The following is a 63,550-nucleotide window of genomic DNA, read 5'->3' as shown; positions in this document are numbered from 1 at the left end:
TAAAGGACATGATTGAATCTAATAGGTTTTTATGACAATCAACAATGGTTTCATGGTCACCGTTACTGAAACTAGCTTTTAATTCCAGATTTATTAATTGAGGTTAAATTTCACCAGCTGCCATGGTGAGATTTGAACCCATGTCTTTACCACTAGGCCACCATCTTGTTATGTAAGTAAAAAGCCTTGTATATATTCAGCACTTGTTACCAGCATCATGCTTTTTTTTACCCTGTTCATCAATGCCTTACTTTTTAAAAATTCTCATCCTTGTGTTAAAATCCCTTCATGATCTTGCCCCACCTCCCTGTCTCTATAACCTCCTTCAGCCCTATGTTTCTTTGCCCTCTGTGCTCAAAGTTCTGTCCTCTTACACATCCACAATTTCCTTTAACTCACCATTGGCAGCTATGACTTCTGGCGCCAGCCTTAAGCTTTGGAATTCTCTCCCTAAAACTCTGTCTCTCCACCTCCCTTTCCTTTTTATTTTTGGCACTGAGCCACAGAAGGCTGACCAAATGCAGAGAGAAAGAGGTAGGGTTTGAGGAGTGTTTCAAAAGGAGAGAGAGGTGGAGTGACTGACGTTCAGGGAGAGAATTCCAGAGTTTAAGGCCAGACACCTGAAGTCACAGCTGCCAGTGGGATGTTTTGCTATGCTAAAGGTTCTATATAAATGCAAGTTATTGTTCTTGTTGTCACTCTTTACCAAACAACACTCCAGTGAGAGCCCACAGAGGTTGAATCAAGGCTCTAAAGGTGTTTGTTGTACAGTTTAGATTGGGAGATTAAAGTCCACAAGTAGTTTGCCGGATGAGCGGAACAGGATATGATAACCACTACCCCTCCCCCATCATGCCCTGAGTCATCTATGCTTTGGGAAATGCTTTGAAAAGCTTACTGTGATAGACTTTCCTCAATGACTCCATGATGATGTTTAAGGCCCAGGGCTGATTGTTTAGTAAAGTGTAAAACAAATGTAGGAGCACAAACCAATCTGTGAAAACAGCATGTGTTATGCAGCTTACATGTCTAGAATGTGTTGCAGACTGTAATCTAAGCGAGGAGTTTGGCCGGTTTATATATAGAATAATGAATAGTGGGATTGAGTTACAGACTGGAATCAAATCAAAGAGTTTGGGTGGTTTATATTTAGAATAATAGATAATTGGGAATGAGTTCAAGTATGCTTTGCAAGCATGACATGAAGACCCTAAACATCAACTTTCAAACTTGGGAGAAGCTAGCTAACAGAGGAAAATGGCACTATTACCTGCGAGCTAGTGTGCATCACCCTAACGATCAGTGGTAACAGGTGCCAACACTGAAAACAACAACCCCCAGTGACACCTAATAACCACTTCATGTGCAGCACTTGTGGCAGAACCTGCCTCTCACGGATTGGTCTCTTCGCCCATCAGTAAAAGTGCACCATGCGAAGCTACCCCTTCCTCGACAGATTTGATTCGCTGCATGTCCGTCATCTTATGTGGATGGAAGGAGGCTGATGACAATAGGGCGACGTAGGGTGGAGAATAAGTTATGGATAGGAATCTAGTTTTCTGGGTGGTTTAAGTGTCTGTTTTAGAACTATAATGAAGTAGCTATAATGAATGACGGAGTTATGTTACTTGTTTTGTATTTATTCTTTCGCAGGATGTGGGTTTTTCTGGCTGGGCCAGCATTTGTTACCCATCCCTAATTGCCCTTGAGAAGGTGGTGGTGAGCTGCCTTGAACTGCTGCAGTCCATGTGGTGTAGGTGCATCCACAGCGCTGTTAGGAAGGGAGTTCCAGGATTTTGACCCAGCAACAGTGAAGGAACAGCGATATATTTCCAAGTCAGGATGGTGTATGGCTTGGTGGGGAATTTGGAGGTGGTGATGTTCCCCTGTATCTGTTGCTCTTGTCCTCCTAGGTGGTAGAAGTTGTGGGTTTGGAAGCTGCTGTCTAAGGAGTCTTGGTGAATTCCTGCAGTGCACCTTCTAGATGGTACACACTGCTGCCACTGTGCGTCAGTGGTGAAGGGAGTGCCAATCCAAACTTGTCCTGGATGGTGTCAGACTTCTTGAGTGTTGTTAGAGCTACATTCATCCAGGCAAGTGGGGAGTATTCCATCACACTCCTGAATTGTGCCTTGTAGATGGTGGACAGGCTTGGAGAGTCAGAAGATGAGTTACTTGCCGCAGAATTCCTAGCCTCTGACCTGCTCTTGTAGCCACAGTATTCATATGGCTGGTCCATTCAGTTTCTGATCAATGGTAATCTCCCAGGATGTTGACAGTGATAGATTTCTGGACACTAATAATATCAAGGGATGTGGAGATAATGCCACTTACCCAAACTGAGGTAGATGATCAGTCATGATATCATTGAATGGTGGAGCAGGCTCGACAGACCTACTCCTGTTCCTATGATTCAGTGATGGGAATGCCATTGAATGTCAAGGGTTAGACTCACTGTTGGAAATGGTAATTGCCTGCCACTTATGTGGTGCAATGTTACTTGCACTTATCAGCCCAAGCCTGAATGTTGTCCAGGTCTCACTGCATTTGGACACAGACTGTTTCAGTATCTGAGTCGCCGCAAACGGTGCTGAACATTGTACAATCATCAGCGAACATCCTCACTTCTGACCTTAAGGTGGAATTAAGGTCATTGCTGAAGCAGCTGAAGATGGTTGGGCCGAGGACACCACCCTGAGGAACTCCTGCAGTGATGTCCTGTGAGTGAGATTGTTGACCTCTGACAACCACAACCATCTCCCTTTATGCTTGGTATGACTCCAACCAGTGGAAAGTTTTCCCACTGATTCCCATTGACTTTAGTTTTGCTAGAGCTCCTTGATGCCACACTCAGTCAAATGCTACCTTGCTGTCAAGGGCAGTCACTGTCACCTCACCTCTGGAGTTCAGCTCTTTTGTCCATGTTTGGATCAAGGCTGTAGTGAGGTCAGGAGCTGAATAGCCCTGGCAGAACCCAAACTGGGCCATCAGTGAGCAGATTGTTGCTGAGTAAGTGCTGCTTGACAGCACTGTTGGTGACACCTTCCATCACTTTGCTGATGATCGAGAGTGGACTGATGGGGCAGTAATTGGCCTGGTTGGATTTGTCCTGCATTTTGTTACTGGCGTAAACCATAGACCTGGACCAACTGTTCTAGAGAAGAGGACTCAAAACATTAGCTCTGTTTCTCTCTGGTAGATGTTGCCAGATGCTGAGGTTTTTCCAGCACTTTTTGTATTTATTATGCCTGGACCAACAATCTAGAGGTGAGCATTCAAATTCCACCATAGCAACTGGGGAATTTAAATTCAATTAATTAAATAAACCTGGATTAAAAAACCAGCAACAGTATTGGTGACCATGAAACTAAATCATCATAAAAACCTCTAATGTCCTTTATGAATGGAAAATTGCCCCCCTCAGCTATATGTGGCTCCAGACTTGCAGCAAATAGCCTAGCAAACCACTCAGTTGTATTCACCATCACCTTCTCAAGGGCAATCAAGGATGGGCAATCAGCAATGCCCACATCTCATGAATGATTAAAAAATTACTACTGCAGTAGAGTCCTCTTTGCAGCCGAGTGGGTTTATGACTAGTGTTAGTTTCTTGCTTTCAAAATGGCAATGCAGGAGCTGAAAACATAAAACCAGCAGAGCAGAGGGAGTTATTTCTGTGATAATTTAAAGGTTGAAGTTTCAGCCATGGGAGAGTAAATAATTGCTGCAAGTTTCAGTGAATTTCCTCCCAATTTTGCCCTCAAACATGCAGCTTCTTATATGTACAAAAGCAGATACTCCAACAGTAATATTGGAGATACTTGAATGCCCCAATAGACTGGACAAAACCTCTTGGGGTCCATCAAGTTTAATTGAGTACTGGTTTGCTAGAGCTCAAACTCCTTGTCCTTTGGGATCAAGGATGACTTGCTTCTACTTTCATCTGATCAGTCCAATGCGTGTTCTGCAGACTCTGCCACATGTGGGGTAGGTGGTGCTTGAAGGGTAGATGGGCCATTTGGAGGTTCGTGCGCTCCTTCCGACACCTCGACTTCACCTCTGCACATTCCTGTTGAAATGTCTCGATGTGTTCAGTGCCTTCCCAAATAAACCTCCTTCATTTTGGTTGCTAGCAGGCCAGGGCCTCCCATGAGTCGGTGGGGATGTTGGACCTCCTCAGGGATGCTTTGAGGACACCCCTAAAGCGTTTCTGCTATCCTCCTGGGAGTCTCCTGCCCTGACCAAGTTCCAAGTAGAACAATTGCTTGGGGAGTCTGGCATCTGGCATACAAACGACCTGACCTGCCCAGCGGAGCTGGTTTTGCATGATTAGCACCTCGATGCTTTGCAAATTGGCTTGGGAAAGGACACTGCACTTTCCAGTCCTAATGGCTCAATTCCCTGCCATACAGAACATTTACAAAAATCAGTGTCAGCACTGCCGGAGTGCTATGCTGTCAGAGATGTTATCTCTCAAATGAAACATTGAACCAAGGCCCAAACAGCAGATGTAAAAGATCCCAAGGCACTACTTTGAAGAGGAGTTTTCCCCAGTGTCTTAGTTTGCAGTTATCCTTCCAACATCACAAACTACTTGATCATTATCTCATTGCTGTTTGTGGGAGTTTGCTGTTCATGAATTGACTGCTGCGTTTCCCATACTGCAACAGTGCCTACAATTCAAAAGTGCTTTGTTGGCCGTAAAGTGCTTTGCAACGGCCTGAAAAATGGCACTGGAGTACCCAGCTGGATATTGCTCAGATCTCTAAAGTGACATTTGAACCACAATCTCCTGCTCCCACAGCAAGAGCAATAACTGAGCCTAGGCTGATGAACTATATTTAAAAGGTATACTTTGAAGCCACACACACAGGTTCCGATGTGCTGTACCACCACTCCACGCTCCCAAATTCCATGTTTATTCTAAGGAAAATGTTATTTCCTTTGAAAATGCTGGAGCCTGACATCAACGCACACAATGGTGGCTGCTGCCAGTCAAACACTGAGGCCTTCACCAGGGATCATCACTGGATCCCCGGAGAAAGGTAAGTGGGATGAGGACGGCGAAGCTGCAGGATTTGGGGCGGTTGTCAAGGGTTAGGACCCCCCTCCCCCCTCAATGGGTTCCCATCCTGCCCCATACTTTTCTCCAGGGATCTGGCGGTTAGGATCCACACTCTCTCTCCCCCCTGGGGTCGGGTCCCTCATTTGGGCACTGTGTCTGTGACGGAGGACTTCCCCAACACTCCTGGTAGGTTGCTGGCAATGCTGGGTAGCTCTCGGGAGAACCATGCAAGTCCTGTTAAATTCCGGTGGGCGGAGGGATAATTGGTTTTTAAGTAGCTCGTTAATGAGCCTGATTGCCTTCCCACTGCCAGCGGTCAGGTTTTCTGGATCAGGCCCTACCCGCCACTGACTAAATGGGGACAGTTTGCCCTCCTCGAAGTCAGACACGCAGCGTCCCACTCACCATCTTTTCCACTCAAACTGGTACCGTTAAATTCCACTCAACATATGGTATCGTGAATCACTGTAAACAACCTCTAGTTAAACGTAGGGAAGCAGTGGGTCTTTAATTAGTTGTTTGGGATGTGGGAAGTCACTCCAGCCCATTTGACCTCATCCCTCAAGAATTTCAAACCTACTGTCTCCCAATTAGAGCTTTCACAAGCAAAAAGGGTGGACAGGGCCTCCATTTAACACCTCCATTTTCTGCAACAGGTGAAATTTGTCAAGGGCACAAAGAGAACCTTTACTCATTAATGGAATAGTACCACAGGGACTTTTAAAACACAACTGAACCAGGGGAACAAAATACTGTAAACCAGACAATGCAGCACTCCCTCAGTCTGGATTATGTGCTCATATCTTCCTGTGGAACTCAAACCCACAATTATCTGCCTCAGTGTCACCAAATGAACTAGACTGACACACCCACTGAGGGCACAGTAAATATAAACAGAGATAGCTTTCAAAGGGTACATTCCATTTTGTTTTGACACACATTTCCACTGTTCATTTATAAATATGATGTGTGTATATTTATATATAATACGCACGCACAACACCTCCATGAATTCACGGCATCCCAACATGATTCGCAGCCAAGGAAGTATTTTTGTAACGTAGTCAATGTTGTAAAATAGGGAAACCTTGCAGCCAATTTGGACATCGTCAGATCCCACAAACAGAAATGACGTAACAACTTATATTTATATAGGGCCTTTAATGCAACTAAACATCAAGGCACTTCACAGGAGAATTATAAAACCAAGTATGATGTCAAGCCACATATTAAGTTGGATGAACAAAAGCTTAGCCAAAGATGTAGGTTTTCAAGAAGTGTCTTAAAAGAAAAAAGCAAGGTAGGGAGGTGAAGAGGTTTTGGGAAGGAATCCCAGTGCTAAGAGCCTAGGCAAAGAAAGGCCGAGCTACTAATGGTGGAGCAATTAAATCAGGAAAGTTCAAGAGGCTAGAGTTAGAAGAGTATACATTTCAGAGGGCTGTGGAGCTGGTAGAAATTACAGAGATAGAGAGGGGTGAGACCATGGAAGGATTTCAAAACATGGATGAGAATTTTAAAATCAAGACATTGCTTGACCAGGAGCTAATATAGGTCAACGAGCGCAGGGCTGAGAGGAACAGGACTTGGTGCAAGTTAAGGCACAGGCAGCAGCATCTTGGATGTTTATGGAGGGTAGAATGTGGGAAACCAAGCTGGAGTTATTTGGAATAAGTGTTGAAGTAACAGAGGCATGGATAAGAGTTTCAGCAGATGAGCTGAGACAGGGGCGAAGGCAGATGATATTACAGAGATGAGAATAGGCGATCTTAGTGATGGTGTAAATATGAGGTCCAAAGTTCATCCCTAGGTCAATTGTGAACAATCTTAATCTCAGATTATTCCCAGGGAGAGGGATAGAGTCAATAGCTAGGGAACATAATTTGGAGCCAGGATCGTGAACAATGGCTTCATTCCTTCCCAATATTTAATTAGAGGAACTTTCTGGTTATCCTGCACTGGCTGTCAGAAAAGCAGTCTGATAATTGAGCAACAGTGCAGGAGTCAAGAGAGGTGGTGGTGAGGTAGCTACCAGATAGAGTTTTTGGTGGTATTGATTGATGGATAAAAATTTAAAAGGTACCAGAAAAACTTCTTCTTGTAAAATGCCACGTGACCTTATACAACCACCTGAACAGTGTGAACAGGGCCTCAGATTATCATCTCGTATGAAAGGCAGCAGCTCGGATAGTACAGCATTCCCTCTGTACTGCACTGGGAGCATACGGGTAGATTACTTGCTCAGTCTATGGAGTGAGGTTTAAATCCCAGCAACCCCTGACTCAGAGGCAAAGGTGCTGCTAACCATGTACTAGTTGGGGAATTGAATCAAGTCCTTCCAGATCTTGTTCAACTTAGGCTAAATGCAGAGTGAACTTCCCTCAACCATATGTTTCAATTCAAGATTCAGTACAGGAGCCTAACATTTTTTTTTTAAATATGTCATTCCACTCCAATTTCCTTCAGGTCAGTAAGACTGCAATAATTCAAAATGAGACAATGAAAATTTGCAACAAAATTTTGGCTCAAAAATATGGTTTTACTTAGTAACGTTTCAGAAGTCAATAATTACATCAGTCCAGAATGGTTATACCATAGTAGCTTTTACAAAGTTATAAAACAGAGCCCTCATTGTAAAAAGATTGTACATCTTTGGTTAAAGATGAAGTGCTATTTAATACTCCTCCTCCCCTTCCTCTTCACCCTCAAAAGAATCAATGCCAACCTCTTCGTAATCTTTCTCCAAGGCTGCCATGTCTTCACGGGCCTCTGAGAACTCCCCTTCCTCCATCCCCTCACCCACGTACCAATGCACAAAGGCGCGCTTGGCGTACATCAGATCAAACTTGTGATCGAGGCGAGCCCAGGCTTCAGCGATGGCCGTGGTGTTGCTCAGCATACACACAGCACGCTTCACTTTGGCCAGGTCCCCACCAGGTACTGCAGTGGGAGGCTGGTAGTTGATGCCAACCTTGAAACCAGTTGGACACCAGTCAACAAACTGTATACTGCGTTTAGTCTTGATGGCACCAATAGCAACGTTGACATCTTTTGGCACTACATCACCACGGTAGAGCAGACAGCAAGCCATGTACTTGCCATGGCGAGGGTCACACTTGACCATCTGGTTTGCTGGCTCGAAGCAGGCATTGGTGATCTCAGCTACAGACAGTTGCTCATGATAAGCTTTCTCAGCTGAGATCACAGGGGCATAGGTAGCCAGAGGGAAATGGATACGTGGATAGGGAACTAAATTGGTCTGGAACTCTGTCAGATCAACATTCAAAGCACCATCAAAGCGAAGTGAGGCTGTAATCGAGGACACAATCTGACTAATGAGTCGGTTAAGGTTGGTGTAGGTAGGGCGCTCGATGTCCAGGTTTCTGCGACAGATATCATAGATGGCTTCATTGTCTACCATGAAGGCGCAGTCCGAGTGTTCGAGTGTGGTGTGGGTAGTCAGGATGGAGTTGTAGGGTTCAACTACAGCTGTGGAGACCTGAGGAGCTGGGTAGATGGAAAACTCCAGCTTGGACTTCTTACCAAAGTCAACAGAGAGACGTTCCATCAGGAGGGATGTGAAACCGGAGCCAGTGCCTCCACCAAAGCTGTGGAACACGAGGAAACCCTGGAGTCCTGTGCATTGGTCAGCCTGTGAAAGAGGTCATAAATAGCAGTAAAACCCATCGTAACAAGGAATTGTTATTATTGATTATTGATGTACTTGTCAGTGCTGTGGGAAGTGCTCACTCACCAGCTTACGGATTCTGTCCAAGACTGAGTCAATCAGTTCCTTGCCGATGGTGTAGTGCCCACGGGCATAGTTGTTGGCAGCATCTTCCTTCCCGGTGATGAGCTGCTCGGGGTGGTACAGTTGGCGATAGATACCTGTACGGATCTCATCTGAAGTTCAGAACAGTAGATGGAGGGAGGTCAGTTTAGAATTCAGCAGAATGCATTAAATTTTATGAGCTAAACGCACTTTCACTGATGAAAAAGAGACAATCTGGTCTTCAAACAAAAATAGTAATGGAAAAGATTTAAATAAATAACCTATTTAACTCTGACAATGAACATTGGACCAGATGATGCACACTAGTGTAGAGTAATGATTATGCCATTGGCTCAAATTACTGGGGAGGTGATGGTGTAGTGGTATTGTTGCTGGATTAGTAATCTAGAGACCCAGGGTAATGCTCTGGGGACCTGGGTTCAAATTCTGCTGTGGCAGATGGTGGAATTTTAATTCCAGATTTTTATTGAATTCAAATTCTAATGATGACCATGAGGCCATTGTTGATTGTCATAAAAACTCATCTGGTTCACTAATGCCCTTTAGGGAAGGAAATCTGTCAGCCTTACCTGGTCTGGCCTACATGTGACTCCAGACCTACAGCAATATGGCTGACTCTTAAATGCTCTCCCCTCAACAAGGGATGGGTAATAAATGCTGGCCTAGCCAATGATACCCACATCCCATGAGCAAATTTTTAAAAAAAACTTTTGGACTTTTCCTTCTAACCTATCAAGCTGCTTCATAATTCTAAAGAGTTCTATTCCGGTGACCGCTCAAGCCTTCATTCTAGTACAAGGAGCCCCAGCCTGTTCAGCTCAGATCTAGGATAAATCTGAGCTAGAGCTAGGTCGCTCCTAGTGACTGGTTCAAGCATGATAGCAGGAGAGGCCAAGAAGCGGTCTGAACATTTGGAAAGGAAGCACAAGGGTCAACAAAACTCAAGTCAGCCCAATACAAACCGATCACAGTGGGCTCCAAATCCACAAACACAGCCCGGGGTACATGCTTGCCAGATCCCGTATGGCTGAAGAACGTAGTATAGGAGTCGTCCGCTACTCCACTGGGCTTGTCGCCCGGCATCTGCCCATCAGGCTGGATACCGTGTTCTAAACAGTACAGCTCCCAGCAGGCATTGCCCATCTGGACACCAGCCTGGCCGACATGGATGGAGATACATTCACGCTGTGGAACAAAGAAACACATTCTGTCTCAGAAATGATAAGGGATAACATGAACAGAACAAGAACAATCTTGACGCTGAAATCTTGTCAAGCCATTTTTACTCAGAATGATAGTCTACTATCCACTCACCACCACCACATTGCTCATCTTTTCTCAATTTACAGCAGCCCTTTGTTTCATTCTCCCAGTTCATCCCTTCTGTCGCCAACCTCTGGTCTTCCACAACAAATACTGCCAGTGACAGGGCACATCTGTTCTGGCACTGGTTGGAGGAAAAGAGCACAGCCCAATCCCACCAAGATGAATCAATAAATGCCTCCACTTATGGGAGAAAAGGTCAAAAATAGTTTGAGTGAGATGTCCATCGAGGCTCTGAATTGTTTTAAACATCTTACAATGTACTATTGGAAGCTAAACATAGCCCTCGAGAGAAATCAGAGGTTGAAAGAATGCAACTTGACCATGTTACAAATACTCAGCTTGATAGCCAGTTATACACAATTCAGTTATATTGAGAAAAACCACTGTCTTCCCAACTTTTGCTGCCGTTTATACAGAGGCAGTCAGAAGGTCATTGGTTCATACTCCCCAATGAAGCTTGCAGTCCCCCTGATTTTAAAAGTCTCTTCCTTGAATTTGCATCCCTCTTATCCCCTGCCCATCTCTAACTTCAAGAGATCTCTGCGTTCCTCTAATTCAGGCCTCTTGCACATCAACTTACTTCTCCCCACCACTGGTGTCTGTACACTCAGCCATCTATACCCCAAGCTCTGGGATTCCCACCCCAACCCTCTCCACCCCTACCACACCCTACTTAAACCCTGACCAAACATTTAACCTCCTCTTCTAATACTCCCTTCTTTGACTCAATGTCAGTTTTTAACCTATAAAGTGCATTGGGACCTCTTATTGTATTTACGTAGCACCGTTCAATGTAAGTAGGCTGACACTTCAGTGCATTACTAAGGGAATGCTACTTTGTTGGAGCTGCTGTCCCTTGGCCAAAACATGGTAACAGGCTCAATCAGTTCAGGTGGATGTAAAAGTTCCAGTGACACTATGAGGAAGAGCAGAGACATTTTCCTAAAGTCCTTATCCCAGTTGTACCACCACCACAAATTAAATAGCCTCTTATCTTGTTATATATGAACAAGGAGCAGGAGTAGGCCATTCAGCCCCTCAAGCCCGCTCTGCCATTTAATAAGGTCATGGCTAATCTGATAATAACCTGAAATCTGCATCCCACCCACCCCTGATAAATCTTTCATCCCCTTGCTAACCAAGAATGTATCCACCTCTGCCTTAAATATATTCAAAGACTCTGCTTCCACCACCTTTTCAGGAAGGGAACTTCAAAGACTCACGACCCTCTGAGTGAAAGAGTTTCACCTCATCTGTTTAAATGGATGACCCCTTATTTTTAAACCGTGGCCCCTAGTTCTTGTCTGTAGGCCCTTGCTGTTCACAATTGGCTATAACAACATTTCCCTGCATTACAACAGTGACTGCACCTCAAAAGTAATTAGCTAGCCATGAAGTCCTTTACGACATTCCGACCATGTGAAAAAGAGATATACAAATTAAGGTTCTTTTCACATTAGCCATCTCAATATTTCTGAAATTGAGAGACTTTTCTCTTCCTTCACATCCAGGTGTTACCTGTGGCTTAATGAGAGCACTGTTGTCTCTGGGTGAGAAGGGTTTAAGTCCTACTCCAGGAACGTTAGCACATAATCTAGGCTGACCATCCCAGTGAAGTACTGAGGGAGTGCGACACTGTCAGAGATACTGCCTTTTGGATGAGATGTTAAACTGAGGCCCTGAGGTAAATGTAAAAGATCCCATTGCTTCTGATAAAGTGCCACATCAGAGGTTATTGTGGAACATAAAAGCTCATGGTATAGGGGGTAACATATTGGCATGGATAGAAGATTTGGCTGGCTAACAGGAAGCAGAGAGTAGGCATAATTGGGTCTTTTTCAAGACAGGATCAATGCCAGCACCTCAACTGTTTACAATTTATATAAATGACTTGGATGAAGGGATGGATGGGATGTTTGCCAAATTTGCTGATGACATAAAGCTAGGTAGGAAAGTAATTTGAGAAGAGGACATAAGGAAGCTACAAAAAGAAATAAGTAGGTTAAGTGAGTGGGAAAAGATCTGGAGTATAATGTTGAAAAATGTGAAATTGTCCATTTTGGCAGGAAGAGTAAAAGAGAAGCATATTTTCTAAATGGTGAGAGTGAGGAGCTCAGAAGCAGAGAGATCTGGTGTCTTACTGCATGAATTACAAAAGGTTAGTATGCAAGTGTAGCAAGTAATTAGGAAAGCTAATAGAATGTTATTGTTTATTGGGAGGGGAATTGATTACAAAATTGGGAGGTTATGCTTCAGTTATACAGGGCACTAGTGAGACCACATCTGGAGTATTGGTCACCTTATTTAAGGAAGGATGTAAATGCATTAGCAGTTCAGAGAAAGTTTACCAAACTAATACCTGGAATGGGTGGGTTGTTTTATGAGGAAAGCCTGTACAGGCTAGGCTTGTAGCCACTGGAGTTTAGAAGAGTAAGAGGCGACTTGATTAAAACATAAGATCCTGAGGGGTCTTGACAGGGTGGATGTGGAGAGGATATTTCCTCTTATGGGAAAATCTAGAACTGGGGGTCACTAAAAATAAGAGGTCACCTGTTTAAAACAAAGATGAGGTGACATTTTTTCTGAGGGTCAGAATCTTTGGAACTCTCTTCTTGAAAAAAAGGTGGTGGAAGCAGAGTCTTTGAATATTTTTCAGGCAGAGGTGGATAGATTCTTGATAAGCAAGAGGTGAAAGATTATCGGTGGTAGGTGGGATGCAAATTTAAGGTTACTATCAGATCAGCCGTGATTCTTTTAAATGGCGCAGCAGGCTCAAGGGGCCTAATGGCCTATTCCTGCTCCTTGTTCATATGTTCACAAGAACAGGGGAGTTCTCCCCAGTGTCCTGGCCAATATTTATCCATTAAGCAATTTCACCAAAACAGAAACCAGAAAAAGGAATGTGAAGGCTTTAAAAGTCAAGATGGGGAGGAGTGGAGTTGAAACCTTTCACACAGCTTTCTGAGCTTGAAGTCAATCAATGTGCTTAGGAAAGAAAGATTGGATTTAAATAGCGCCTTTCACAATTTCAGAATTATTTACAACCAGTGAAGTACTTAGTTGACGCGTAGTCACTGTTGTAATTTAGGAAACGAGGCAGCTATGTTGTGCACAGTAAGACCCCACAAACAGCAATGTGATCAGTGATGATGGTCGAGGACCAATATTGGTCAGGACACCAGTGAGAACTAACGTGCTCCCCTTCAAAGTAATGCCACCTGAGGGCAGACGGACCCTTGGTTTAAATTTTGAGCTGAAAGTCAGCACTTCAGCACCGGGAGTGTGCGCGTAGATTACCGGCTCAAGTCTCTGGAGTGGGACTTGGGCCCAGGACTAACTGACTTAGAGATGACAGTGATACCCATCAAGTCATGGGTCGATTTAGCAGTCATCCCGCGTCTCACAACTCCTTTGCATTTTAGGCTAAGTGACGCAGTGTTTCAAAATTACCTGATATTATCCGATGGGGTGGGAGGTTCGGAGAGTTTTGGTGGGCGAGAGTGTGGGTGCTAGCACCTCAGCACAAACCACAGACTTCATTTATCTTCAGGATTGCCAGCTATTGATCCCAGGTTATTCACTTCTCACCCAAGAGACTCCCATACAATTCCGATACTTTCAAAGCTTTTGAGGTCAGGTCATTTGAAAATTTCAAAATGGGTAAGGAATAAGGAATAATACATTTTGAATCTTGATCTAATAAATAATGAAACAAGCTGAAGGGATTAAATGGTTTCTTTTGGGATGGTCAACAGCAAGGCCAGCATTTATTTCCCATCCCTAATTGCTTTTGAGAAGATGGTGGTGGGCCACTTTCTTGAACCATAGCAGTCCATGTGAGGTAGGCACACCCACAGTTTTAACACTTCTGTAGCATTTGGCATCATGCCAGGGCATTTGAGGGCACCTTACTGTGCATCTGGGAGTTACATGTAGGCCAGACCAGGTAAGAACAGCAGATTTCCTTCCCTAAAGGATATTAGTGAACTAGATTTTTTTTTTTTTACACAATCCAATAGTTTCATTATTAATAATATTGGCATTTTATTCCAGATTTATTAATTGAGTTTAAATTCCCCCAGCTGCCATGATGCAATCTGAACTCCTGTTCCCAGAGCATTGGTCCAGGTCTCTGGATACCAAGCCAGTAATGTTGATACTATGCTCTTACCACCGTCCTGTTCCTAACCCAGGAGGGTTGTCAATCCTCGACTGGAATGATATATTGCCCTGCAATGGAGCACAAAGTGAAATGTATGGGAACTTGGAACTGAAGGATGTCCCAGTGTTGGAGAAAGGACTTGTAGATGATGACCATGATTTTGAAATTGGGACCGAACCCTTCTGCCACGTGCATCTTAGTTATGCCAACGGAGGGTGGTGATCAGGAGGGAGAGAATAACGTGAAGGCCACCACTGCTCAGTCATGGAGTCAACAGTCCTCCAGGATTGTTTTGGAGTCTCCAGAAATTAAAGATTAATCCCCAGGCCACTGCTGTGTGCAAACCCCAGGAGGAAAATAATAAGGTTGTCAATTATGAAAAGAATTGGTGAAGAGGGGGGAAAAGGCCATTTGATTGGATGGTTCTTGACCGTCAGTCTTCCAAAGAAGGGTCTGTTTGCTTTGCAATTGGCTTGGCAAGGGACACCAAGTTGATGGATGGGTCAAGTGACCAATGGTAGTGTGGAGGGAGGGTGTCAATTGGTCATGTGACCAAACCTCCTGGGATCTGTCCAACCAGAGTTAGCAGCTCAAGCGCACAGTTACAGCGAGCAGCTTGCATGCCAGCTCCCTGAGGCCAGTACTTTGTTTAACTTTTGTTAATCCATTGGTTTAATGATTAACAGCTGCAGTAATTCAGGGACAGTCAACTCCGCAGGGCATACCTTGCCCTTGCTGCTAATCTGCTTTAATAAAGTGGAAAATGGGGGGAAAGATTTAAATAAAACACATTAAATAAAGGTCAAAAGGGTTTTGAGTAACATGGGTAAGAATCCCGCATTCAACAGTTTACATCCAAGGGGATGAAAGACAGACTTGAATTTATATAGCACCTTTCAAGGCCTTGGGAATCACAAAATGCTTTACAGCCAATGAAGCACTTTCAAAGTGTAGTCACTGTTGTAATGTAGGAAATGCAACAACCAATTTGAATACAGAAAGAGCCCACAAACAGCAGTGTGATAATGACTAGATAATCTGATTTTTGCAAAGCTGGTTGAGGGATAAATAAATATGAGGGATAGATAAATAAATATTGGTGAGAAGGCCACTGCTCTTCTTTGAAACAGCGCCACGAGATCTCTTCCAAATTTGAACCCATGACTTTCTAGCTTAAATACACTATGCACTGGACCACAGCTGACACCTGCACTAACACTTGATATTCAATGACGTTACCGTCACCAAATTCCCCATCAACATGTTGAGTGGGGGAGTGGCGAGGGTTACCATGACCAGAGACTCAGCTGGACCAGCCACATAAATACCGTGGTTACAAAAACAAGTCAGAGGTAGGGTATTCTATGACGAGTGCCTAATCTCCTGACTCCCCAAAGTCTTTGCTCCATCACTGCTTACCTGCATGTGTGCTGCTCCAACATTTGAAGCTTGACAACATCCAGCATGAAGCACCCTACTTGATTGCACCTCACACACCATCTTAAATATTCACTCCCTCCACCACCGACACACAGTGGCAGCAGTGTGTACGTACCATTTACAAGATGCACTGCAGGAATTCATGAAGGTTCCTTCGACAGCACCTTCCAAACCCATGACCTCTACCACCTAGAAGGACGAGGGCAGCAGATAGATGGGAACGCCGCCACCTGGAAGTTTCCCTCCAAGTCGCTCACCATCCTGACTTGGAAATATATCGCCGTTCCTTCACTGTCGCCGGGTCAAAATCCTGGAACTCCCTTCCTAACTGTGGGCGTACCTACACCACGGTTCAGGAAGGCAGCTCAGCACCACCTTCTCAAGGGCAATTAGGGATGGGCAATAACACCCACACCCCATGGATTAATTTTAAAAGGTAGCTACAGCTCAGAACTTCTACAATTTTCAGCAAAAACTTGTGTGTTAGGAGACCTGCGCTTTTTTTAAAAAAAAAGTTAAGATCATAAGAACAGCCTCTGGAAGTGAAAATACACTTTTGGAAGCACCAGCTTTAGAAAACCTCCTGAAGCAGTTTGGCACTTTGTTCACAAGAGTTTGCGGTCACACTATTACGCGACAACACTAAGTCCTACCGAAGCCATCACTTTGATGACTCTTCCTCCATGCACCTCCCCTAATTCGGAAAAGGATATTTGATTGCCGTAAACGGGAGTGAATGTACAGTGCTGGCTGTAACTATACCTTGGAGCAGCTGCACCAACAGGTTGAGGACACTCGTTGGGAAACCTGTTCAGCTGCTGCTCATGCGGCAATAAACAAATATTCTGCCGACAGGGATCTCACATGAACTTGCTGTCTCCCCTCCCCTCTGTTCTTATGTGTTATTTTTGGAATGTGAGACTGTCTCTCCCTAACAAGGTGTTAACTCGCCATATTCTGAAGGGCTGTGCAGGCCAGTGAGGGAGCCTCCAGGTTGAAGATTCCCCCCCTAGCCCCCGACCTGCCTTAGCAGTGCCCACCTCTTCTGGTGGGGCTGCTGAGGCTCCAGAGCTGCTTGCCCTCCGATTGGGCCTGCAGCAACACGGACGGTGAGTTTGGAGGCAAGTGCGGACTTAGGACCCCTATTTGTTCCCCACATTGGGGACCCCAAAGCCCAGAGGAAAATCCAGCCATACATTTGTAGAGCTAGGTGGCAGTCTGCAGTATTCCATTCAAGCAGCAGCAGCAGCGAGAAGTATACTAAACCATGTGGCCAAAAAAAGCACTCATTCCCTATAAGCCTCAATACTAGAAGGTGAAAAATGAATTTGGGATGGGCAGCAGGAAGAATTTCTTCAAACAAACAGGAATCAAGCCTTTGCAGTAAATTCTTAGGGGAAGAAAGATTCTCAAGTTGACCAAGATCCAGTTGGGTATTGAGACAGGAGGACCACCCTTATTGAATTAATGGGCCAAATAGCCACTCTAACCTGTGTCATCTTGTGACTTTTTCTTTTTACTCTTTAAAATCGGAAAGAATATTGACTTCCAATATTTGTGGAACCTCGTTCCCAAATGACAAGTCAACAAACACTTGGCGAAGCAGGTTTGATCAGGACCGGTGCTCTATGGAATTAATATTGGGTGGAACTAAGACAAACCCAGATTTAAACCACCTCAAGGCACTGTGAATAAAGTGTTTGCTTTTCACAGCACTTTAACCACAGGAGGCAGCCATTTGGTCCATCATGCCTATTCTGGCTCTTTGAAATATCTATCCAGTTATCCCAATCTCCTGCTCTTTTCCCTTGGCCGTGCAAATTTCTCATTTTCAAGTATTTATCCAATTCCCTTTTGAAAGTTACTGTTGAATCTGCTTCCTCTCAGGCAGTGCATTGATGGCAGCAACAAGGTCACAATATTTAGTGAATGGTTTTCTCATGGACCACTTCATTTACAAATCAAAGCCCCCCCGCCCCACCCAACCCACATGCCCACACCCACCCCCTCCCCCTCCCTTTCAAAAGACCTCCTCATTTCTGCATGGGGAGCTTTTCCCTATCTGCCTCACCGATTACTTCTGTGGGCTAAAATTTAGTTCCCTCTCTTTCGTTTAGTGGGACCAGTTTTGAGTCCCTCAGAGTTAAATACTCTTTATGTCGTTCTTGACCTTTGGTACACTCACTAAAAAGAACTATGCAGGCTAATCCAGTTGCAGTCTTTAGTTTCAGGTTTTTCTGCTGGGTAGTGTGCTTCTTTCAGCTGCTTCATTATTCCTGGCGGAGTTCACTGGATATTGATTCCTGGCCAGTCCAATAACACCTCTATTTTAATCACCTCATCCTTTTGTTCCAATCCCTCTATAACCTTGCCCCTCCCCTATCTCTTGTCCTTCTCCAGTCCTCTGACAACCTGACAAATCTGGGTTCCATCAACTCCAGCCTCTCGAGGGAACACCCTCCACTCATCCTTCACTCCACTACTGGCTGCTTGTGCCTTCAACTACTCCGCCCCCCCAAGCTTTGCCATTCCCTCCAGCTCCCCCTTCCCTTGAGCCACTCCTTAAAAACCTACTTTTCCACACCCATGCTTTTGGTCACCTATTCCAATGTTTGCTTCTTTGGCTCGGTAATGCCGTTGTGATGTTATGCTACTGTGAACAGGCACTCTATAAAATGCAAGCTGTTGTTGACAGTAAAACCACCTGAAATGAGACTACCCAGGTCAACTGACTCCTGCAGTTGTCAAGAATGAAGACTTGACCCACGTCTGTAAAACTATTGGTAAAGGACTGAACTGCCTGAAATAGCTGACATTTCAGACAGTTTAAGAACCTCCTTTGTAATTAGCGACGAGAAGTGGTCAGTACCATTTGCCCGATTCAGGGAGCTCCGTGTACAAAAATCACTAAGAGGTGGCAGACAGGTACAAAAAAAAATAAAGAGGTTAATGAAACATTCTCAAGGAGGTTGGAATATAAAAGCGAGGAAGTGACGATAGAATTGTGCAAAACCCTAGTTTTGGTCACATCTGGAGTAACCACTAAAATAAAAGTGAAATACAATGGATGCTGGAAATCTGAAATAAAACAGAAAATGCTGGATAAATTCAGCAGGTCTGGCAGACAGGCTGTAAACATTAACTCTGTTTCTCTCTCCACAGATGCTGCCAGACTTGCCGAGTTTTTCCAGCATTTTCTGTTTTAATTTCTGGAGTAACTGTGTTTAGTTCTGGACACCACACCTCAGGAAGGATATATTGGCCTTAGACGGGGGGAGTAGTGCAGATTCACCACAATGATACCTGGGGCTTAAAGGGTTAAATTATGAGAGCAGGTAGCATAGACTACACAGGTATACTCTTGAGCATGGAAGATTAAGGGATTATCTAATTGAGGTGTTTAAGATGATTAAAGAAAGAGTTGATAGGTTTGAGAGAGAGAGAAACAATTTCCTCCGGTTTAATTTTATTCCACCCTCCCCTGCCCCCGACCCCTCCTTGCTCAACGTCAACACATTCTGCAAAACAAGATTCTGTACAGAGATATATTTAGGCTGTCTGCCGTGCCCATATTGGTTTCCATGCCAACCTGTCAGTCCTCAAGGCTTCCTGTGAGTCAGGCTGTTATGACATAAATGCTTGACACCACACATCAAGAGGCAGGGTAGAGAGCCCAGGAATCATCTTGGAATGGATTAGATGTGACAGCGGTGGATCTTTTTCACTAGATAGGTGAATTAAGGAGGTGAAGGAACGGCCTTCACCTGAAATACTCTGCCTGAAGAGGCAGTGGAAGCAGATTCAATAGCAGCTTTCAAAGGGGAGTTGGATAAGTACTCGAAAAGGAGAAAAAAGTTGCATGGGGGTAAAAGAGCAAGGGGGAATGAATTGCACTTTCAAAGCGCCATCACATCCATGATGGACCGAATAGCCATCATTTTACTGCATCATTCTATGATTCTCGTGAATGAAATCGCTCCCAGAACCTCTTGGGGTTAAATATCTTTTGCCATGCATCCCACTTCCTTGACGAGAATGGGGCCAACAATGGCCTGAAAGTCAGTGCAACTCACATCTTGCCCAGATCTGGTGAGGGCCCCCCATGGGATCTTTGAGATGACCTCAATAACAGGCATCCTGTACACCCACAAAATTGGCTAAAGCCTTATTTAAATAATAATGGTGCGCACATTATAGCTTACTCTGGGAGTTCGGGGTGCTGGGTAACATACACTTTTACATGTATGTTGTAGTCTGGAGCTATGGATAGTGAAGTTGGAGGCTCCAATGTTCTTTCCATCACACAGCTGCTGATCAGGAATCTCTACCGCTCTTACCGCCTGCTATTGGCGTGTATTGGGAGGATTTGCAGCTTGATAATCAACCTGTTTGGCTGTATTACAGACGCATGTTCCTTGGCCATCAAGTGTCAGGTGGTCTCGAACCCAGAGCTTCTGGCTTAGAGGCAGGAACTCTATCCACTGCACACAAGACCTCTTAAAAATAAATGACTTAAAAAACCTTATTTAAATAATTAAGATGCTAGCATGACTCATATGGAGCAACAGTCAGTGGGGGGCTATTCAACACCTGCCCATTGTTCCCTGGCATGGAATGGGCTACTGAGCTATACCTCTAGTCCCACAAAACTAAACACTCTGGTCATAATAAATTGCCATAAGATTTACACCGACCCGCTCCCAGCCCAGACAGGCATGGTCAGGAAGGTCCATTCACTATTGGCTAGCTTGCCAGCCACTTTATGGAGGGACATCCTGAGGTGTTGATAGGTGCTATACAAATGCACTTTACTTCCTTTTGTTTTGCAGTTAATCCAACAAGTCATAACTCCCGAGATTCAGCTGAAGAGAAAGGATTATCGATCCCGGATATACAATGATAATCTTTTCATTAGAATAAAGCATTTTGCAGCCACAGGAGGCTATGCTTCTTCAAAAAAAAACAAAGCATAAATTGAACCACAGAGTTTCACTTAAAGCAATGGAGAAGGGGCAGAGCAGATGTCAAAATAAAAGAGGAACGACCTTGGGAGTGCAATGAGGAAGTTTTGAGTGGCACAAACAGCTGCAATATTGGGAGATTATATTCTGCAGAGCCCAGTATGGATCAAATGTACAGGGTCAAGCTTATGAGCTATTTGTTCTCTATGTTTAGACCCCTTGTAATTATTGACACACTACCAGAGTCCCCTTGCAGTTACAGACACACAGCCTGGGGCAGGGTGCCCTTGCAAATGCTGATTGAGAATCCAAAAGATTCTCAAAGACATGTATCGAATGGGAAAGGAACATATGAAAATGGACATGGGAGCGGAGATGGAGGTGTGCGGTGGTGGGAAGAGAGGGGGTGGGGTCATGGAGTAACTCGGCCCATATACATTTTTTTTGGGGGGGGGGGTGTCAGGGACAGTGGTAGTGGCAATATCACTGGGCTAGTAATCCAGATATCCACACATGCTCTGGGGGACAAGGATTCAAATCCCACTACAACAGCTGGTGGAATTTAAATTCAATTAATTAACAAAAAAATCTGGAATTGAAAGCTGGCCTGGATTTTTGTCATGACAGAGAGAGCCCCTTCTCCATGGCAAAAATGGCAAACAAGACAGAAATCCTAAGTCAAGGCCCCAAACATGACACTTGCTATTTTTGTAGTTCAGGGCGTGTTTCATGCATGTGCTGTTTAGAGAGGCAGTAGGCCATCTAACTTATCAGATGAAAGCAAAATACTGCGGATGCTGGGAACCCGAAACAAAAACAGGAAATACGGCGAAATCTCAGCAGGCCTAACAGCGTCGGTGGAGACAAAAGCAGAGTTAAAGTTTCAAGTCTGTATGACTCTTCAGAGTCTGGAGGCTCTGAAGAAGAGTCATACAGACTCGAAACGTTAACTGTTTTTCCCTCCACAGACACTGTTAGACCTGCCGAGTTTTTCCAGCGTTTTCTGTTTTTGTAACCCATCAGATGCCTCCACTGAAGGGGGATTCTGGTAGGCAAGGAGTATGAAACTCAAAGTTTGCAGATTAGACCAGGTCTGAACTTGGTGGATGCATTTGGATAGGCAGGGTACTCATTTGGAGAGGTAAGCTATCCCTTTGGATCTGGTCCTAGGACACTTTTGGGGAGGTAAGGTGACCTTCGGAATTGTTAAAAGTAGACAAAGGTGCTTAAATTCTCAAGCTCATTGGAACTGTCAAAATTAACTGTCAAAATTGTCAGAAGCACCCGTCAAAGGGGCCGTCAAAACTGTCAAGAGGACCTGTCAAAAGCAACTGTCGAGCTCTCAAGGCATTTAAAAAGTCTGCCCTTTAAATTTAAAAGCATGTCAACTGTTAAAAAACATTGCTTGGTATGGGTACAGGGGCATAGATTGGCTTGGAAGTTATGGGGGGGGGGGTTAATGGGGACATGAGTTGACATGGATGGGGCATGGGGAGTGTGTGGGGGGAAATGAGGGGTGAGGGCTCGAGGGATGTCTTTTGTTTTACTGCTCTTTTTCAAACTGCAACCAAGTTCTGGACCATAGAGGCAAGGCCTTCCGCCCAGCCCAGCCGTGCACATGGCAGCCTCTGCGCTTGTCCCGGGGATGGTGGGTCCAATTCCCAGAGGAATGTGCCGACCCTGTGCTCCCAACTCAGGAGCAAAAATCCAGGCCCTAGTCTCAGGACTGGTGACTGTGAAATGATCATTGATTGTTGTAAAAACCTATCAGTTCACGAATGTCTTTCAGGGAAGGAAATCTGCTGACTTTATCTTGTCTGGCCTACACTGTGACTCCAGACCCACAGCAATGTGGTTGACTTTTAACTGCCCGCTGAAAATGGCCTAGCAAAGACACTCAGTTCAAGGGAAATTAGTAATGGGCAACAAATGTTGGCCTTGCCAATGATGCCCACATCACATCAAATAATAAAAACAATAATTGGTAGATACGCAATGTGTTAATTCAATCTGGATAATTCAATGAATATTCATTATGGATCATTCATTTCGCGAGCTTCTAGTCAATTGTGCAACATACCATGTTTCCTCAACAAATTATGATATCCAAAAACTGTTTAGTACAGAATGTGAGAGATGGGAGTCAGGAAGCGCTTAAAAAGAAAAACTAGAATTCTGAAAATAGATCGAAAAAAATAAAATTGCACCACACTGGAATGGTTTAATGGTCTTACATCTCAGTGCAGGAGTACACTCAACTATACATGTTTACACAAACCCTACACTTAAATAAAAGTACAGACAGACCAGGGCACATCCAAACTGAATGGAGCATGTGGTTACAACACTGCAATGGAATGTATTTGTTGCTCAGGTTATTTCTCAATTATTTTTCAGTTGGACTGAGGTAATAGTCAGTCTCTAGGGTACACATCTTATCCGAACAAAACACAAATTCTCAGGGATTGCATTATAAAGGAAGGTGCTGCAGTGATTTATCAAAAAGAGCTTGCATTTGTCTAGCCCCTTTCACAACCTCAGGATGTCCCAAAGTGCTTCACAGTCGGTTAGGTACTTTTTGAAGCACAGTCACTGTTGTAATGCAGGAATCTTGGCAGCCAGTTTGTGCACAGCAAGCTCCCAGAAACAGCAACATGACAATGACCAAATAATCTTTTTATAAAATTTATTTTGATTGAGGAATAAATATTGCCCAGGACACTAGGGACAACTCCCCTGCAAATCTTCACAAAATGGTACCATGGGATCCTTCATGTTCATCTGAAAGGGCAGGTGAGGCTTCGGTTTAACACCTCACATGAAAGACAACACTTCCGACATCGCAACACTCTCCCAGTAATCCCCCAGGAGCACCAGTCCAACACTCTCCCAGTACCCCACCAGAAGCACCAGTCCAACACTCTCCCAGTACCCCACCAGAAGCACCAGTCCAACACTCTCCCAGTACCCCACCAGAAGCACCAGTCCAACACTCTCCCAGTACCCCACCAGAAGCACCAGTCCAACACTCTCCCAGTAATCCCCCAGGAGCACCAGTCCAACACTCTCCCAGTAATCCCCCAGGAGCACCAGTCCAACACTCTCCCAGTACCCCACCAGAAGCACCAGTCCAACACTCTCCCAGTACCCCCCCCAGGAGCACCAGTCCAACACTCTCCCAGTACCCCCCCAGGAGCACCAGTCCAACACTCTCCCAGTACCCCCCCAGGAGCACCAGTCCAACACTCTCCCAGTAACCCCCCCAGGAGCACCAGTCCAACACTCTCCCAGTAACCCCCCCAGGAGCACCAGTCCAACACTCTCCCAGTAACCCCCCCAGGAGCACCAGTCCAACACTCTCCCAGTAACCCCCCCAGGAGCACCAGTCCAACACTCTCCCAGTAACCCCCCCAGGAGCACCAGTCCAACACTCTCCCAGTAACCCACCAGGAGCACCAGTCCAACACTCTCCCAGTACCTCACGAGGAGCACCAGTCCAACACTCTCCCAGTAACCCACCAGGAGCACCAGTCCAACACTCTCCCAGTAACCCACCAGGAGCACCAGTCCAACACTCTCCCAGTACCTCACGAGGAGCACCAGTCCAACACTCTCCCAGTACCCCACCAGGAGCACCAGTCCAGCACTCTCCCAGTACCCCACCAGGAGCACCAGTCCAACACTCTCCCAGTACCTCACGAGGAGCACCAGTCCAACACTCTCCCAGTACCCCACCAGAAGCACCAGTACAGCACTCTCCCAGTACCCCACCAGGAGCACCAGTACAGCACTCTCCCAGTACCCCACCAGGAGCACCAGTCCAACACTCTCCCAGTACCCCACCAGGAGCACCAGTCCAACACTCTCCCAGTAATCCCCCAGTAGCACCAGTCCAACACTCTCCCAGTACTCCACCAGGAGCACCAGTCCAACACTCTCCCAGTACCCCACCAGGAGCACCAGTCCAACACTCTCCCAGTAATCCCCCAGTAGCACCAGTCCAACACTCTCCCAGTACTCCACCAGGAGCACCAGTCCAACGCACTCCCAGTACCCCACCAGGAGCAGCAGTCCAACAATCTCCCAGTAACCCCCCCAGAAGCAGCAGTCCAACACTCTCTCAGTACCGCCCCCACACCCCCTCCCAGGAGCACCAGTCCAACACACTCCCAGTAACCCCCCAGGAGCACCAGTCCAACACTCTCCCAGTAATCCCCCAGGAGCACCAGTCCAACACACTCCCAGTAACCCCCCAGGAGCACCAGTCCAACACTCTCCCAGTAGTCCACCAGGAGCACCAGTCCAACACTCTCCCAGTACCCCACCAGGAGCACCTGTCCAACACTGTCCCAGTACCACGCCCCAGGAGCACCAGTCCAACACTCTCCCAGTACCCCACCAGGAGCACCAGTCCTACACTTTCCCAGTACCCCACCAGGAGCACCAGTCCAACACTCCCCCAGTAACCCCACCCCCCCCCACCCCCAAGGAGCACCAGTCCAGATTATGCACATAACAGTCACTACAGTTCAAAGTTATTCACTGTGCATGGACCTTTAATTTCCTCTGGGCACGAAGAAATTTGGGTGGTTTAAACGGTAGCATATTACACACGTAACTACAATACACCCAAATCTCCTAAATCTTTATTCTTCCAACAAGCCCGAAGTCTGAACAAATCTCCGCCCACTAAACTAACCACACTCCCAGGTTCCCAAACACGTACAATCGATTTGACGACCTGATTGAGAATATGGCGCTGGAGATGCCATCACTTGACCTTGTGCTCACTTCTGACTGCCCACTCCTACATTCCTGCCATCCAACTTGCCCATCCTCAGTGCGTCCTTTTCCCATTTGGTGGCACAAGCTATAATGAGAAGCTTTTGATTATTTCAATATACTAAACATTTAAGTATTGATATGAGGTGTTGTTGGTATTGAGCAATTTTTTATTTATTCATTCATGGGATGTGCGCGTCACTGGCTGGGCCAGCATTTATTGCCCATCCCTAATTGCCCCTTGAGAAGGTGGTGTTGAGCTGCCTTCTTGAGCCCTACAGTCCATGTGGTGTAGGTACACCCACAGTGCTGTTAGGGAGGGAGTTCCAAGATTTTGACCCAGCGACAGTGAAGGGAAGGCGATATATTTCCAAGTCAGGATGGTGAGTGGCTTGGAGGGGAACTTGCAGGTGGTGGTGGTGTTCCCATCTATCTGCTGCCCTTGGCCTTACAATGCAACAAGGACGGACAGAAAGAAAAGGAGGCAGGAAAGATCTTGCATTTCTATAGCACCTTTCACAACCTCAGGACATCCCAAAGTGCTTTACAGCCAATGTAGTCACTATCGTAATTTAGGAATAACAGCAATCAAATGTGACAGTGACCAGATAATTCTTCTTAAATCCTTCTCTACTTGTTAGCTGAGTGTGGGAAACCTGGGAAAACCCCTGTGTTCTTCTTCAGTACTATCTGTGGGATCCTTTACATTCACCTGAGAGAGGAGATAGGGCTTTGATTTAATATCTGAAAGGCACAATTGCTGGTGCAGCATTTGGAGTGTCAGCCTAGATTCTGTGCCTAGAGTGGGACTTGAATCCACAATCTTCCGACTAAGGGGAGAAAGTGCTAAACACTGAACCACAACTGACACCACAACTAAATTGAGAAACAGATGGAAGAGTGGAGCTCCCAGCTAGGTGCACCAACTCCAACCTTAGAACAAGATCTCCAATGGCTTGTGGTTTACTCAACTGACACAACGATTTAGCATAGTTTGAGGGATGTTAGAATTCAGAGCCAGTGATGACTGCAGAGGGACTACACCAGACTCCATCTCCATAGGACCCTACAGAACAAGATAGATTTCCATCTTGGACTTGCTTTATTCCAAGGCAAAAAAAAATAATGAAACAAACCTGGAGATAGGAGGAGGCCCTTCAGCTCTCTCTGAACTGGATCATGAATGACCTGTACCTTTTAACCCCATCTATCCACTTGGTTCCATGACTCTGACCCAACAGAAATTGATCAACTTCAGTTTTAACATTTGCAATCGACCCCCAGCCTCATTTTGGGAGGGGTGTGAGGGAGAGTTCCAGATTCCCACTCCCCTTTGTGTGAAAGAAGTGCTTCCTGACATCATCCTTGATCGACCCAACTCTAATTAAGATTCTGCCCCCTTGTTATGGATTCTCCACCACCCCCCCAACACCATCAGAGGAAGCAGTTTCTCTCAACCACCTATAAACTCTGCTCAAATCATCTTAAATAGCATAATGAGATCACTTCTTAACCTTCTGTCTGTCATATCAGTAACCAGAGGATGTAGATTTAAAGTGATTGTCAAAAAAAACTAGAGGGGACATGTGGAGATTTGGTTACACAGCGAGCTGTGATCTGGAAGGCGCTGCCTGAAAGGGCGGTGGAAGCAGATTTAATAGGAACTTTCAAAAGGGAATCGGATCAATACTTGAAAAGGGAGAAAGGTTTACAGGACATCTTGCAGTGTTTAGGGAAAAGAGTGAATTAATGGTTCAAAAGAGCCAACACAGGCATGACAGGCTGAATGGCCTCCCTCTGATCTGTGTAATTCCACAAACAAAGCGAGCTCTCCAGATCCCTAAAATGAAACCAAGATGCTGTGGATGCTGGAAATCTGAAATAAAAACAATGAATGTTGGGAAAAACTCAGCAGGTCTGGCTGCATCAGTGGAGAGAGAAACAGTTAATGTTTCGAGTCCGTGTGGCCCTTCTTCAGAGCTGAAGAGTCAGAAGAATCAGTTTCTCTCTTCACAGATGCGGCCAAAACCTGCTGCGTTTTTCCAGCATTTTCTGTTTTTATTCCTCCAGACCTCAACTTGTGAAGATATTAAGCTATCGTGAACACGGGCCTGTGACGGATAAAGCCCCCCTGGTTCCAGTGTAAGGGAAACACGTGTGAAATTGATGTGTGTAGTAATGTACAGTGGAGCCCAAGCCACACAAGGGCACACACAGCTTCTGGGGGGGCAGGTTTGCTATTCATTCATGGGAGGTGGGTGTTCTGGCTATTCCAGCATTTTACATCCATCTCTAATTGCCCTTGGGTGGTTGTGGGGACACAGAGATGGCTCCCAAGAAAGTGAACACAGATAAAAAAAAAAACAGGCTTGTGAATATCTCAGTTAACACAAACTCTTGGTTCCTCACTTCCTGGTTCCTGTGCATGGCGCCAACAACCCCTTGTGGCTAATTTTGCAAAAAGTTCGTCATTTCACGAAAAAGGCGGCTGTTAAATACTGTTAAAAATGTGACATGAGTCATATCGAGTGGATCAACTAAATAAATGCACTTAGATGTAATACTGACACTTTAAACGATCTTTGATTCGCCCTACTTATAGATAAAAGAGTACCCCACCCTACATCAGCCCCTCCACCCAGATAGTGTCTGATTTCCAGGGGGTGAGGGGGTGAGGGGGTGAGGGGGTGAGGGGGTGGGGGGGTGGGGGACCTGTTCATTCCAGCCTTAATGCTCTGGAGAGAGATGCAGTGGTTTCTGTCGAGGTTCATCCCGAGCAGTTCTGTGACACAGGACTCTGCGCTCTACGGGCTGTTCCCAGGGACACGCACCGAGACAGACATCAACTGCAGCTGGAGGATCATCAACTCGGTGAAAGACGCTCTTTGGTCTGCCCGAAACCTGTCGGTCTTCCAGCGCAAAGAGTTGTCCCCGACCGAGTGTTGCAGACAGGCACATTCCAAGGTCCAGGGCTACATGCTGAGGGACACACTAAAGCTTGGGGCAGCCGCCGCAAAGGCCCAATGGGGAGGGGTCGCTGCCTAAGACCTTTCTGCCACAGGGCACCGAGGGGCTGGGAACTGTGTAGAACCCCTTGGGCTGCACAGCTCAAAATGAATGTCTGCAAATGATTGTAATATTCATTGATTGTGCTGATGCACCTTGTGACACATGTTGAACCTGATTATACTTTTGTGATGGTGATTTTGGAATGGTTTGGAATGTTCTTCCAGATATTTTATGAATAAAGAAACCACTGGCGTTAGGTAGGGCCCACTGAGCCTTGTTGCAGCCTAAATGGGGTGGTGACCGTTTCCTCTGTCGGTGGGTTGGCTACTCCTGGGGTGGATGTCACTCTTACTCCCTCAGAGAGAAACCATTGCCCTTAGCCGCCTTCGAAAAGGAGGAGGACGGGTGTGTGATTCTGCCCCGAATCCAGGGCGTCCGGAAAACAGTGAGGAAATCTCCGCCAGTGCATTTACTGCGGCGCATCTGCCCCCCCGGGGGAGTCACCAGAATGCTCAGAATATCTACAGAGGGATCATGTGTGCAGGTTAGAGGGGTCACTGTCTGATCATATCTCTCTGCCTGGTGCAGTCTCGGATATTTTTGGTAGCTTTGTCTATTCCCGATAGGAGCGATCCGAATTCAGAGCCCAGCTCCTGTTACCGGACTGGAGCCCCAGAAGCCACACAAATTACTAACTCCGAATTCTCATCCCAGGAGCAGTCCTGCCCCTAACCCCCTCCCTCCCTGAGCACTAACACCTACCACTAACACCCCTCCCCCCCCAGCACTACCCCCCACCCCCCTCCCCCCAACACTAACACTCCCTACCACTACCCCCCTCCCCAGCACTACCCCCTACCCCCTCCCCACAGCACTAACCCCTCCCCCACAGCACTAACCCCCCCTGCCCCTAGCCCCCTCCCCTCCAGCAGTACCCCCTACCCTACCCCCTCCCCTCCAGCAGTACCCCCTACCCTACCCCCTCCCCTCCAGCACTAACCCTACCCTACCCCCTCCCCTCCAGCACTAACCCCCTGCCCCTACCCCCCTCCCCCCAGCACTACCCCCTACCCTACCCCCCTCCCCCCAGCAACCCCCACTGCCCCTACCACCTCCCCTCCAGCACTACCCCCTACCCTACCCCCTCCCCTCCAGCACTAACCCTACCCTACCCCCTCCCCTCCAGCACTAACCCCCCTGCCCCTACCCCCCTCCCCCCAGCACTACCCCCTACCCTACCCCCCTCCCCCCAGCAACCCCACTGCCCCTACCCCCTCCCCTCCAGCACTACCCTACCCTACCCCCTCCCCTCCAGCAGTACCCCCTACCCTACCCCGCTACCCCCAGCACTAACCCCCTGTCCCTACCCCCCTCCCCCCAGCAACCCCCACTGCCCCTACCACCTCCCCTCCAGCACTACCCCTACCCTACCACCTCCCCTCCAGCAGTACCCCCTACCCTACCCCCTCCCCTCCAGCACTACCCCTACCCTACCCCCTCCCCTCCAGCACTAACCCCCTGCCCCTACCCCCCTCCCCCCAGCACTAACCCCCTGCCCCTACCCCCCTCCCCCCAGCACTAACCCCCTGTCCCTACCCCCCTCCCCCCAGCAACCCCCACTGCCCCTACCACCTCCCCTCCAGCACTACCCCCTACCCTACCCCCTCCCCTCCAGCACTACCCCTACCCTACCCCCTCCCCTCCAGCAGTACCCCCTCCCCCACCCCTCCAGCAGTACCCCCTACCCTACCCCCTCCCCTCCAGCAGTACCCCCTACCCTACCCCCTCCCCTCCAGCAGTACCCCCTACCCTACCCCCTCCCCTCCAGCAGTACCCCCCTACCCTACCCCCTCCCCTCCAGCAGTACCCCCTACCCTACCCCCCTCCCCTCCCCTCCAGCAGTACCCCCTACCCTGACCCCCTCCCCTCCAGCACTACCCCTACCCTACCCCTCCCTCCAGCACTACCCCTACCCTACCCCCTCCCCCTCCCGCACTACCCCTACCCTACCCCGTCCCCCTACCCTACCCCCTCCCCCTCCCGCACTACCCCTACCCTACCCCCTCCCCTCCAGCAGTACCCCCTACCCTACCCCCTTCCCCTCCAGCAGTACCCCCTACCCTACCCCCTCCCTCCAGCAGTACCCCCTACCCTACCCCCTCCCCTCCAGCAGTACCCCCTACCCTACCCCCATCCCTCCAGCAGTACCCCCTACCCTACCCCCTCCCCTCCAGCAGTACCCCCTACCCTACCCCCTCCCCTCCAGCACTACCCCCTACCCTACCCCCTCCCCTCCAGCACTACCCCTACCCTACCCCCTCCCCTCCAGCACTACCCCTACCCTACCCCCTCCCCTCCAGCACTACCCCCTACCCTACCCCCTCCCCTCCAGCACTACCCCTACCCTACCCCCTCCCCCTCCAGCACTACCCCTACCCTACCCCCTCCACTCCAGCAGTACCCCCTACCCTAACCCCTCCCCTCCAGCACTACCCCTACCCTACCCCCTCCCCTCCAGCACTACCCCTACCCTACCCCCCTCTCCCCCTCCAGCACTACCCCCCACCCTACCCCCCTCCCCTCCAGCAGTACCCCCTACCCTACCCCCTCCCCTCCAGCACTACCCCCTACCCTACCCCCTCCCCTCCAGCACTACCCCCCTACCCTACCCCCTCCCCTCCAGCACTACCCCCTACCCTACCCCTCCCCTCCAGCACTACCCCCCTACCCTACCCCCTCCCCTCCAGCACTACCCCCTACCCTACCCCCTCCCCTCCAGCACTACCCCCCTACCCTACCCCCTCCCCTCCCCTCCAGCACTACCCCTACCCTACCCCCTCCCCTCCCCTCCAGCACTACCCCTACCCTACCCCCTCCCCTCCAGCACTACCGCCTACCCTACCCCCTCCCCTCCAGCACTACCCCTACCCTACCCCCTCCCCTCCAGCACTACCCCCTACCCTACCCCCTCCCCTCCAGCACTACCCCTACCCTACCCCCTCCCCTCCAGCAGTACCCCCTACCCTACCCCCTCCCCTCCAGCACTACCCCTACCCTACCCCCTCCCCTCCAGCACTACCCCCACCCTACCCCCTCCCCCTCCCCTCCAGCAGTACCCCCTACCCTACCCCCTCCCCTCCAGCACTACCCCCTACCCTACCCCCTCCCCCTCCAGCACTACCCCCACCCTACCCCCTCCCCCTCCCCTCCAGCAGTACCCCCTACCCTACCCCCTCCCCTCCAGCACTACCCCCTACCCTACGCCCTCCCCTCCAGCACTACCCCCTACCCTACCCCCTCCCCTCCAGCAGTACCCCCTACCCTACCCCCTCCCCTCCAGCACTACCCCCTACCCTACCCCCTCCCCCTCCCCTCCAGCAGTACCCCCTACCCTACCCCCTCCCCTCCAGCACTACCCCCTACCCTACCCCCTCCCCTCCAGCAGTACCCCCTACCCTACCCCCTCCCCTCCCCTCCAGCAGTACCCCCTACCCTACCCCCTCCCCTCCAGCAGTACCCCCTACCCTACCCCCTCCCCTCCAGCACTACCCCTACCCTACCCCCTCCCCCTCCCCTCCAGCAGTCCCCCTACCCTACCCCCCTCCCCTCCACACTACCCCCCCTACCCTACCCCCTCCCCTCCAGCACTACCCCCTATCCCTACCCCCTCCCCTCCAGCACTACCCCCTACCCTACCCCCTCCCCCTCCCGCACTACCCCTACCCTACCCCCTCCCCCTCCAGCACTACCCCTACCCGACCCCCTCCCCCTCCAGCACTACCCCTACCCTACCCCCTCCCCCTCCCCTCCAGCAGTACCCCCTACCCTACCCCCTCCCCCTCCCCTCCAGCAGTACCCCCTACCCTACCCCCTCCCCCTCCCCTCCAGCACTACCCCTACCCTACCCCCTCCCCTCCCCTCCAGCACTACCCCTACCCTACCCCCTCCCCTCCAGCACTACCCCCTACCCTACCCCCTCACCTCCAGCAGTACCCCTACCCTACCCCCTCCCCCTCCCCTCCAGCACTACCCCTACCCTACCCCCCTCCCCTCCAGCAGTACCCCTACCCTACCCCCTCCCCTCCAGCACTACCCCTACCCTACCCCCTCCCCTCCAGCAGTACCCCTACCCTACCCCCTCCCCTCCCCTCCAGCACTACCCCTACCCTACCCCCTCCCCCTCCCGCACTTACCCTACCCTACCCCCTCCCCTCCCCTCCAGCACTACCCCTACCCTACCCCCTCCCCTCCCCTCCAGCACTACCCCTACCCTACCCCCTCCCCTCCAGCAGTACCCCTACCCTACCCCCTCCCCTCCAGCAGTACCCCTACCCTACCCCCTCCCCTCCAGCAGTACCCCCTACCCTACCCCCTCCCCTCCCCTCCAGCACTACCCCTACCCTACCCCCTCCCCTCCCCTCCAGCACTACCCCCTACCCTACCCCCTCCCCTCCAGCACTACCCCCTACCCTACCCCCTCCCCCTCCCCTCCAGCACTACCCCTACCCTACCCCCTCCCCTCCAGCACTACCCCCCTACCCTACCCCCTCCCCTCCCCTCCAGCACTACCCCCTACCCTACTCCCCTCCCCTCCAGCACTACCCCTACCCTAACCCCCTCCCCTCCAGCACTACCCCCTACCCTACCCCCCTCCCCTCCAGCTCTACCCCTACCCTACCCCCTCCCCTCCAGCACTACCACCCCCTACCCTACCCCTCCCCCTCCCCTCCAGCACTACCCCCTACCCTACCCCCTCCCCTCCATCACTACCCCCTCCCCCCCCGCACTACCAGCCCTCCCCCCCCCGCACTACCAGCCCTCCCCCCCCCCGCACTACCAGCCCTCCCCCCCCCCCCGCACTACCAGCCCTGCCCCTACCCCCCCCCGCACTACCAGCCCTCCCCCCCCCGCACTACCAGCCCTGCCCCCCCCCCCGCACTACCAGCCCTCCCCCTACCCCCCCCCGCACTACCAGCCCTGCCCCCCCCCCCCCCGCACTACCAGCCCTCCCCCCCCCGCACTACCAGCCCTGCCCCCCCCGCACTACCAGCCCTGCCCCCCCCCCGCACTACCCGCCCTGCCCCCCCCCCGCACTACCAGCCCTGCCCCTACCCCCCCCCGCACTACCAGCCCTCCCCCTACCCCCCCCCGCACTACCAGCCCTGCCCCCCCCCCCCCGCACTACCAGCCCTGCCCCTACCCCCCCCCGCACTACCAGCCCTGCCCCTACCCCCCCCCGCACTACCAGCCCTGCCCCCCCCCGCACTACCAGCCCTGCCCCTACCCCCCCCCCCGCACTACCAGCCCTGCCCCTACCCCCCCCCGCACTACCAGGTGTTCCAGGCGAAATGGAGCAAGTGTCAATATCAAAAACAAGCCCAGCGCAAGGCGATTACGTGTCAATTTCGCTTAATTTTCCATTTGTCAATTCCTTCCCCAAATGCGCTCTCCTCTCTCTCTCTCTCTCTCTCTAACATATACATTCACACTCAAGTGTTTCCCACCAACCACTCAGCACGTTCAATTTTATTATATTTTTTTTATTATTAAAATTGAGTCGGAGGTCACGGTTTCTACAAAACAGGCAACTCGCCGAAAAGTGCAAAGTTTTATTTCCCGCCGCCTGTAAACCGCAAACTCAGCTCGGTCTCCTCTTTTAAAAAACAATATATATATAATGAAACATTGGCACGTTTTACAAGCGGATAAGTCAACACTTCCAACCCTCACCACCAGCTACTTGCAAGAGATTTTCTTTAACATTGTCGATTACAGATTTGGCAAGGTTATTGCCATGACTTACCATGATCGGGATGAATTTGTTTCCGAAGTTATAATGCTACTTTTTTTTTGTAAAGTTGTTGGGGGCGAGGTGGGGGGAAGAGGGTGTCAGAGTCCACGCCCCTGGTCTCACACACTGAACCGGTGAAGGGTCTCTGTGAGCGCTGGGTTAGAGGCAGCAATTCCCCCCCCACCCACCGACTATTTAACCTCCTGAGGAAGGGGAGGAGTTTGCTCCCCATCCAGCCGCCCGCCCCCAGGTACGGATCATTCAATCAGATGTCACCGCACCCAGCCATCAGATGTGCGGGCGGATAGCGGGGGATTACTGGGAAAGGCGCTTGTTTAGATAAAATACCGTAACCGGCCACAAGTCAGTGAGATCCACTCACCCGGCATGTCCCACTCTGTATGATCCACCTACCAGGTATGTCGCACTCCATGCGATCTACTCACCAGCTATGTCCCACTGCATGTGATCCACCTACCAGGTATGTCCCACTCTGTGTGATCCACCTACCAGGTATGTCCCTCTCCGTGTGATCCACCTACCAGGTATGTCCCACTCCGTGTGATCCACCTACCAGGTATGTCCCACTCCGTGTGATCCACCTACCAGGTATGTCCCATTCCGTGTGATCCACCTACCAGGTATGTCCTATTCCGTGTGATCCACCTACCAAGTATGTCCTATTCCGTGTGATCCACCTACCAGGTATGTCCCATTCCATGCGATCCACCTACCAGGTATGTCCCACTCCATGTGATCCACCTACCAGGTATGTCCCATTCCGTGTGATCCACCTACCAGGTATGTCCCATTCCGTGTGATCCACCTACCAGGTATGTCCCATTCCGGGTGATCCACCTACCAGGTATGTCCTATTCCGGGTGATCCACCTACCAGGTATGTCCCACTCCGTGTGATCCACCTACCAGGTATGTCCCACTCCGTGTGATCCACCTACCAGGTATGTCCCATTCCGTGTGATCCACCTACCAGGTATGTCCCATTCCGTGTGATCCACCTACCAGGTATGTCCCACTCCATGCGATCCACCTACCAGGTATGTCCCAATCCGTGTGATCCATCTACCAGGTATGTCCCACTCCGTGTGATCCACCTACCAGGTATGTCCCATTCCATGCGATCCACCTACCAGGTATGTCCCATTCCGTGTGATCCACCTACCAGGTATGGCCCATTCCGTGTGATCCACCTACCAGGTATGTCCCACTCCGTGTGATCCACCTACCAGGTATGTCCCACTCCATGTGATCCACCTACCAGATATGTCCCATTCCGTGTGATCCACCTACCAGGTATGTCCTATTCCGTGTGATCCACCTACCAGGTATATCCCACTCTGTGTGATCCACCTGCCAAGTATGTCCCACTCCATGTGATCCACCTACCAGGTATGTCCCATTCCGTGTGATCCACCTACCAGGTATGTCCCACTCCATGCGATCCACCTACCAGGTATGTCCCATTCCGTGTGATCCACCTACCAGGTACGTCCCACTCCATGCGATCCACCTACCAGGTATGTCCCATTCCGTGTGATCCACCTACCAGGTATGTCCCCTTCCGTGTGATCCACCTACCAGGTATGTCCCATTCCATGTGATCCACCTACCAGGTATGTCCCATTCCGTGTGATCCGCTTACCAGGTGTGTCCCATTCCGTGTGATCTACCTACCAGGTATGTCCCACTCCGTGCGATCCACCTACCAGGTATGTCCCACTCCGTGTGATCCACCTACCAGGTATGTCCCATTCCATGTGATCCACTCATCTGGTGTGTCCAATTCAATGTGATCTACTGGGGCCTGCACCCATTTGGAGTTTAGAAGAATGAGAGGTGACCTTATTGAAAATATACGATCCCGAGGGGCCTTGATCAGGTGGATACCGAGAGGATGTTTCCCCTTACAGGAGAGACTAGAACCAGGGGGCATAGTTTAAAAATAAGGTGTCTCCCATTTAAGACAGAGATGTGTTTTCTCAGAGGGTCATTAGTCTGTCATTAGTCCCCAGAGAGTGAATATTGTCAAGGTCAAATTACATAGATTCTTGATTGACAAGGTGTCAAAGTTTGTATGGGGTAGACAGGAAAGTAGAGTTAAGACCACAATCAGATCAGCCATGATCTTATTGAATGGAGGAGCAGACTTGATGGGCTGAATGGCCTACTCCTGTTCTTAATTCGTATGTTTACATATATGTACATTCATTACATATGTCCAATTCAATGGGATCCACTCCCTGGATATGCCCAATTCAATGGGATCTGCTCTCCAGGTATGTCCCATTTAATGTGATCCACTCAACAAGTATATCCAATTCAGTGGGATCTACTCACTAGCCATATCCAATTCAATGCGATCCACTCACCAGATGTATCCAATGCAATGGGATCCACTCACCAGATACATCTAATTTAATGGGATCCACTCACTAGACACATCCAATGCAATGGGATCCACTCACCAGGTATAGCCAATTTAATGGGATCCACTCACTGGGTGTATCCAATTCAATAGGATCCACTCACTAGTATTTCCCATTTAATGTGATCCACTCACTATGTATATCCAATTCCATGTGATCCACTCATCAAGTATATCCAATTCAATGGGGTCGTGACCATTACCTCTGGTCGGTCAGTTGGATGCCCCTGGGAAGGATGTCATTGTTGCTCCCATTTTCCATTCCCACCTTCGAAAATAAGGACAGATGTGTGATTCTGTTTGGAATCCAGGCGCCCGGAAAACAGTGAGGAAAGCTCCACCAACGCATTTACTGGGGATGTGTCAGCTTTTCATTCTAATAATTTCCTTAGTACCCTTTCCCAGGTGAGTACAATTGTTTTAAGTTCCTCCATCCCTCCCTTTCACCTCCAAATTCACAATTATTTCTGGGATGTTATTTGTATACCCTACAGTGAAGAGAGGCGCAAAATGTCTGCTCAGCTCATCCACCATTTTCTTATTTTCCATTATTAGTTCCCCATGCTCACTCTCCAGAGAATCAACACTCACTACGCTTATTCTTTTCCTCTTTAAAATCTGGCTTTATGGGCGGAATCTTACACCGGTGGGATTTTATGGTCTCACTGAAGTCAATGGACTTTTGAACCACTCGCCACATTTTATGGCCCTGTGGGGCTGTAAAATTCCACCCCATATTTCTAGCTTGCTTTCTCTCATACTCTAATTTCTCCTTCCTTATTAATGTTTTTGTCATTTTTTGTTGTTCTTTATATTCTGTCCAATCTTCTCCCCTGTCACTCATCTTTGTGGAATTATACAATTTTTGTTTCAATTTGATGCTATCTTTAATTTCCTTAGCTAGCCATAGATGGTGTGTCCTTCCTTTAGAATCTTTCTTTCTCACTGGGATGTATCTTATCGGAATATTCTGAAATATCTCCTTAACAGTCTGCCACTGCATCTCCACTGACCTATCCCTTAATCTAATTTAGCAGCTCACTTTAGCCAACTCTGTCTTCATGCCTTCATAATTGTCCTTATTTAAAGCAATTTGCTTAAAACAATAATCCTAGATCCACAGAGATAAAAACAAAAAAACTGCGGATGCTGGAAATCCAAAACAAAAACAGAATTACCTGGAAAAACTTAGCAGGTCTGGCAGCATCGGCGGAGAAGAAAAGAGTTGACGTTTCGAGTCCTCATGACCCTTCGACAGAACTTGAACTAGTTCTGTCGAAGGGTCATGAGGACTCGAAACATCAACTCTTTTCTTCTCCGCCGATGCTGCCAGACCTGCTGAGTTTTTCCAGGTAATTCTGTTTTTGTTTTTAATCCTAGATCCACTCCTGTCTCCCTCAAACCGAATGTGAAATTCAATCATATTATGATCACTGCTACCGAGGGGCGCCTTCACTATGAGGTCATTCATTAATCATGCCTCATTACACATTACCAGATCTGGTGTAGCCTGCCCTATGATTGGTGGTGGAATGTGCTGCTCTAAGAAACTGTCCTGAAAATACTCTATGAACTCATCAACCAGGCTATCTTTGCCAATCTGATTCATTCGTTTGTAGATTAAAATCACCCATGATTATCACCATACCATTCTCACAAGCCCCCATTATTTCTTCCTGTATATCCCATCCTACAGATTGGTTACTGCTGAAAAAAGAGACAATTCGAAGCTTTTCATCTTGCACTCATCAGGACACCTCGCAAGAATACCAATAAAGGGGAAAACAACAACTTAGACTGTATGAGAAGAGATTGCTGATTGGTTGGCAAGTGGACTCTGATTGGTAGAGGTGTTGCCATGGAGAATGCACTAGTGATGGTGACTGATAGTTAGCTGCTAAGCATTGTTTGAAATTTAAACCAGGCAGCTTGATTTTGATTGGTCAAGGCATTGCCCTGAGGAATGAGTCAGTGAATGGTTGTCGCTTATTTTGTTTAGCTGAAACAGGCACAATGTGTGTACATGTTCTTTCTGTGTGCAATGAACAGGGCCCTGTGTATTAATATATGTAGCTTCCAGTACACACAAAGATGAGCATAAGACAAAAAACTTCAACATGTGTCTTTTTTCAACAATGCTCAAGTTCTGTATGGCCAAATGACTAAGTGTGTTTACTGTTAGGGGGCCTATAAACCACCCCCACAAGTGACTACTTAAATTTACTACTTCCCATCTCTACCCGAGCGGTACACACTTGGGAGGGAGTTACCCTGGGAGTCCTCAACATTGACCCCGAACTCCATGATGTCTCATGGCATCAGGTCAAACATGGGCAAGGAAACCTCCTGATTACCACGTACCACCCTCCCTCAGCTGCTGAATCAGTGCTCCTCCATGTTGAACACCACTTGGAGGAAGCACTGAGGGTGGCAAGGGTGCAGAATGTACTCTGGGTGGGGGACTTCAATGTCCATCATTAAGAATGGCTGGGTAGCACCACTATTGACCGAGCTAGCTGAGTCCTAAAGGACCTAGCTGCTAGACTGGGTCTGTGGCAGGTGGTGAGGGAACCAACAAGAAGGAAAAACATACTTGACCTCATCCTCACCAACCTGCCTGCCGCAGATGCATCTGTCCATGACAGTATCGGTAGGAGTGTCCACCGTACAGCCACAGTAGTATCCTTGGCCCAACCATCTTCAGCTGCTTCACCAATGACCTTCCTTCCATTATAAGGTCAGAAGTGGGGATGTTCGCTGATGATTGCACAATGTTCAGCACCATTTGCGACTCCTCAGATACTGAAGCAGTCCATGACCAAATGCAGCAAGACCTGGACAATATCCAAACTGGGGCTGACCAATGGCGAGTAACATTTGCACCAAACAAGTGCCAGGCAACGACCATCTTTGACAAGAGAGAATCTAACCATCGCCCTTGACATTCAATGGCATTACCATCAATGAATCCCCCACTATCAACATCCTGGGAGTTTCTATTGACCAGAAACTGAACTGGACTAGCCATATAAATACTGTGGCTATAAGAGCAAGTCAGAGGCCGGGAATCCTGCAGCGAGTAACTCACCTCCTGACTCACCCAAAGCCTGTCCACCATCTACAAGACAAAGTCAGGAGTGTGATGGAATACTCCCCACTTGCCCGGATGAGTGCAGCTCCCACAACACTCAAGAAGCTTGATACCATCAGGACAAAGCAGCCCACTTGATTGGCACCCCATCCACAAACATTCACTTCCTCCACCACCGACTCACAGTAGTAGCAGTGTGTACCATCTACAAGGTGCACTGCAGGAATTCACCAAGGCTCCTTAGACAGCACCTTCCAAACCCACGACACTACCGTATAGAAGGACGAGGGCAGCAGACACATGAGAACACCACCACTTGAAAGTTCCCTTCCAAGCCACTCACCATCCTGACTTGGAAATATATCGCCGTTCCTTCACTGTCGCTGGGTCAAAACCCTGGAACTCCCTTCCTAACAGCACTGTGGGTGTACCTATACCACAGGGACTGCAGTGGTTCAAGATGGCAGCTCACCACCACCTTCTCAAAGGCAATTAGGGATGGGCAATAAATGCTGGCCCAGCCAGCGATGCCCACATGCTGTGAATTAATTTTTAAAAAGCCAAACTGCTCCTACACCTTGATCTCCAGAACTATGGTCATCTCACTCTATTGTCCCAATGTCATTCTTAATTAACAGAGATACCTCTCCACTTTGTCCCAGCTTCCTGTCCTTCCTAAATGTCATGTACCTAAATGTCACACACAGAGCCTTTTAGTTCTATCTTGTTACTATTTTTGTGACCTCTAGTCTTATCTGCTGGTGCACACTTGGGCTTATACTCTCTGCCTTTTCCTGCCACAGTCAAATCATCATTTCCTTTATTCCTACCTTGGTCTTTTGCCTTGCCTTCCCTCTTTAATTTATTACATCTTCCCAAACTTGATCCCTTGCAACCACTATTTAGTTTAAAGCCCTCTCTACTGTCCTAGTTATACGACTCGCCAGAACACTGGTCCCAGCCTGATTCAGGTGGAGACTGTCCCAACGGTACAGCCCCCACTTTCCTCAGTACTGGTGCCAGTGCCCCATGAATCATAATTCATTTCACCCACACCAATATTTGAACCATGCATTTAATTCTCTGATCTGATTTACCCTATGCCAATTTCCTTGTGGCTCAGGTAGTAATCCAGACACTATTACCTTTGAGGTCCTGATTTTTAATTTAGCCCCTTGCTGCTCATACTCTCTCAGCAGAACCTCTTTCCTAGTCCTATCTATGTCGTTGTTACCTACATGGATCATGACCACTGGATCCTGCTCCCCCCCACCTTCCCACTGCAAGTTCCTCTCCATCCCAGAGCAGATGTCCCAAACCCTGGCACCGGTAGCTGTCTGGACTCCCGCTCTTGGTTCCAGAGAACTGTGCCCACCCCCTGACTATACTGATAAAGAAAGCCTTGCAGTTACCCAGCACCTTCGGTTGCCAACTGTGATTAAATGTATTCCGGGAGGTTCCATCACATGACTTGCCCCCACGATCCAGCCATTAGTTGGCCAACACATCCATCCTGGTGACGCACTTCCTTCCTACGCCAACTAGAAAGCAAAAAGGTTTCATTACCCAACTGGATGATGCTTCACTGACAGACAAACAGCTTTTCTCCCCACCCCCATTTTCAATATTTTTATATCTGGTAAAGAAAAACGTTCCAAGAAAATGACAAAAAGAAGCAATCTCTTTCAATGTGCCGGTGATTTTTCTCCAGGGTTGCACACAGCTGTGTCCCGGAGATGGATCTTCAATTCCTGGAGATTCCAGGCCAACCCTGGATGGTCTAACAGCGCCTCAGAATGTGGCAAAGCACTTTCAAGCCAATGAGGTACTTTCGAATAAAGGCAAAAAACTGCGGATGCTGGAAATCCAAAACAAAAATAAAAATACCCGGAAAAACTCAGCAGGTCTGGCAGCATCTGCGGGGAGGAGTCACAGTTAACGTTTCGAGTCCGTATGACCCTTCAACAGAACTAAGTAAAAATAGAAAAGAGGTGAAATATAAGCTGGTTTGAGGGGAGGGGGGAGGGTAGAGCTGGATAGAGGGCCAGTGATGGGTGGAGATAGAAAGTACTTTTGAAGTCTAGTCACTGTTGTAATGTAGGACAATACCATCTATTGGCATCCTATGCCTGGCTGCTACTCAGTTGGAACCCAGGTGACGAGTTAACCATGTGTCCCAATCCCACAAGTCGCTGTCCTGCCTGTGAACATTGTGAACCTGAATTGGTACATCGCTGCCCCCTGGTGTTTGTGTTTGTTTCACTCTTTTTTGTGGAAGGAGTAAATTGTGCGGTGACATGCCTGATAGGATTCTGGTGCCTCTGGGCCTTCCTGTGGCCTTCCTGGGACCACACGTGAATCGACCACAGTGGCTGGACTTGGGAGAGTAGTTAATTGGTTGGGTAGCACTATGAAATTGTGAAAGGCACTGTATAAAGCGCAAGTTATTTATTAGGCCTAAATTGCTACCTTCCCCCGTAACAGGTGCAATTAAGGCACTATCTAGGCTGAGGGGGGTGTCTGGTGAATGAGAAGGGGCTATTTGTCCAGCCTCAAATCCATCTCGGTAGATGGATTCCGGGAGAATCGGAGCGGGTTTCTCAAATCTGCAGCAACTTGCAGCATAAGCAGAATTGACATCTTCCATTGGTCCAATTTGCACTTATGTGATAGTTCAGACCAGATGCAGAAGCAGCTCAAGGAGCCAAATGGCCTCCTTCAATTCCTGTCTTTCTATTTGTTAGGAACTCCCTTCCTAACAGCACTGTGGGTGTACCTACGCCACATATACATCCTGAGGAGCCTTGACAAGGTGGATGTGAGAGGGGAGCGCCCTTGGAATGCTCCCTATTTCTAGTCTCCCTGGTGGGGGAAACTAGAACTAGGGGGGTCGATGTTTAAAATGAAGGGGTCTCCCATTTAAGACGGAGTTGGAGGGAATTTCTTCTCCCAGAGGTTCATTGGTGCTTGGAATTCTCTTCCCCAGAGACCGGCGGAGGTCAGCTTTATTGAATATATTCAAAGCTGAGATAGACAGATTTTTGATCGACAGGGGGTTATGGGGGGACAGACAGGACAGGAAGGTGGAGCTGAGGCCACAACCAGATCAGCCATGATCTTATGGAAAGGTGGAGCAGACCCGAGGGGCTGAATGGCCCATTCCTGCACATAATTCTTGTGATCTTATGGACCGCAGGGGTTCAAGAAAGCAGCTCGCTACCGTCATCTCAAGGGGCAGTTAGGGATGGGCAATAAATGCTGGGCCCAGCCAGCGAAGCGATGTCAACGTCCTGTGACAGAATTAAAAAAAACAGCTACTGCCCTTCTCACTAACTTTGCACGTTTCGTTTGCAAACAGCAAAGCTAAAAATGGAGGAAATGCACCCTGAACCTTCCGGCGGAATGTTCCGTGCCCGCTGGCGTCGGCAGGTTCAGTGGCGCGAGCGGACGATAGGATGGGAAGGCCAAACATCAGTTTTCACGACATTCGTGAAACCAGTTTGCGATTGGCAGCTCTGCCCGTCGATGGAGGGGCTGTGTTTCTCACCGTCAGGCATCAGGGATTTCATCGTAATACATCTGCAGATGGTTATAAGGCCAGCCCCCCCCCAACCCCCCCACCCCACCACACTGGATCGTCCACCCCCATTGGCGTGATTCCACGCCGACGTGTTTCACAACTGTACATAAGCGGCGTGTGCCTGGAGAGCTGCACTTCACTCGGGACTTCGAGGTCTGTTTGCCGACCTTGCTTCGGGTAGCACTGGCGGGCATCAGCGCCAGGATTCACAGGCAGCTCCACATCACTGTTAGAGGGGGGCTCACGGGCAGGTCTCTACCTAACAGACCAGCCGGAAGGTGGGGGTGGCTTTTCAACAGCTGCAGGGAGAGGGCTGTACTGGGGAAGGGGGAGAAGTGGCCTCAGGCAAGGGAAGAGGCTTCAGGGCGAGGGCTGTACTGGGGGAAGGGGGGTATCCCAGGGTGTGTGTAGGGGATACATGTTGGTCTGTGCAAGTGGCCTCAAGATGGTGAGGGCTGAGGGGGCAGCCTCCAGAGGAGATGAGGCCAGATGGAGATGTGAGGGTGTGTTTGTGTGAGGGAGTGAGTGGGGATGCCCCTTGAGCTGGCAGTGAGTGAGATGCCAGTGAACGTGTGATGGGTGTGTGAGTGTGTGAGTTTAGAGTGATGAGATGGTTGCCTTACCCTGACAGCACAGATGGGATCATTCACCCTCTATCTGCACTGGATGACCAACCTCTCCTGTGCAGCGTTGGCACTGACCACCACTGCCACCTGGTGCTGTGGTAATGTTGCAGCCAAAGCCGGGCTAGAGGACATCACAGCAGCTCCGTGGTGTCTCAAAGGTGCTCGCGGGACACGTCACTAACCGGGAGGGTGGGGGGTGGGGTGGGGGGGGCGGGGGGTGGGTGGGGGGCTGCAGTCTTTTTGCCTTTTGGGACTGTTGCAGCAGTCCTGGGCTGGGAGAACTGGGAGGCTTGCGCGTGGCAGAAACAGTGAGGTGACGGCACAGCGGGCGAATCGGAGCCCACCACCACCCCCCACCCCCCCCAACCCCACCCGCCCACCGAAGTGGTGTGTTTTTCCCGGGAACGCGCGGTTAGCGAGGCGGGACTGGGACGAGGCGGCTCGAGAAGCCGCCATCGCGGCCAGCGGGTGAAACATCCAACTTTGGACTTGAGCTGACAGTGGGAGGACCAGCTGCCTGTCGAGGCCGAGAAACAAGAGTGTTCCACTGGGCTCTTGTGGGCCAGTCATCAGCTGAGCTTTCACTTGCACAGACCGACTCATAAGCAGCTGGTCACAAACCTTCCCTTGCCGCATACCGAGATGTCAGAATTTTAACTCCTTGGGGAAATCACACACGCGTGGAGAGCCTGCAATCCAAATTTAAGAGGAGTCCAGAATCCTGGTCTGGGGTCTGCGGGGGTGGGGGGAGGGTCGGGGGGAGGTGGAATGTGCTGCTGACAGATTCCTGACTAGCTGGGTTCACACAGAGTGTTCGCTGGACACATGAGACCTGTCGCAACAGGAAACATGCACAGCTGTAATTCTGCGGCACCTCAGGAAGACTATCCCTCTCCCCGTTCGTATTTGAAAGAGACAAAGGGCAGAATTTTATGGCCCCCGTCACGATGTTGGTGGGGGGGGGGGAGGGGGTTGCAAGGGGAGCCATTCAAAAGTCCATTGATTTTGGCGGGACTGTAAAATCCCGCCGGTGTAAATTTCAGCCCATGAGGAACAGGAGGCTGTTCCCATTGATCCTGTCCAACCATTCAATCATGGCTGATCTGTATCTTAACTCCACCCACCCATCTTTGTTCTGTAGCTCCTCAGACCATAAGACATAGGAGCAGAATTAGGCCATTCGGCCCATCGAGTCTCCTCCACCATTCAATGAGATCATGGCTGATCTGATAATCCTCAACTCCGCTTTCCTGCCTTTTCCCCATAACCCTTGATTTTCTTACTGATTAAAAATCTATCTCAGCCTTGAATATACTTAATGACCCAGCCTCTACAGCCCTCTGCAATAAAGAATTCCACAGATTGACTATCCTCTGAGAGAAGAAATTCCTCCTCATCTCTGTTTTAAATGGGTGACCCCTTACTCTGAGATTATGCCCTCTGGTCCTAGACTCTCCCACAAGGGGAAACAACCTCTCAGCATCCACCCTGTCAAGCCCCCTAAGAATCTTATATGTCTCAATAAGGTTACCTCTCATTTTTCTAAACTCCAATGAGTATAGGCCCAACCTACTCAATCCCTCCTCATAAGGAAATCCCTCCATACCCAGGATCTACCTAGTGAACCTTCTCTGGACCTGCCTCCTCCCCTTACTCAACAAAAATCTATCAATCTCAGCTTTGAACTCTTAAATTGACCCCTCACCGACTCAACAGCTTTTTGGAGGAGAAAGTTCCAGATTTCCAACACCTTTCGTGTGAAGATATGCTTCCTGACATCACTCCCGAATGGCCTGGATCTGATTTTAAGCTTCTGCTCCCCTGTTCTGGACAGTAACCAGAGGACACAGATATAAAGTGACTGACAAAAGAACCAGATGGGGAGAAGGTCACCCCTCTGAATTACAAGCTGAGGCTATGCAACCTGTCCTCATCACTTCATCTTTTAGCCTTGATATCACCCTGATGGATGAATCTCCAAGGCCAATACATCCTTCCTGAGATGCAGTGCCCAGTATCTTAGCAATCACATTGTTAAGGTTTGTTCATGTCAATTACATTATTAAGGTTAAGGGAAACAGGTAACGGGTATTAACTGCATTTCAGCACGTATAAATAGGGACCATCCGACCCTCTACTGTGGCCTTGTTCACGGCCTGTGGCCCTGCAGAGGGAGCACGCAGTGTCCACCGGTACACTAGAGACCTTCCACAATCGGTGTGCACCGTGGGGGGCAGGGGTGTCCACCGGTACACTAGAGACCTTCCACAATCGGTGTGCACCGTGGGGGGCAGGGGTGTCCACTGGTACACTAGAGACCTTCCACAATCGGTATGCACCGTGGGGGGCAGGGGTGTCCACCGGTACACTAGAGACCTTCCACAATCGGTGTGCACCGTGGGGGGCAGGGGTGTCCACCGGTACACTAGAGGCCTTCCACAATCGGTGTGCACCGTGGGGGGCAGGGGTGTCCACCGGTACACTAGAGACCTTCCACAATCGGTGTGCACCGTGGGGGGCAGGGGTGTCCACCAGTACACTAGAGACCTTCCACAATCGGTGTGCACCGTGGGGGGGCAGGGAGCAGGGGTGCATCATCACCCCCAGAAATGACACTTGGATTTAACTTTGTAAATTTCCTTTCACATTTTTGTTTTAGTTACAGTGGCCCACCAAGTGCTGTCACCCCCCACCCCCGGCACCCCCCTCTCATTCATTGATTTTTTTGTTGAACTTATTGTTTTTGCTTGTTTTACTGGAAGAATATAAATAGAGGAACGTCCGACCCGACTGTCCTGCACCCTCTACCACAGCGACGTTCCTGGCTGGGTGGCCCTGGAGAGATGGTGGCCCTGGAGGGGGAACACGTGGTATCATTAAAGAATCAGATAAAGTTTGGGTCAAATAAGGATCAAACAAGTTTGGAACGAGCTTCCTGAGCTGGTGGCGGAGCCGGTTTCGATCAAGGAAATTGGAAAGAGAGAATGTGCAAGATTGCAGGGATATGGCAGGGGAGTGGGACTCTTTCAGAGAGCCAGTGCAGACTCGATGGGCCGAATGGCCTTTTTCTGCACTGTAAGGATTCTGTGATTCGGTGAATAAACTCTCCCAATAAAAACAAGCTCTGTGTCTTGGTTTTGGCTTCACCGACCTGCTTGGGTCCTGTTAACATCCAGAAGTGGGCGCAGTGCAATGAATGGGTGTCGGACGAGAGCTCTGTACAAATGAAGGAATACTTCCACACATCACCCCTGAATGGCTGGAAAGGGACATTGACAGATCACAAGACTGGCACTGTACGTGGTTTGTTTTGCCCCTCAACCCCCACCCATTCTGCCCTTCTCTACAGCCCTCTTGCTGGGTTACCCTGCTACAATGATGGCGCCCATCCCATACCTTTTCCCAGGGTGTCCTGTGGGAGTCTAAACCAGGGAGAATCAGTGGGTTTTTGTATTGCATGGGGTGGCAGGAACTTATCACAGCCAATGGGGAATGGGAGCATCGTGATAATGTTCATGGATTAATAATCCAGAGGTATGAATATTGCTGAAAAGAGGTATATGCTGTCAAAGCTTTTTATCTTGCACGCGTCAGGACAAATGCAAGAATGCCAAATTTCAAACAATCACAACAATTTATACTAGAGGAGAAAAGAGTGCTGATTGGTTGGCATGTCAACCCTGATTGGCTGAGGCATTGACACAGAGAAAGCAAGAGGGAACTATAGGCTTCCCAAGCTCTTGGGTAATTCAAAAAAGCTGCAAGGCTTGAACATATTCCCTTTATTTGCAGATTGTGGGTCCTTGCATATGAATCTATGTTGTTTCCAGAAAGTGTAAAGGAGCCACATTACGAGCTCAACTGAGTATCTTAAATTGATTGTTAGTGTAACTATTAGCACACTCAGGGTTGTTCATCAAGTGCTCCCCAATTGTGGAACCACATCTAACAGTAGGAGTTTTGTTTTGCATCTTGCAAGCACGGGTTGGCTGAGTACGGTCTACAGACCTGTTACGAACAATTCGAAGAAACACGCTGTTCGATTCAATCAGCCAATCGCTGGAATTTAAGCTGTTTTTTAAGTGATGTTGGTTGAGGGATAAATGTTGGTCAGGATACAAGGGAGAACTCCACTGCACTCACAGGAACACATACATGCCAACGTAATTTCTCAGCCAAATTCAGCTTCTCGCGTGATCTCTCAAGAGGTCTTAGAAATCTAGTGATTTTTCTGCTGCTGTCCAGGTTACTGACCCTTCTGTTTCTTAATCGGTGACTTGCAATCATGGAATTACAGCACAGAGATCAACCATTTGGCCCATCATGTCTTAGGCTGCTGCTGGCAATCTGCTGTCCTTCTTCGTAATAGTGACCGTGAGCTTGTTTGTGTCCACCTGAGAGGGCAGGATCTAAATTCAATTAATAAAATTTAGAATTGACAGCCAGTCATGAAACTATCGGCAATTTTGTATAAAAAAAAAACCCATCTGGTTCACTAAAATGTCCCTTTAGGGAAGGAAATCTGCTGTCCTTACCCGGTGTGGCCTACACATGACTCCAGACCCACAGCAAATGTGGTTGACTCTTAACTGCCCCCCTGAAATGGCCCAGCAAGCCACTCAGTTCAAGGGCAGTTAGGGATGGGCAACAAATGCTGGGCTTGCCAGCGACACCCACATCCTGTGGAAGGATAAATTTTTAAAAAATGAATGAGTTCGGCTCTGAAATTCACCTTCTCCATTGTTAACGGTGTCATTGAAATTAAAACGTATAATTTGCAGGCATGCAATTTAAGCCAAACTGTCTGCATTAGCTGGAATAATAAAAAAACAAATTGGTATCTTTATGCCTTGCAATGACAGGTCCAATGTCCGATTCTGTAAGGAGGAATTGTTACTCCGCCTTGCCCTGCCCCGTTGATATTTATTTAGGCTCCACCTTGCTACTTCTGTTCATTAATGAGAGATTATGAGTCTTCTTCCTTGGAATTTCGAAGGTTGAGGAGTGATTTGATCAAAGTTTGCAGATAGGAAGGGGGACAGAGAGATAGGGTAGATGCAGACATGTTACAGCACAGGGCCATCAAGTGGCTACAATCAGGTACTACAACATTCTGTTACTGCGCCCTCTCGTGGCCACTATAAGGCGCTACAAACACAAGAACATGAGACATCAGAACAAGAGTAGACCATAAGGCCCATCGAGCCTCCTCCACCATTCAATACGGATCATGGCTGATCTTTTACCCTAACTCAATTTTCTAGCCCATTCCATATATCCCTTGATTCTCTGAGTGACCAAAAATCTGTTCGTCTCAGCCTCGAATATATTCAACAACCCCGGGGTAGAGAATTCCAAAGATTCATAATCCTTTGAGTGAAGAAATTTCTCCTCATCTCAGTGTTAAATGAACAGCCTCTTATCCTGAGACTGTGCCTCCCCCACCCCCCCCACCCCCCCCCCCGCCACTGTCCTAGATTCCCCAGCCAGGGAAAACAACTTCCCTGTGTCTACCACAGAGGCATGGACTCAATGGGCTGAATGGCCTCCTCCTGTGCCATAAATGACTCTAAGACCTTGTCAGGTTCCTTCAGAATCTTGCACGTATCAACGAGATCACCTCTCATTTTAAACTCCGGAGAGAATAGGCCCAACTTACTCGGTGTCTCACCATAGGACAACCCTCTCATCCCAGGAACCAGTCGAGTGAAACTTCAGTGTACTGCCTCCAAGGCAACCTTAAATATGGAGACCCAAACTCTGCACAGTATTCCAGGTGTGGACTCACCAAAGCCCTGTACAATTAGTTTCTGTGGCTTCTGTTTCAAAATTCATATAATTTTATTTTTTTACCCCCGCAATTGAATTGCTTTGTTTTCCCCCCTCCCCTCCAATACTGCCTTTTCAAAGGGCATATTGAATGGCCACCGTCTCATTATCTTTTAGCACTGGCCTAGCACGGACCTCACTGAACCAATAAGCAAAGGCAGAACAGACTGAAAATCCCCAAGTAAGTGATGCCACACCTGCCTATATTCCAGTGGTGCAGGCAGATGTGATGGACGCGGTAGCCCAGTGGAAGAAGAGTAAGTAGCCCTGGACACAGGTTCCCTCATGGCCAGGACCAGCTATAATAAAATGCGTTAATTGGTTATTCATCCTAGTCCTGTTTACGGGACCTTGTTTTCGGTGCAAGTTGGCTGCTACACTTGTCCTTCTAAGAGTAACTTCAATACAAAAAGTACTTAATTAGGGCCAACGCGTGTTGGGTTGACGAACTCAAATATTCTTTTTCTCTTTTACTTTTCATGGGATGTGAGCATTACTGGCAAGGCCAGCATTTTTTGCCCATCCCTAATTTGAACGAAGTGATTTGCTCAGCCTTTTCAGAGGGCACTTAAGAGTCAAGCACATTGCTGTGGATTTGGAGTCATATGTAGGCCAGACCAGGTAAGGACAGCCCTAAAGGACATCAGGGGTTTCTTTTTTTTACAGCAATCAATGATAGTTGTCATGGTCACCAGTACTGAGACTTGCTTTGATATTTCAGATTTGTTGATTGAATTCAAATTTCACCAGCTTGCCATGATGGGATTTGAACTCATGACCCCAGAGCATTTGCCTGGGTCTCTGTGTTACTAGTCCAGTGACATAATGGTCTCCCCATAATGTACACTGATGACATCCACCTCTATCTCACCACAGACCCCTCAGCCCTTCCCTTATCTCTCATTTGCTGTCCATCAATGCAGCATTGGACACACAGAAATTTGTTCCAACATAACATTCAGAAGATGGAAACGATCTTTACCACAGATTACGCTTCCTAGTCACCAACTCCATCCCTCTCCCTGGTTAAGGTTTCAAGCCGGACCAGATCACTTGCCCCTGATGAACTTCCAATCACATATCAGCACCGTCAATAGAACCACCTATTTCCACTTTGGTAACATTGCCCAACTCTGGCGCTGTTGAAACCCTCAAACATGCCCCTTTTACCTCCAGGTTCAACCACTGTAATGCTCTCCTGGTTAGCCTCCCACATTGTACCATCCACAAGCATGAGTACATCAGAATCCCTACTCCAGATACCCTAACACACACAAAGATCACCCGTGAAGTATCATCAGGAAGGCTCTCAGGGCGTGTTAAACAGAGACCATTGGAACCAGGGCACCCAGGAACTTCCAAACATTTATTAACTATTTACAGCTATGTTCAGCGACAGATAAGCATGAGGGTCCTCCCAGAACCATCTCTCTCTTTGAGTTCTTGAGACACGTGATCAGACGTCACTGATGATGTATATTAGCTATTAGTATAATAGTTGTTTACTCTTTATACTACAACCCTCCCTCCACCCGCCAAGTCTTTCATTCTACTCATTAAACTACTCATTAACTGAGCAGGCTGTCCAACTCAGTAATGAGCATTCCATGGTTTGGGATAACACAGAGATTTTCTGTAATTTCTCTTCCTTATAATGCATTGTGGCAGTCACCTGCCCTTGCACCATATGTGGAGTGACCCCTGAACCGTGCAGTCGAGTCGTAGATGGTTTGAGAAATTCAGGTTTCAGCCACTGTACCGTATCAGACAGAATGGACACTCCCGCATCCACGTCCAACTTCAAACTGTTTTTTGTCACCATTGACAATGATATCCGCACTCCAAAAGGTCTCCTTTTGCCCAAGAGAGGCACCTTGTGTTCCCCTGAATCTTCCATTCCCTGGATATGGCTTGATCTGATTGGTCTCCCTTTAAATCTTTGAGAAGGAGATGTTCGGTTGCAGCACGCCACTTCAAAGAATTAAGGGAGTTAATCACACCTCGGGCGTGATGCTCTGTCTGTCCAACGGTACAGTCTTTGTACCTGTGGGGTTTGTTCGAGCCACAAGGGGAGCACTGGATAATGGCAGAGACTGCCCTCTCTTTGTTCTGGCTGTGCTGCCTAGTGGCTACACTGGTATCTCCATTGCGCACAAACTGGGCTGAGTTGTTGGTCTGACTCCACAAAGGCTCTCTATCACCCTGCATTAAAACTCGGGTTCTGCTCCCGTAGCTCTGTCTGTTTCGCTAATTTTTAAAAATTCATTCACGGAATGTGGGCGTCGCTGGCTGGGCCAGGATTTATTGCCCATCCCTAATTGCCCCTTGAGAAGGTGGTGGGTGAGCTGCCTTCTTGAGCCGCTGTAGTCCATGTGGTGTAGCTACACCCACAGTGCTGTTAGGGAGGGAGTTCCAGGATTTTGACCCAGCGACAGTGAAGGAACGGCGATATATTTCCAATGGATTGACAAATGCTTGAGACCGTTCTAGACAGTTTCTTTACTTGTTCCATTACCATCGTTCCTTTTGCCATTTAATCTCTCCTGCCTTCCAGCCTAATCTTCCCTTTTTATCCTTACCGGCTTAAAACCCCTGTTACATCTCTAATTACAACCAATTTTGATGACAGGTCACCAGTCTGAAACGTTGGATGGAATTTAATGCCCCTCCCCCTGGTGGTGGTGAGGGGGGTGGGGCTGTATAATGTGGTGAGCCATTGACTTCAGTGGGACTGTAAGAACCCACCACTATGAAATTCCACCCATTAACTCCGTATCTCCACAGGTGCTGCCTGACCTGCTAAGCAATTCCAGTATTTTCTGGTTTTATTTCTGTGGATCACAACTTCAGGGCACACGTACTGGTAGAAAAGATTGCGTCTGACCGGTTGTGTGGACTGCAACCTACGGTGAAAATGGGCCAAGTTGTACAAATGCAGCATCTGGGGTTTATTTTAGCATCATTATTTACTCAGGTAGTGCTTCTGAGGTCAGCGTTGCAATGCGCCCCCCCCTCACCCCATTTCCCTGCTTTTGAGAAAAGGGCTCTGGGCAATAGAGGCGTTTGTCATCGTAAATGCAAAAAGAGAGTTTCGTTTCCCTGACACCTTTCACAACCTCAGGACGTCCCAAACCACTTCACCAGCCAATTAAATACTTTTGAAGTGTTGTTAATGTCGTCATGTCCGAAACACAGCAGCCAATTTGTAGTCACGTGTAGGTAGGTAGCCCTTACCTGGTCTGGTCTACATATGACTCCAGACCCATAAGACCATAAGACATTAGACCATTCGGCCCATTGAGTCTGCTCCGCCATTCAATCTTGGCTGATAAGTTTCTCAACCCCATTCTCCCGCCTTCTCCCCGTAACCTTTGATCCCCTTGCCAATCAAGAACCTATCTATCTCGGTCTTAAATACACTCAATGACCTGGCCTCCACAGCCTTCTGTGATAATGAATTCCATAGATTCACCACTCTCTGGCTAAAGAAGTTTCTCCTCATCTCTGTTCTAAAAGGTCTTCCCTTTACTCTGAGGCTGTGCCCTCGGGTCCTAGTCTCTCCTACTAATGGAAACATCTTCCCCACGTCCACTCTATCCAGGCCTTTCAGTATTCTGTAAGACCCACATTGACTCACTTGGCTCTGCCCACGGGCAGTGGGTGCCACTGACATCATCATTGTGTGCCCATTGATTGCTTACGCTGCCCAGCTCACCCCTTCACTCATAGCCGCAACCCCCCCCCCACCTCCCCCCTTGCTGTTTCACTCACTGTCCTACTGCCAACCCTTGACCACATTGCTCGCCACCCTGGTTGCTGCCTGTGGACAGCGAGGGAGCAGGGTGGCAGGGTGGTCAGTTGGTGAGCGGTCAGCAGGCGGTGAAGTGGCCCCCGGGGTTTTTTAACCGGTGTTTTGGGGTTCAATATTCTGTGAAAACTGCAATCCTTAAACAGGGTGAAATAAACGCATTTTAATTGATGCTCCCGCTCGTTAAAACATCTTTACGCTGTTCAATATTACAGGGGGTCCTATTCTCTGCTGCAGGCGGCCAACTGCAGTGTCACTTGGTAGTGATGTCACGGGCGCTGGGACTGGACGTCTGGTGAATGCGCCCCCTACAGTTGTGGTGGTAGCAAACGCGGCCTTAGGAAACGTGGCAGCCAATTTGCCCGCAGCAAACTCCCACAGGCAGCAGCGCGACAATGGCCCAGATTTTTCAGGCGACGGGTGGGCTTGCCGGCAGCGGGTGGGGTCGGTGGCCGCCCCCAATCAGCCCCGCGCCGCCATTTTGTGCGGGCGGGCCGATTAGGGCCTGCCCGGCGTCGGGCACGAGTTGCGGCGCTCAGCGCTACCTGTGCGGGCGTGGGGAGGAGGGAGAGTTGGGTCCCGCCCGTGGACGAGGTTTCCTTAAAAAAAAACCCCGCAGGCCGCTTGACCTTTTCGCCTGCCCAACAACCTTGAGGTCGGATGGGCCGTGCTAACAATGATCGTAATCGGTTCCTTAATGGCCTTAGTAGGCCCGTCTACCTATCAGCGGGCGCGCAGCTGACTCTGGCGCGCGCCCGCCGAACGAAATATCGCAGGACTGCGCCATGACATCAGGACGCATGCCCGACATCATCGCACGCTGACTGAAAGGTCCTGGCCTATCGCCAGATCATCTGGGGTGGGGGGGAGGGATAAATATTGGCCCCCAGGCCATGGAGAACTCCCCCACTTCTCTTCAAAATGGTGGCCATGGGATCTTTTACATCCACCCGAGAGGGCAGACAGGACCTTGGTTTACTATCCCGGTGAAAGACTCCGGCGGTATTGCACTGGAGGGCCAGCCCGCAATGTTGTGCTCCAAGTCTCCAAGGGAGAAATTTCTTCACCCAGAGAGTGGAATTCGCTACCACAGAAAGTAACTGAGGCCAAAACATTGTATGTTTTCAAGGAGGAGTTAGGTGTAGCTCTTGGGGCGAAAGGGATCAAAGGATCTGGGGAGAAAGTGGGAAGCAGGCTATTGAGTTGGATGATCAGTCATGATCAGAATGAATGGCAGAGCAGGCTCGAAGGGCCGAATGGCCTACGCCTGCTTCTGGTTTCTATGTAAGTCGTGGAGTGCAACCTGAATGCACAACACTCTGACTCAGAGGCAAGATTGTTACCAGTTGAGCCATGGAATGCACCCCCATTTTAATAACGTAAGTAACTAAACAAGGAGAAACTGTTTCCAAAGGCTGGATGGTCGATAATCTGAGAAACACACAGACATGAGGTAATTGATAAAAGAACCAAAGGTGAGGTGATTGGGTTTATTTTAACACAGCGATTTGTTACAACCTGGAATGCACATCTACAGTTATTTTTTCTATATGAGCCGCTCAGTCTCATCATAGAATTAGAGTACAGTACAGCACAGCACAGAGGAGGCCATTCAGCCTATCAAGTCTGTACTGGTTCTTTAAAAGAACAATCCAGTTAGTCCCACTCCCCCTGCTCTTTCCCCATCACCCTGCAATATTTTTCTCCATCAATTATTGATCCAATTCCCTTTTGAAAACTACCACTGAGCCTCTATCCATCATCCTCTCAGGTAGTGTATTCTAAATCCTGACCACTCGCTGTGTAATAACGTTTTTTTTCATGTTGTTCTGGTCCTTCTGCCAATCACGTTAAATCTATGCTCTCTGGTTAGCAACCTTTCTGCCTTTATTTTACTTTTCCTTTATTTACTCTGTCCAAACCCTTAATCATTTTAAATCCTTCTCTACTGTCAGGAGAGCAACTCCGCAGCTTCTTCAGTCCCTCCAAGTAGAGGTAATTGCTCAGTCTTGGAACTATTCTCGTAAGCATCGGCTGTACTCCAATACTCTAAAGCACACAGTCTTCTAGGCTTCATTAATAGGGGCATGGAGTACAAGAGCAGGGGGGATTATAATGAAGTTATATAAGACACTGGTTAGACCTCAGCTGGAGTATTGTGTACAGCTCTGAGTGTCACACCATAAGAAGGATGTGAACGCACTGGAGACGGTGCAGAAGAGGTTTACGAGAATGGTTCCAGGGGTGAGACACTTCAGTGATGAGGAAAGATTGGAGAAGTTGGGACTGTTTTCCTCGGAGAGGGTAAGGCTAAGAGGAGGCCTGATAGAAGTTCTCAAAATCGCGAGGGGTCTGGACAGAGTAGATAGGGAGAAACTGCTCCCGCTCGTAAATGGATCGAGAATCAGAGGGCACAGTTTTAAAGTGTTTTGCAAAAGAAGCAAATGCGAGGTGAGAAAAAGCTTTTTCACAGAGCAGGTGGTTAGGGTTTGGAATGCACTGCCTGGAAATGTGGTGCAGGCAGATTCAACTGAGGCATTCAAGAGGGCGTTGGATGATTATTTAAATAGAAACAATGTGCAGGGTTACAGGGAAAAGGCAGGAGATTGGCACTAAGTTAAAATGCTCAGAGAGCCGGTGCAGACACGATGGGCCGAATGGCCTCCTTCTGCACTGTAACAATTCTGTGATTCTGTGAAAACATTCCCATCTTCCCTAATGTGTGGCGCCCAGAATTGGGCACAATGCTCCAGCTGGAGATAAACCAGCGTTTCACAAAGGTTTAATGTAACATCCTGTCTTTTGTACTCTGTACCTCTAATTATAAAGCCCAGATCCCATATCCCAGACAGAAAATAAAACCCAGTAAAACTTGCCTGAACATTGGAGAGGAGATTCACAAGAGGAAGAACTGTAGATATGAGGATAGATTGGAGAGGTTTGGGACTGTTTTCCTTGGAGAAAAGAAGGAGAGGAGACTCGATAGAGATGTTCAAGATCCTGAGGGATATGGACAGGGTGAATAGTGAGAAACTGTTCCCACTCAAGAAAGCATCAAGAACGAGAGGGCACAGAGTCAAAATAAATGGAAAAAGGAGTGAATGTGGTGAGGAAAAATGTTTTCACCCAGAGGGCTTTTGGAGTCTGGAACAAACTTCCTGTAAAGGAGGTGAAGGCAGGTTCGGTTGAGGTATTCAAAAGAGATTCCATTGCTACCTGAGAAGAATGTGTAAAGTTACGGAGATGAGGCAGGGGAGTGGGACTAGGTAGAATGTTCTTTCGGAGAGCCAGTGCAGAACTCCAGTATCACTGGTGCCAGTATTTTTACTGGGATTTGAAATTCTGAACTGGTTTAATCCTACTGTCCTATTTGTCCCACAAACTCAAAACTCTGTTAGTATTCTTGTTTTACAAGCTATTGTCAATTTCGACTTTTAAACGGTTTTATTTCAAGAATGTTTTTTTACTGGAGAATTCCAAATTCTAATTGTGCTCCTTAGAAACTTTATTGATAATATCTTTACACACACACACACAGACACACGTACACACAGACACACGTACACACACACACACACACACACACACACTGACACACACACATACACACACACACACACAGACACACGTACACACACACACATACACACATACACACACACGTACACATACATGCAAACCTGTTTGCCATTTATATCTGCAGTAGAATTTTCATAAGACGATAGCATCTTGTGATATGAAATCTGCATCTTTGTTCTCTTCTCTGCTTGAACCATATAAACAAATCAGTTTCCTCAACTCTTGCAGGTACACCTAATCCCTTAGACACATTTGCATTCAGTTGAGTTCTTTCAACAGGAGATGTTGATGCAGTTATGAACACTGTAGAATCATTCCTGATACTTGGTTTTTCTCCTCCTTATATGATCTATAAGAGGCCCAGTCACTTATTTCACCTGATAAACAACTGGGTCCTTCTCCAAAATTTTTCACCTATACCGTCTCTCCTATGGTAAACTTCCTGTCATAACTCTGCCAGTCATGTCTAGTTTTCTGACTTCCCTGACTCCTTTCCACCCTCCCACCCCAAAATTTGGCATTACTAAACTCAATCTCATTCAGAGACGGCATTTCATCAACGTGACACCTGTTGTTGTGTGAGGGGTGGTCCGATAATGGAACAGAAAACATGCTAGCTCGGTCGCTACGGAGTCTCCAGTTAATTTCTTCATGCCAGTTTGAACTGCTCTCCCGGCCAGTCCATTCGAGGAAGGGTGGTAACTGTGAAGTTTTTGCACGAGTGATACTGGTGAGGCTGATAAACCGCTGAAACTCAGCCCTCATAAATGCCGTGCTGCTATCTGATATGACCACTTCCGATAGTCCACTGATGGCGAAACTTAGATGTAGCTTGTCAATTGCAGCAGAAGATGTTGGTGACTTCACCTCTTATATGTCTATCCGATTCTGAGTGAGCATCAACACTGAGGAGAAACATCGTTCCCATTAAAGGTCCCACATAGCTAACATGCAGTCGCACCCATGGACTTCCTGGCCGCTCCCAAGTGTGTAACGGAGCTGTTGGAGGTAACTTTTACACTTGCTGACGCTGCATACAGCTTCTCACTGAGCTCTCTGTTTCTCCATCCATCCCAGGCCACCATAGATAGTTGCGTGTTCTGATCTTCATTCAGGAAATACCTGGATGTGCACTATGTAGTTCAGTTAACAATGGCTTTCGTCCTTATGGAGGAACAATCACTCGAGCTCCCCACAATAAGATACCATCCTGGCTGGTTATCTCATATGCTCCGTGACCTCCCTCCTCCTTCCCCACCCCCTTTCTGTTCCTTCCGCCTTCCTTTTGTTTTTTCCAATAATTTATATAGATTTTTCTTTTCCCACCTATTTCCATTGTTTTTAAATCTTTTATGCCCCCCCCCACCCCCACTAGAGCTATACCTTGAGTGCCCTACCATCCATTCTTAATTAGCACATTCGTTCCGATTATATCACCAACTTCAACACCTCTGTGTTCTTTTGTTCTTTTGTCTGTGACATCTTTTAATGATCTGCTTCTATCACTGCTTGCTTGTCCCTACAACCACACCACCCCCCTCCACTTCTTTCCCCCATCCAACCACCTCCCCCTTCCCCCCGCCACCGCACCCCCCCCCAACCTTAAACCAGCTTATATTTCACCCCTCTCCTTGGATTCACCTAGTTCTGTTGAAGGGTCATGAGGACTCGAAACATCAACTCTTTTCTTCTCCACCGATGCTGCCAGACCTGCTGAGTTTTTCCAGGTAATTCTGTTTTTGTTTTGGATTTCCAGCATCCGCAGTTTTTTGTTTTTATTTTTGCTCTGTGAAAATACAGTTTCATTTTGTCAGATTCCTGTTCTTGTGACCAACCGTGAAGAACTTATTCTCGTGCTTTAGATAAGACTGGGTCTCGACTTGTCCAGTCTCTGATCTGTTTAGCACACACTGGTGATGAACGTAAGAAGTTCAATAATCAAACGAGTTCTTGAGGAACTGGAACATCCTCATCGTTTTCTTTCAAAGGCAAATGACTCAGTGCATCAGCGTTTACAATCTGATTTCCAGGCCTGTGGATGAAAGTATACTCATACGCTGCCAGAACCAATGCCCATCTCTGTGTTCTTGCTGAGGCTATGGGGTGATATAGCCTTGTCCTTGCTGAACAATCCTAGCAAAGGCTAGTGGTCCGAAACAATAGTAAAATGACGACCATGTATGTACTGGTGAAATTTCTTGACACCAAAGATAACTGACAGATCTTCTTTCTCTATCTGTGAGTGTCCCTTTTCCCCTGTGTTGAGCATTCTTGATACATATCCAATAGGCCGTTGTGAGTCATCGTCCATTCGATGGGTGAGCACTGCTCCCACTCCATAAGGAGATGAGTCACATGTCAAAACTAATTCTGTTTTTTTAAGTCAAAATGTACTAACAGGGTGAATGAGTGCAACAGTTGTTTCAATTTTGTGAAAGTTTCTTTCTGTGGTGTTTGCCAAGACCAATGTTGGTTTTCTTGAGTAGGTAACACAGGGGCTGCCAGTTCTGTCAACAAATTAGGCAAGAAGCGTTCACAGTAATGGATCATCCCCAAGGATGGTTTGAGCTTGGAGATGTTCTTTGGCGCTAGTGCCCCTCTTATGGCTCTCACTCTTTCCTCAACCAGGTGGAGGCTTGTGAATCTACCCTATGACCTAAATAAATTACCTCTTTCACTTGGAACCTGCACTTTTCTATTTTTAAACACATTCTCGCCTGTGAGAAACATTTCAAAACTTCTTCCAAGTTTGCCAAATGCTGCTTTTCAGTGAGACCTATCACCAGAACGTCATCTAAATAAACTACAATGTGGGGCAATCCCTGTGGTAAACTTTCCATTGTTCTCTGGAATATGGCGCAAGCTGAGGATATACCGAAAAGCAAACGGGTATATTGGTCACACTTTGTGTGTATTAATAGTGAAAAATATCCAGGAGGCCTTCTCTAAATCCAATTGTTGATAAGCATGACTCACATCAAGCTTCCTGTAGACAGCTCCACCTGCCAGCTTAGCACACAGGTCTTCAATTTTTGGTATAGGGCATCTGTCCAACTTAGCCACTTTATTAACTGTCAATTTGTAGTCTCCACAAATTTGAACGCTTTGGTCAGGTTTAGGTATGGGGACTACTGGTGCTGCCCATTCTGAGAACTGCAAAGTTGTATCACTCCCAGTTTCTCTAACCTATCCAATTTGGCGTCTACCTTTTCCCACATTGCATAAGGTACTGGTCTCACCTTCATGAATCGGGGGGGGGGAGGGGGGTGGTAGCATCTGGATCCACATGAGTTTTTGCTTGTAGCCCCTGGATCTTCCCGAGTTCATCTTGGAAACTGAGGCGTATTTATGTAGTAGCTCAGGTAGCCCACAGGCTCTCAGCTGGAAGATCTCAGCCCAATCCAATTTAAGTTCTTTCAGCCAGTTTCATCCAAGGAGATTTGGCCCCTCCCCTGCTGTCATCATCAAGGGTAAGTTTACGAATTGACTTCTGTACTGTACAGTAACCCTTCCCATGCCTTTGATTTTGATGTCTTCTCCTGTGTAAGCTTCCAATTTGGCATCTGTTTCTTCCATGTGTAATTCACATTCTCCATAGCTCAGGTGTTTGAAGGTACGCTCACCTATTACCATAGTGGATGCCCCTGTGTCCACTTTCATTCTGATAGGCCCATCATTCACCCCCACTGTTACATAGATGGGTTCTGCTCTTCCTACCTTTAAATTATATAACTGAATAAGTATCTGAATCTTTTACTTCAGGCTCTCCTACGTTATGGATCTCACAGGCGTTTTTTTCTTGTGATTGAAAGTCTGCCTCATTCGATCCTGACAATGTCGCATGAGGTGTCCGTTTCGATGACAGTAAAAACATTCGACTTTTTAAAACTTTCATTCATGACAAGGCTGTCAGCTTCCACCTCTGTGACCATTATTACACGTTTTTGCTGCTAAGTCATTTCTTTTTATTTGTCTGCAAGCGGTGGCTGCTTCCTGCTTCTCATCAGACCTGAGCATTTTCATGCCCTTTTTGGCTGGGGCTCCCCGACCCCCCCCACCCCACCCCACCCACCCCCCCCCACCCCCCACAACCCCAACATGCCCCCCCCCACCCCGCAATGTCATTAACTTGGAAAAAGAACATGAGGTGCTCAACATAATGAGACCAATCGTCCGCAGCTGGGTCAAAAGGATCGCCTCTTCCAAACTGCGGCAGGCTTCGGGGAGACTGCTTCAACGATTAGGACAGGAATTCTACTTACAACTACCGTGCGAGGTACGGCCTGATTTCGGTTCACTCGATTTCCTTCCGGGCTTTTTCCTCGTCGCCAGTTTGTTGGATCCTGGTCACTAGTTTAGTTGGACTAATGGATCCGGGTTGCAGTTTGTTTCGGGATGGCCGAGTTGGTACCGTGGACAGTCTAGATCAGCAGACGGTTCTTATGTAGGACACATTCTATTTATTTACAAAGGAACTCAGCATCTAAGCTTGTGTACTTATAACTCAAACACTGTCTCTACATCACAGACTCTAACTCTAGACTACTCACCATTGACTACTAAGGTAGCCCGTGCTACTCTGCTATTGGATGCTGATATCATGTGATCTTCCATAATACCATTCTTCTTAAAGGTACCTTACACATCAGATTACCACACTAGGCCTAACAACAACTTGCATTTATATAGCGCCTTTATGGTCGTGAACAATCCTACCATGCTCACAGGAGCCTAATAAGACAACAATACACACCAAGTCAAGGAAGGAGGTAGGACAGCGAACTGATGGTCCTTTAGGGAAGGAAATCTGCTGCCTTTACCTGGTCTGGCCTACATGTGACTCCAGACCCACAGCAAATGTGGTTGACTCTTAACTGCCCTCTGAAATGGCCTTAGCAAGCCACTCCGTTCAAGGGCAATTAGGGATGGGCAACAAATGCTGGCCTTGCCAACGATGCCCACATCCCAGGAAAGAATAAAGAAAAACTGAAAGCTTAGCCAAAGAGGTGGGTTTTAATGAGGGTCTTAAGGGAAGAGTGAGAACTAGAGAGGCAGAGAGATTTAGGGAGAGAATTTCAAAGTTTAGGGCCCAGGAAGCTGAAGTCACAGCTGCCAATGTTGGGTTACAGGAAACTAGGGGTGCACAAGAGAGGAGAGTTTTGAGCACATCAACAGTAGGACAATGTAGGACAATGGCTACCTGATCAGATCATTCTCCACAAATGGGCTGAGGGTCACCACTTTTGCAGCTGAAAGTGTCCAGTCTCCCTCAAATTACTCTGAAAAGGCAAAGTATGTAAAGAATTCTGAACACGTTAAGCAAGCCGTTTCATGATGCTACAATGCAATGGCTACACCAGTGGTATTTTCCACCAACAGGGTCCCGCCGTCAGTCCAAAAAGACATTCTGCCCACCACACAATTGAGCAACATTGTATAAGAATTTCAGTGCTGGTGCGATGCCAGGTACAGAGGCCATACATCCCTGTGATTGACAGATTACCCGTAATGGGCAGAGTACAGACTGTACTCAACCAGCCCGCGCTTGCAAAACCCAGAACAAACTGTCTACTATTAGATGTGATTCCGCCATTGGGCAGCACTTGCTGAGCAATCCTGAGTGCGTCAATAGCTACACTAACAACCAACTTAAGATAATCAGTTGAGCTCGTAAGATGGCTCATTTACACTTGCTGCAAGTGGACATTTATTCATACCCATTCTCTGCAAACAAAAGGAATATGTTCAAGCCTCGTCACCTTTTTCAATTACCCGGGTGCTTGGAGAGCCTATAGCGCCCTGTTGCTTGTAGTCATGGCAACATCAGAGGGGGCTAAAGTAGAGGGACGGAATATTGGGCGGGAGCAGGATGATCAGTAGAGATACTATCTACACATGAGGAAAAGCTTGTCTACGCAGCGAGTGGCTGGGACCTGAGTGCACTGCCTGAGTGTGGTGGAGGCAGGTTCAGTCAAGGCCCCCAAAAGAGAATTGGATCATTATCTGAAGAGAAAAAAAATCGCAGGGCTATATGGACTCGGTGAGTTGCTCTTTCAGAGAGCCATCATGGACACATTGGGATGGAATGGCTTCCTTCTGTGCTGTAACCAGTCTATGATCCTAAATTGCATATATTCAAATTTCCCCCCACTGAACATGGCTGTAGGAGGGGGCTGGAGTGTTGGTAGATATAGCAGGAAAAAGAATGGAAGAGTTATGGAGAAAGTGCAGGGAAGAATGGAGCTAGTTAGATAGCTCTTGCAAAC

General features: G+C 48.2%; 1 protein-coding gene across 1 annotated transcript; it reads right to left on the bottom strand.

Annotated features, from left to right (window-relative positions):
* Window positions 1-7,580: 7,580 nt before the first annotated feature.
* LOC121284617 (tubulin alpha chain-like) lies at window positions 7,581-34,529 on the bottom strand. Its single transcript, XM_041200133.1, has 4 exons — window positions 34,339-34,529; window positions 9,818-10,040; window positions 8,817-8,965; window positions 7,581-8,714 (listed from the first exon to the last, which is right to left on the bottom strand). The coding sequence occupies exons 1-4, from the start codon at window positions 34,339-34,341 to the stop codon at window positions 7,737-7,739; spliced, it is 1,353 nt and encodes a 450-aa protein (XP_041056067.1). The 5' UTR covers window positions 34,342-34,529; the 3' UTR covers window positions 7,581-7,736.
* Window positions 34,530-63,550: the final 29,021 nt, after the last annotated feature.

This window comes from Carcharodon carcharias, chromosome 12, assembly GCF_017639515.1.
Source record: "Carcharodon carcharias isolate sCarCar2 chromosome 12, sCarCar2.pri, whole genome shotgun sequence".
Taxonomy (NCBI): Eukaryota; Metazoa; Chordata; class Chondrichthyes; order Lamniformes; family Lamnidae; genus Carcharodon; species Carcharodon carcharias.
This window is presented reverse-complemented; position numbering and strand designations above follow the sequence as displayed.

Coding starts and splice junctions, on each gene's coding strand:
- LOC121284617 (XM_041200133.1), bottom strand. Junction 8,966..9,817: donor TTTGGAGCCCACTGTGATCG/GTTTGTATTGGG, acceptor TCTGAACTTCAG/ATGAGATCCGTACAGGTATC. Junction 8,715..8,816: donor TGGACAGAATCCGTAAGCTG/GTGAGTGAGCAC, acceptor CCTCTTTCACAG/GCTGACCAATGCACAGGACT.